General features: G+C 33.4%; 3 protein-coding genes across 3 annotated transcripts in view; all 3 read right to left on the bottom strand.

The window, feature by feature from the left end:
• The window catches only part of LOC143557945 (zinc finger protein WIP5-like), a 3951-nt gene extending 148 nt beyond the window's left edge, over positions 1-3803 (bottom strand). Inside the window, exons 1-2 of the mRNA XM_077046896.1 lie at positions 3282-3803; positions 1-305 (exon numbers count right to left, since the gene is read on the bottom strand). The exon at positions 1-305 is cut by the window's left edge and continues 148 nt beyond it. Of these exons, the coding sequence (XP_076903011.1) occupies positions 1-305; positions 3282-3803 (827 nt within the window). The remainder of the gene's footprint in view (positions 306-3281) is intronic.
• Positions 3804-16862: 13059 nt separating this feature from the next.
• Positions 16863-20814, bottom strand: LOC143557946 (zinc finger protein WIP5-like). Its single transcript, XM_077046897.1, has 2 exons — positions 20293-20814; positions 16863-17315 (listed from the first exon to the last, which is right to left on the bottom strand). The coding sequence occupies exons 1-2, from the start codon at positions 20812-20814 to the stop codon at positions 16866-16868; spliced, it is 972 nt and encodes a 323-aa protein (XP_076903012.1). The 3' UTR covers positions 16863-16865.
• An 18279-nt stretch (positions 20815-39093) lies between these two features.
• Positions 39094-48034, bottom strand: LOC143557947 (outer envelope protein 80, chloroplastic-like). Its single transcript, XM_077046898.1, has 17 exons — positions 47809-48034; positions 47045-47430; positions 46161-46254; positions 45597-45679; positions 45422-45516; positions 45243-45312; positions 45076-45169; positions 41795-41876; positions 41612-41644; positions 41379-41532; positions 41100-41249; positions 40905-40975; positions 40733-40811; positions 40534-40649; positions 40308-40455; positions 39415-39484; positions 39094-39286 (listed from the first exon to the last, which is right to left on the bottom strand). Exons 1-17 carry the CDS (start codon positions 48032-48034, stop codon positions 39132-39134), a joined length of 2106 nt encoding a protein of 701 aa, XP_076903013.1. The 3' UTR covers positions 39094-39131.
• Positions 48035-60948: the final 12914 nt, after the last annotated feature.

The following is a 60948-nucleotide window of genomic DNA, read 5'->3' on the forward strand; positions in this document are numbered from 1 at the left end:
AAATCCGATCCGCAGCTACAATACCAAAGTTTCCCACAATTCTTTTCGTGGGTTCGCCAGTCGCCTCTAACTGCAAAGGCCTTACCGCACTTGCGGCACATAAATGGCTTGATCCCATGTTTTCTTTTGTAATGTGTCTGTAGGGTTCGGAAATCTTTGAGCGGTTTAGCCTTCGGGTGGTCGATGTTGTTATGGCACCTTGGTGCACAGCAGTAGCATGGTAGTCTTAGCATGGCTGTTGGTTGTATTCCCCTTAGGGATTCAGGACCTCTTCTATATTGAGACCCATGCCCCCACATATGCATCTGTGTTTGGACAATTTTATGCAATTAGTAGAGCATGCATTAGGAGGCTTATTCAATGTGTTGTTGGAACTAATAAATTAATTTATATATTCATAATGATGCTAATGCATAGCGCTGATTTATTTTAAGAACCACTTTGAGTTTTAAAAACTCGAAAAAATACAACGTAACAATTTTTTTTTGAATTTTTTTTACATATATGTAATGTACGTAGGTTACACGTACGTAGAAAAATTGGCAACATTTTTTACACACCGAGTCGACTTTTTACATAGGTATAACAGATGTTTAAATTAGTATAATCACTGTGCATCTTTATTCTCTCTCATACTTAATTTTTTAATCATATTTAATCTCAACCACATAATTTAGCATATTTAATTAAATGTGTTGTTAAGAATGAGATTTTTAAAGTTTTTAAAACTCAACCAAGTTCTCAAATTATCTCTCTCCTAATGTATATATGCAAAAATGTTAAAGTTGGTTAAAGTTGCACATATGCAAAAATGTATCTATAATGTTAAAATTATAACTCGCGACGAACTAATTACTTCGTGTCCGAGTTCCAAACAATTCAAAATGCAACATGAGCATGAACATCTACGTTCCGACTTGAAAAGGAGTGTTAATTACAATTAATTACTAGTTCTTTATAGGAGTTAATTAGTTTTGTTTAGCCCACACATGCCCAAGTTAAGTTTATCTGGGGTTTCTAGGTTCTAGCTTCCTATATATTGAGGGTACCCCTCCATTGTAATCACAATTATCAGGTGGTGTGGTAGTAAAGTACGTCTCGCCTCTATCCTAGAGATGAAATGTTCAAATCTTGCAAGTCGCAGGTATTTATGGATTATATGAGAACTTAGAAGCAGGTTAGTTTTACCGTTAAAAATAGTATATAAATAGTATATTGAATGGAGTCTCTTATACATAAACAAACATTAAACTGCAAAAGATTGATGGTGGATGCTTTTTATGTATAAACATAATATATATGCTAGATGCATGTTGCATGAAATCTTTGTCAAATAAATTAGGGTGTAATACAAAAGAAAAGATGCTTGAACATGACTTTAAAATTAAAAGGTTTCGGGTATGTTTGGTGGAAAGCTTTTAGGAACTTCTAGCTTCAATTTTTTTAAAAAAAGCTCATATTTAATAAAAGACATTGTTTGGTCGAAGGAGTTTGAAGCTTTTAAGCTTGAAGAAAAAACTTGAAGCTCATATTAGTAGCGTTTAGAAAAAGATACAACCTTTTAGTATTTAAAATTACTTAAATAGCCACCAAGATATATACATTTAACATTATGTTTTTTTAGTTATGTCCATTTGGTCATTTTATACATTTTTTTAAAGCTCCAAACTCTATAAAACACCAAAATATAGCTAAAAATCTACAACTGTCAGCTTTCAGCCAGCATCTTTCAGCCACCAGGCACCGGCTAGTTTTGCCAAACATACCTTCTTAATAAGCTTTAACTTTGTGATTTTATGACCCTCTTCTTAATGGTAATATCTAGATGATTATGAGGTATATACATATATTTTGCCCCATATATCCTTCCAAAAGTCAAACAATGTTCAAGATATAAACTTTTTAAAATTGAATTGAACAATGAACTACCACATTGTCCTTCCCTTTTGGCATTGTTATAATCCTGTAGAGCCCTCTTAGATCTGTTAGGTTCTCCAAATTAACCTCCCCTACTGTAGACATAGTACTTCAAAAACAAGCAAAAGAAGACAAAATGTGCATGAACACATTAAAAAAGCAGTATAGAAAGGACCAAAGGATGTTCATAATATGATCTCCTAAATTTTTGAAGAATTGAACCCAAAATTCTACACAAAGTCTGAAGGATATAATCTTGATTTCGCGCGTTAACAGGGGTTAATATGAACAACCGAGAAATATAAGGGGTGAATCAAATAATGATTTAAAAGTTAAAAATTAGATAATAAATTAAATGATTAATTTATTGCTAGGAGATAATTGCTAGAGTTAGATATAAAGTATAAAGTTTATTTTATTATCTGTTTTGAGTGTTATTAGGAATTAGAGTTGGAGTAGAAAACAACGTAATAATATTGAAAAAGCTACGGTAAGTTTTCACAAAAATATCGGTGGTGTTGCTGTTGCTCGATCCATTAAAATCCAACAAGATTGATCAGAAAAGTTTTTCTTTTTGTTTATTATTGTTCTTGTTTGGACATGAATATCATAAATGCATTTGGGGGGATTAGATGTGGCTCAATGGTAGAGCACCCACTCTACTAGTGAGTGGTAGGGGGTTCAAACCTCACTATCACCAATTTATATGGAAGATATGAGGGATGACCCTGGCTTGCCAGGGTTCGATTCCTTATCTCACCCGGTTTTACCGGCTCCTCGCTGTCGTGCCGTTTGGCGGACATAAGGGTCGGGTTTTATCTAGGGAATCCTTCAATAGGTGGACCGCTAGGGTCTCCGTCCGTCCGGACTCGTGACCGGCTTGGGCTACCTTTAGCCAATAGGGGCCGCGTACGAAATACCCGGCGTTACTTAGTTGGTCGTTAAAAAAAAAGCATCTGGGGTGGATCAGAGATGAAGAATAGAACAATGAAAAGGTTGCAGTGTTATGTTTGACACAATTGCCAATGTTTTTAGGGAAGAAGAAAGAAACCAGAATTCAAGGAACAAAAAGTATGATACTTGTCTTGTTAAATCAGATATAAAGTTGATTTCTTTTTCCATATGGAAGCAGTACTGCTGACCAGTCTTGGATCATAGCAGTGGAACACCACAAATTATGCAGTCTTTAAAGGAAATTTATAAAGATTTGTTAAGACTGCAAGTAATCAAGATCTGAAAGGCTAAGGAGAAAAAAAAACTAACCCTAATAGACAGTGATGAAAATTGGCAAGAAAAGAAATTAACAATTAAGGAAGAAAATATGTGTTCCCTTCACTTTTCAAACTTAAAAAGTTAATTTATACATGCCCGTTGTTATTGTATCTGTTGAAGGTTTTGAAGCAAAGAGGGCAAGAGAACTGAGTTGGGCCAATCAAAATCTGAGATGGAGTAGGGATCCAGTACTGACCCTTGTTTAGTGTTGTTGCAAGATACCCATTACTATTTACACCTTCTTCTACCACTTCTTTATGATCCGTTTCAATATCATTATGTGTATTGTTGGGAAGTCTTGAAATCAGATCAACTTCATAAAGGTTGTGGCTTGGGAGGCCAAGATGTAAGGTGACAGTCACAGTTTCTTGACCATCACATAGCTTGCTATTATTAATGGGGTCAATTTCCATGTACTGAGGGTTTTGTTGATGTTCTTGTGTTGTTGATGGGATTAAACTTAAGAGAGGAAGAGCTTCTATGTGAGGAGGAGATGGAGGTGAAGGTTCATAGTAAGAAGATGATGAAGAAGAAGGCATAAGATATTGTTTATTGAGATTGAACCATGATCCATTGTAGTATGTGGAGAAAGGGTGATGATGATCACTACTCATGATCTAAAAGCTAAGAAACTATAAGATCAAGTGTGGTAGCTTGATAGGTTAATTATGCAGAAAGTGATCACATGTATATATGTTAATATGTATGAGAGAGAGAGAGAGAGAGAGAGAGAGAGAGAAGAGTAAAGATGACCAAAAAGGTGAAAATTCAAGAGACTGTACATGCATACCAATGGAGTTTTGTTCTTTAAGGTCCCAACATTAATTCTCACTCTCACTCACTCACTCTCACTCTCTCTCTCTCTTCTCTCTCTCTCTCTCTCTCTCTATATATATATATATATATATATATATAAAAGACTCTTGTTAACTATATTATTATATTATCTCTAGCTACCATGTTTCTATCATGTTTAGTCACACCACATAGAGAGAGCTATTATATCTTGTCTCCCTATATTTTTTCCCTCTAGTCTAAAAAGGGATCCATCTTTATAACACACATTATTAGCATTGGATATTATATAAGCTTCATTAATTTGTTGTAGTAGTGTTAAAAATATAAGTTGAACCCGTTGTTTGTACCTAGTAGAGAAAAGCGCCTTATTATATACCGATAGTTATATATTGGAACTTCAACTCTTATTAGAGAAACCAACTTCTAAAGACGATATAAAGTTATAAACTAAGGGTGGTGGGTTTGGTCTCGGTATGACGCTAGCTAGGAGAAAGGAAAAGAGAAAGTGATGTGACACAAGTGGTAACAAAAAAGGAAAAAGGGAAGCGGGAGGGAGGCTCATGAAGGAGGGTGAAGCAGCACTTCAAAAGGATCGAAAACACTGTCCCATCTCCTTTAAGACCGCTTAAAAATTTAAATATATTGACATAATATTTGTATAATAATTTTATTTGCATATATCTTTTTATTTCTTATAACTTTGTGTTTTGTAATTAAACAGTGTATATACATATAAAACCAAAAAGATCGACAAGTTCATGAAATTAGGGTTGATAGTTGTCTCCCATTATAATATAGTATCCTCCAAAATACACCAAATGAGGGACAGTGTGAGCATGTGTGTGTGTCTATATATATATATATATATATATAGGGTAACGTTAAAATGGAAACTCATTTGAGTCGTGAAAACCCGCAAAAATCCTATGTAACATCGTTTTTTTTTTGTTATATGTAATATATGTTGTAACATTTAATACAAAACATCGGAAAAAAAAAATGTTTTGCTATTTTTTAACATTTTTTTACTAATTTTTATATATGTTTCCAGGAGAGAGAAAATGTTATATTTATATTTACATTTTTTATTCACTTTAATTGTGAACCACAAGATTTAAACATTAATTAAAAACATGTGGTTGAGAATGAGTTTCTAGAGTTTTCACAACTCAAGTGGGTTTTCATTTTATACTTAGCCTATATATATATATATATATAGGGTAAGGTTAAAATGAAAACCCACTTGAGTTGTGAAAACCCGCGAAAACCCTATGTAACATTGTTGTTTTTTGTTATATGTAATATATGTTGTAACATTTAATACAAAACATCGAAACTGTTGGGTTTTAACAAGATTATCAAAGTGATAAAATCCCAATTTTACCAAAAACGCAGCGGAAATTAGTTTTAAATCTTGTTAATTTGATATGTATAAAACCAATTTTACACATGCAAAACCCAAGCCCGGATCCAAATACGAAATACATACTATCAAACACATGCATGTCAAGATAAGTCCATGCATGTCAAGATAAGTCCATGCATGTAAGGATACCTTTCAAGAGAATCAAATCCGGGTGAAGGAGAGGATGGTTGGAAGGCAAGAACTTCAAAGGGAAGGTCCTCAAGCTTGCATACCCCAAGCCTCCGACAATACACCTTAATTAGCTAGGAATTTACACTTGAAAGCACCTCCTTCTTGCTTCTTCCTTTGGTCGAAACCACCAAGAGAGAAAGAAGAGATTGGAGAGGATTTTTCCTCTTGTTGCTTTTGTTACTTGTGGTTGTGTCACACGCAAAAAAATGAGAGAGTGAAAGAGTTTATTTTTGTCATTCAAATGCACCTCCCTTTTCACCAATAGAAAACTTTGCATGTCTCCACTATCTTGAATTAATAATAAAATAATAACAAGGTGAAAGAGAGAGGGGGGGGGGGGCTTCGTTTCTTGTTATAATTATTATCAATTTTTTTTATAACTATCCATTAACACATATAGTTATAAAACTTATTAATTTGTGTTATAAAATAACACAATATAGACAACATGCTAGGTAACATTATTCACATATTGTTATTTAACCAACTTAAATAACACTATAGAATGCTCTCTCTCAAAGTATAAATCATTCATATAATTTATTTATTTCACAAGTACATTGTATTTAGAAACTCCTTTTTAAATAACATAAGTGTCAATATTTATTTACTTATGATCATATCATATATAAACAAATATAATTGGTGTTTGTCTAGCTTGTTATTGGGTATGACCTGACTTGGATCATGACGTACTAGCCACATCAATAAAAAATATATGTCTTGGGCATAACGAGTCCAACAATCTCCCACTTGCACAAGATACATAGAAGATTGATGCAAGTAGCAAATACCGCCTAACTATGGTTTACTACCCCTAATATGCATGACGAAGTGCCATTCAATAACATCATCCCCTTCAAGTCCCTTACTTGAAATGATTTAGGTACATCTATCATTTATCCTTTTGCCACAGATATGTCAAATCTAGAGACATAGAGTGATCATTCTCTGTTGATTTAACTTATCAGGCCTTAGACATCTTACGCTCAACGAATAAGAGGGACAAATTCCCTCTTGACTACATACGTCTCTCACAATCACCTTGTACCATACCTGATCTTAGCCTTATGTACTGTCATGTTTCAGAGCAGCGAAGAACTAAGTCAAAGTACAATATTCGGTGAATATCAAGACCCAATATGTATCTCAGGTCGGAGGATACTATGATATTCGCCTTTATTCAAATTTACTTATGATCAATCACAAGGATTCCATGTAGTAACATTTGAGAGTGGGTCAGTCCAATATTTATAACCTATAAATATCTATGAACCTTGGAAGCAACCCTTGCTCTATATTCATATCCCATGAATATCCACCAATCCAAGTTCATAATAGTCTTACCTTCATATTTGTTCCCACAAATATGATCGACTACAGACATTTAGAATAAGTAACTTATTCACGGATTTAAACATGCTAAAATGGAACATAACTCAAAATGTCATAATCATAAACCATAATCATATGAATAAGTCAAAATAACAATAGAAGGTTAGATCTAGCTAGAAAAGTAGGGATTTTGTGACCGCTTATCGGCACTGTAACCATACCAATCTCGACTGAAACCAAATGGTAACGGTACCAAGTACCAACATCTGTTTTCCATGATTTAGGTATTCGTATTTTGCAGTGCTAGGATCGGTATTTACCGGTAATACTGCATGTAGTATTGAATACATTATATGAAACCGGTGTAGGTCTTTTTTACAGTCAATTATTCTTAATACTTACCGTCTTCATTTGGTTTGTAATTTTCTATCGTATACAGTCTCATCTATAATCAGTTCTAAGTAGAGGTGCACAACCCGGGTATTTTCAGGAACCGAAACAGGGTAGGAACCCGTTCTGGGTGTGGTCAACAAAAGTCAAAACCGGGTCCGTGTAGGAACCGGTTCCGGGTTTAGTCGGGTATTTGACCAGGTTTTTTGGGTTTTTTTCGGGTAGGGTCGGGTTTGACCGGTTCCGGGTACAGCTTTGAGGAGAAATCATGTACCAGGTCCTACCCGTGGGTAGGGTACGGGTAGGAACCGGTTTTGGGGTAGAAACCTGTTACGGTTATAGTCGGGTATTTGACCAGGTTTTTTTCGGGTTTCGGGTAGGGTCGGGTTTTGACCGGTTCCGATTTCGGGTACAGCTTTGAGGAGAAATCCTATACCAGGTCCTACCCACGGGTAGGGTATAGGTAGGAACCGGACATTTTGTGCACCTTTAGTTCTAAGCTTCTTATAATGTTGCACTGCTCATCCCTAAATCAGTCTGCGTGTGTAAAATGTCGATGGTCCAGTCTCAATATGTCATCTTCATAGTTCTAGGAATGAGATCGGTATTGTTACCAGACCGAACTGGTATAATACTGCATAACACTAAAACTAAATTTGACCTCAACTCTCAATCGAAAAAAACTCTATCCATGATAACCGCTCGGTATTTGCAGATAGATACATGTATGGGCATTGAGTATATCAGTGCTTTATAGTTTTGGTACCACAGCTACGCAAGACACCGCGTTGGTCCTTTTCTTTTGTTTTAGTCGTACCGTTTTCTTTGCCGCATCTGCCTTAATTTAGGATTTGCAAAACTTGTATCTTTCATTAGAACAAATACAAATTTATGAGATATCAAGAGAACATTTTAATTACTCAGCAAATGTGTTAAGAATCAATGCAGATGAAGACACCATGAAAATGACTCACTTGAGTTGATGTCATGCTTCTTTTTGGTTGACGAATACGCTATGAAGATGACAGATTGAGGACAGATGATAGTATTATGTCGGATTGAGATTTAAGAATCGATGAAGTTGCCAGAAGTCAGAACTCTGAAGATGACCATGGGCGAAGTTTAGCGAGGGCCTGCCCCCCCTGTTTTTTGCGTAGCGGTGTAAATTTACCTGTTTTTGTCTGAATATTTTTATACTTAGTGTAAATTTACCAATTTCCGACTTAAAATTTGACCCCCCCCCCCACCCCGCGCGGGGACTAACTCGTCCAAGCTTCGCCCCTGAAGATGACGTATTGAGATCTGAGAATCGATGAAGTTGACAGATTTTACACTCTTGGAATGATTTACAGATGAACAATGCGAGATCTTAGGAAACTTGGTACTAATTTACGGATGAGAATCCTATGACTACATAGTTCTGCTTACGACATCTTCATGGACTCAAATAAGAACTGTTCATCGCATTTTGGTCCCTACCGTGTAGCTTAGTTGGTTAAGGGGTTGTAAGACTTGGAACAATCTTCAACAATTTTGGTAATTATGTTTTGTGATAACAACACATTTAAGTTGATTTGTTTACTCCGGATTTCGTTGGGTTTTTTTCTGGTTATCTGCCGAACCAGCACAAAACCAAATTTCTAGATGCTTGGTTGAATATCATAAAACTGATTACATTCTTATTATTATGAAAATTTTACTGAAACTTTTAAATATGGGGCATGAAAATATTAGAAATTGATATTACATAAAAAAAATAATAAACTTTTTTTCACCAGATAATGGCAATAGGTCCGAAAAAACAAACCATTTCTTCTAGTTGTGTTTTGGGCTATCAACAATTATATATTACCATTTGTGAGCCTAAAAATATTACTTAAAATATATGGGATATATATACGAAAATATATGACTATGTTTAGAAAAATTACGTGGGGCCGAACCCCTTCTCGCCCCTTCCTTCGTATTTGATTATTTATCATACGTTAAAGTGTCAAACTAGTAAAAATCAAGGTTGCAAAAGTGTTAGGCGCTCCCAGGGCGGTCGACTAGGGAGTTGTGAGTACTCAGTCTAGGGGGGGTGTACTCGAGGAGTACTCGGACATGGTATTTTATAAAGAAATTCATTTTTCGAAGATTATATATATATATATGTAAAATATCAAAATTTTACTAAATATTCTACAAAACACAAACGAAAAATACAAAAACAATCAATAACACGTACATAATAGTTCACGAACATGTCTCAATAAATGAAAAACGTACCTCGATCGAACATAAATAAGAGGTTTGCGAGTTTAGAACTTCGAATCGGATGATAAGAGTGGTGGTTGCGAGTTTAGAGCTGAAATTAGGTTGTGTCTTAGCGTGAAAAGGAAAAAAAGCAGTGGTGGGCTCTTATAGAAATTGAGTTTCTTTAATAAAAGTCAAAATTTTGTTGAGACCGAGTTAGACCGCCTAAGTCGAGTAGAGCCGTCTAGGTCCGAGTTGGACCGCTTAGGACCGAGTTGGACCGCCTAGGGCCGATTCCGAGTTTTTTAACTTGGAAAAGAAAAACGGTGCAGTGAAGACATAACTATATAAAGTCTTATAATATTGGGGCTAAAGGTATAACCAGTGGCGGATCCAGGAATTTTTTTCAGGTGGTGCACTACATTTAGATGTTTTAATTTCATAGAGTTGGGTATAAAAATTCCGGGTCGATTTGAGGTTCGGGTCGGGTCGATGGTTCGGGCAAAGTTCATTACATAATAAGGATACGATAAAATTATAAAAGAGACACTGTCATTAGAAATTAAGTAGTTAATAATCAAGAACAATTAACATTTAACAATGAATGTAAACTTACCTTCAAAGTGGGAGGATTCGAGGAAGAGTAGAAGGCAGCGGCGGGGTGACAGGGTGCCACGGTGGTCGCCGGCGTGCCACAGTGGTCGGAGTGACGGGGACGGCCGGCTCTCGGCTGGTAGAGTGGTAGGTTTGAATAGGGTTAGGGAGAGGCGTTGTGTGTTTTGTGGACTGTGAAGGTCATGAGCACTGAATAATTAAAAACAATTAACAAGAAGTCAAGAACAATCAACATTTATTATCTTATTTCCAAAAACTATTGTTACTTGAATATCATCAAATACCACAGACACACAAATATCACCAGCCTCAACATTTTCAGCATGAGCCCTACAAAATTTCTCAAACACAAATAACTCTACTGACTCTTCCAAATCTGCAGGCGTCATCCGATGTGCGTATCTGAAATATTAACAAACAAAAGAAATAAATAAACCAACTGATTTGCTTCAGACCAAAAGATTGTTAGGAAAATATCTAGGCTTGTAAATGAACACGAACAGAGCATGTTCTTGTTCGCTTGTTTTATCTTAACAAAACAAACGATCAAACACGAATTAAAACAAAGGGGGTCTTCTTGTTCATTTTCTTAACGAATGGTCAGGAACAAGACACCCCTATTCGTTTAAAAGTTCATGCTCGATCGTTTGTTCAGAGTTCAGTTAAAGTTGAAAAGGAACACCGGAATACGAACATGCTCCATTTGTGTGCATTCGATTTGTTCATAGGTCTAAAAATCCGCTTCTATTACTTGAATTTATAAATTATAACACTTTAAATAGGTGCAAGAAAAGTTCAAAATAAAATAAACGAACCACTATACAAGAGCTCAAATAATATTATTAAACTTACACAAACATCCATGCCTCTGTTTAAAACATCAGCATGTAACCGACCAATAGCTATTTTTCCTTTTGTGTTCATCGCACTCAGTGTGTGTTTTTATTATAAAACCCTAAATGATACTAGGGTAAGTTAGTAAAAAAAGAGTTTCAGAACCGGGAATTGAACCTGCGACCTCCGGGTTACAAAACCAACAAGTTACCAGCTGGACAAGTGATTCAATTGTTTATAAGGTGGTTCCTTCCTAATTTATAAGATGGTTCCTTTATTATTCTCTATATAAAAATACACTATTATTTCAAAACTCGGGTGGTTCCGAGGAACCACCCGTTAATACCGTGGATCCGCCCCTGGGTATAACATATGCATATAATAAACTAAAGCCATTAAAGCATCGTTCAAATGCTCCTCACTTGGTCACCTTTATGCGCAAAATTTTCTTCACCAGCCATAAAAATAAAAGAACCATATACATATAATGTTACGTTTATTGTACCTTGTAATAAATTTGAGGTCTATTAAAAATTTTGTTGGTCTTTACACAAATGGTTGTTGGGTTTTGCTATATAATCATGGTCTTCTATTATAGTACATGAAATATGAATAATATGAACAGTACAAGTCCTTGATGCATGTATTCATCCATCTGTTTTCATCATGTAAATGCTCAAGGGTGAATACAGAACCAAGTGGGTATCCCTTTGTTTGGTAGATATATTAATGATTATAGACTTGGTTCCAAGGATGTAAACGAGCCGAGCCGCTCGTGATTTACTTGAGATCGGCTAGTTAAAACTCGGATCAAAGCCAGCTTAAACAAGTTCGAGCCCGAGCATGAGCTTTTATTGAAGCTTATTTAATAACCGAGCTCGAGCCTAAGTTTTACATTTTGAGCTCAAGCCAGCTCGCCAGCCTAAACGAGTTTTATATTTATATAACTTTTATTTAATAGATTTATATAATAACTATTATTATGTATAAGATTATGACAAAAACAATTAAGGTATGTATATATACTATAATGCATAAAATGTATAATTATAAATACATGTGTAAATGAATATGAAAATATGCAAATAAAATAATTATTTACCAAGTTGAGCTCAAGCTCGACTCGACTCACTTACACATCTATTTGATTCATCGGTATATACCGACTATTAGTGGAATTTAAGTTATCAATAGTGAGTTTGTGATCAGTAGCAAATTACACGCTATTAGTAGTACCCATACTACAACCACCAATCAACCATAGTAGTTAAGCCAATGTTGAAGGCGTTTTCGCCAACCCAAAAACGGCCAAATGACATACCTTTTTTTTATCATAAGTCGCGTCGTCTCAAAAAGTGTTGGTGATTGTTCTCTGACTGTATAATGAAGATTTAGGTTTGTATGGCATGTTTTCGAGTAAAAGTTCTCATATAAAAAATATATTCACATTCTTGGCTTATCTTACAATTATCCACTTAATGATTTCGAGAGTAGCATCGAAATACTTTTAACCATGAGTGATATACTGATATGTACATGATTCCAGAGAGATTATGCAATTTTAAAAATTTACATATATAAACAAACAAACGTAAATAAATAAATAATTAGATATGTATATTTATTTGTTTATGGTGTATTGGTTTTTGTTAATCACAACTATCAATTTTTGGTCATTGCCGGTGCCAACTGACAGCTCCATCTTTTAACGTATTTGTTCACAACGTTCCGTGATTAACAAAATCCTAACGGTGTTAGTTGCGGGTCGTCGGAAAAACATTTTTAGCTAGAAAACTCATATTTTTTCAAAAAATTCAATATTTTCGTCCCAAACATTTTTGTAACCTTTGATCGGACCTTTAGGAACCTTTTTCTAGTAAAAGCTGAAACTATCGAGATCGACGTAACTTTAAAACCATTTCCGAAATTGGTTGGTGGTGCTCAAGTGGTGGCGGTTGGTTGGTGGTGAGTCAGTTGGTAATGGTGGCGGTTCAGGTGGTGTTCAGGACTTCAGGTTGAGCTTTCCATCAAAAAATGTGACTTTTCCGGCCAAAAACGTTTTTCCGGCTACCTGCAAGTAATGACATTAGGATACCGTTAGTCACGAATCGTTGGGAATAATTGAATATATGCGTTAAAAAATAGGACCGTCAGCAGCCAGTTCGTTAGTTTGAATCGGTAGCAAACAAAATATAATAGTTGCGATTAATAAAAACCAATATACTGTAGCTTTGTTTATTAAACAAACATATATAACGGAATCTAAGGTTCACTTCAATTACTAGCACATAATAAGGATGGTGATTGAACATGATGATTGTCATTCCCTTTCAAACCTTTGGTATGAATGTCCGTGGTCCATACTAAATAATATATTGATCTATCGTTGTCATAATATTAATAGATGTAGCAACATTATTCTGCTTGTCATAAGTAAGCGTCTCGTGTTCTTCAGCCCTAAGCCGACTTATATACTTATTCGTATCGTGTCGGAACACCCACTTAAAATCGTGTTGTGTTCCTATTGACCTGTTTTATTTTTATTTACGAGTAGGAGTAATATATAATGATTTAGTAACAATTTAAACAATTAATTTTTCCGACTCGGTCATATGAAACATTTTTGTAATTTTTGTCATTGTTATTGTGTATTTATTTCTTATTCTCAATTAACAAATTTGGGTTTATAAATTTAGACTGAGCTTAATTAGAATAAGCAAGTGAGAATAGTTGGAGAAAGGACAATGCGTTAGAACTAATAAAATGAAATTGTTGGAAGTGGAGACAAATAAAAAGCGTTTAAAAGGGGTAATTTTCACCTCTTCCGCATAAACTATGAACATTTATATATATCAATCAATCAAACCTATCCAGTATTTCCCATCACAAATAGCCTAGGCTATCGTAAGTAGGGTCTAGGGAGGGTGGGATGTAGGCACACCTTACCTCTATCCCTAAAGATAGAGAGGTTGCTTCCGGCGAGACCCCCAACTCAAAAGTAAATAGATATACAGATAATATATATATATATATATATATATATATATATATATATATATACACACACAATCAACTACAGTACTATGATATTAGTCTGTTTAATTCAACATTTCACTATAGGTAAACTAAAAACACAACACACGGTAGAATTTAGTAAATAATAATAAGTAGAAAATAATAATTCTAAAAGTAGAATTAATAGTAAGAACGATAGTAATACTAACAACGACCACAACACCCACCACAATAGCAATAGCAATAGCAATAGCAAAAGGGATAGTAGTAATAATAATAGCCCGTCATTCTAAAGGTTTTTAACCTTAATTTTACGTCTCCAAGAACTCTTATCCTCAACCATGTCCTCAGAGAGGTGCAACTCTAGCAAATCACGCCTACTCCTCTCATCCCAAGTCAATTTGGGTCTACCTCTACCCCTCCTCCCCTCTATAATAAGGCTTTCCACTGATCTAAAATAAGATTGTTAGAAATGGGGACATAGTTTTCACCCTTCCCGCCTAACCTATTGAGACGATGCATCATTGGGATACGCCAATAAAAAAACAAAATTTGCATTCAGGCTATGCGGGCAATGAATCGATGATATGATGATGAGTCATCGGTAATGGGTATCCTTCTTCTACGGGTATAAACTAGCCAAGTCGCCGAGCTCGACTAGGCTCAAGCTCGGATTGTTTTGACTTACGAGAGTTTGAGCTCTCGAGCTCTTTTCCTAAAGCTCGATTTCGGCTTGTGAGTTGTTTTACCAAACACTGGCATGATTCGCTTATTATTATTAACTAATTTATATGTGTTTTAATTATTATTTTTAAATATTTTGGGAAAAACATGAAACGAACCTAAGCTTGGCTCAAGCTCATGTAGTATCTTAAACGAGCCAAAGCTCGGCTCGAGATTGGATTTGCAATGTGAAATTAATTCATAATAGTTTAAAAGAGGCAAAACTTAAATATACACAAGACTCGTCAAGGCTCAACGAGCCTAACCAAACTTCCCATACAGGGCTATAGATTAGGCTCGATAACTAAATGACATTTATTTAAGCCTCTACCTTGGCTTGTTTCAAGTTTTTTTCGATCCGATTTTAAGTAGCTCGTGAACAGTTTAGCTCTCCTTGAGCCAGGTGTCTAGATGCCTACGGTGAGACTGACTAGTTAATGAACCCCATTATTTATAAATTAGTGGTATCTAATGATTAATCGATTGAACTAATTACACGAGCTTATTGAATGACTATATATTATATATGAAACGGACAAAACCCTAGAGTTTCATAATTATGTCGTTCAACCACAGATCATACAACATGGGCAGTAGTTGCATATCAAAAATCAAAGAAAAACCATAACAAGAAGAAATAGATATTTTGCCACTTTTCTTACAACCAATTTGTGAATCATAAATTCATAATATAATGTAATTTTCATGACACATTTACTACTTATGTGTCTTTTATAAACATCGTATTTATTATACTTGGGAATAAATCAAGATTGAATCTATTAATTTACCAGACACTTTACTACTTATGTTTCTTTTATTACATGTTTTTGTATCAATTTTATTTAGGTATGCTATTAATTAATGCCAAATAATCAAAACTAGGTTGTTAACCGGAATGTTACGCCGGGGCACACTGGGCAGTTCTGTGTTGGTTACATCCGGGTGTCGTTCACTTAAGTTGACGCGAATTCGGTTGGTATCGGCAACGTTCTTTATGGTATCAAAAGTAAACTAAAAAATTAATTCCTCATACTAACGTATTTAAAACAAATTAAAAAACGAAACATCAAAACACCTTATTTTTTCATTGCTTGATTTAGTATGAAGTCTATAGATACAAAAATCTACTTCTATTTAAAAAAAAACAAAAAAAATGGCTTCAATAAGGCTCGAACTCGGGACTTGCAAGTTGCAACAACAATAAAACTTCCAATAACCCAACAAAACTATCACACCAACTTCTATTTTGGTTAACTTAATTAGTTTCAAATGATTTAATACCATTACTTTAAAAAAAAAAGGCTCGAACTCGAGGCTTAAAGCTTGCAATAACACAACAAATGTTGAATATTAAAAAAAAAATGAAATTAGTGGCCTGATAGGACCTCCATAAATATACTGTAGCTAAGGTTTCCATTTATATATAGTACAATATTCATTTGACTCAAAATAAACATATATATGTTCGTTTTGAACTGCATTTTCTCTAAATGTTCACTGTAAATCCAGTCGACCCGCCTACTTAGTTATCATCACTTGACTAGATTTTTCAGGTCACACCACATGGCAACATCTCGTCAAGAAACCCGGAGTTTTCAGAAAAAAGTCGTCGAACCAACGGGATCTTTTAGATGTTCCGACGAGACTTTTTGACTTCTACCAAAATTCTTGACACGTGGCATAATCTTGTTGGTTGATCTAAAATCTCGCCGAGTGATGATTATTAGGGAGGCAGATCGACTAGATATTGGGTGGACATTTTTGAAAAAAAGCTGGTAAAATAGATATTTTGTTTACTTTGACTGGTAAAATACATTTTGATCATTTTCCCATTAATTAGTTCATATAATTCCCATACAAGAAGAATTCGTGCATTTTCGGTATAATTTATAAGTACTAGCTAGTACAGTCTTCTAAGTGAAGTCTTGTAACATGAATCAGAAATTAAATAGACCTCTTCACATATGTTTCTAGCATGCATCTACAACATTAAGATCTAGTACAATGTACCTATGTAGTATGTACTAATAACTTAATTGTACTAGAATATTATTGAATGAGGATATTACAGAACTTGCTCAGTTAGAAGTCTCATGAAATCATAAACAAGTACATTAATATTATTACAACCTTAGCAAGATTCATTTTCTTGATGATCAATCTCAGAATTAGCAGCTTCTTCTTCTATATCAAAACAAGATTCATCATCAATCCCATAAACTGCATGACCATTTCCAAATGCTTTTATGTGATCTTTCAAAGACCTTTTGTGCTTAAAATCCGATCCGCAGCTACAATACCAAAGTTTCCCACAATTCTTTTCGTGGGTTCGCCAGTCGCCTCTAACTGCAAAGGCCTTACCGCACTTGCGGCACATAAATGGCTTGATCCCATGTTTTCTTTTGTAATGTGTCTGTAGGGTTCGGAAATCTTTGAGCGGTTTAGCCTTCGGGTGGTCGATGTTGTTATGGCACCTTGGTGCACAGCAGTAGCATGGTAGTCTTAGCATGGCTGTTGGTTGTATTCCCCTTAGGGATTCAGGACCTCTTCTATATTGAGACCCATGCCCCCACATATGCATCTGTGTTTGGACAATTTTATGCAATTAGTAGAGCATGCATTAGGAGGCTTATTCAATGTGTTGTTGGAACTAATAAATTAATTTATATATTCATAATGATGCTAATGCATAGCGCTGATTTATTTTAAGAACCACTTTGAGTTTTAAAAACTCGAAAAAATACAACGTAACAATTTTTTTTTTGAATTTTTTTTACATATATGTAATGTACGTAGGTTACACGTACGTAGAAAAATTGGCAACATTTTTTACACACCGAGTCGACTTTTTACATAGGTATAACAGATGTTTAAATTAGTATAATCACTGTGCATCTTTATTCTCTCTCATACTTAATTTTTTAATCATATTTAATCTCAACCACATAATTTAGCATATTTAATTAAATGTGTTGTTAAGAATGAGATTTTTAAAGTTTTTAAAACTCAACCAAGTTCTCAAGTTATCTCTCTCCTAATGTATATATGCAAAAATGTTAAAGTTGGTTAAAGTTGCACATATGCAAAAATGTATCTATAATGTTAAAATTATAACTCGCGACGAACTAATTACTTCGTGTCCGAGTTCCAAACAATTCAAAATGCAACATGAGCATGAACATCTACGTTCCGACTTGAAAAGGAGTGTTAATTACAATTAATTACTAGTTCTTTATAGGAGTTAATTAGTTTTGTTTAGCCCACACATGCCCAAGTTAAGTTTATCTGGGGTTTCTAGGTTCTAGCTTCCTATATATTGAGGGTACCCCTCCATTGTAATCACAATTATCAGGTGGTGTGGTAGTAAAGTACGTCTCGCCTCTATCCTAGAGATGAAATGTTCAAATCTTGCAAGTCGCAGGTATTTATGGATTATATGAGAACTTAGAAGCAGGTTAGTTTTACCGTTAAAAATAGTATATAAATAGTATATTGAATGGAGTCTCTTATACATAAACAAACATTAAACTGCAAAAGATTGATGGTGGATGCTTTTTATGTATAAACATAATATATATGCTAGATGCATGTTGCATGAAATCTTTGTCAAATAAATTAGGGTGTAATACAAAAGAAAAGATGCTTGAACATGACTTTAAAATTAAAAGGTTTCGGGTATGTTTGGTGGAAAGCTTTTAGGAACTTCTAGCTTCAATTTTTTTAAAAAAAGCTCATATTTAATAAAAGACATTGTTTGGTCGAAGGAGTTTGAAGCTTTTAAGCTTGAAGAAAAAACTTGAAGCTCATATTAGTAGCGTTTAGAAAAAGATACAACCTTTTAGTATTTAAAATTACTTAAATAGCCACCAAGATATATACATTTAACATTATGTTTTTTTAGTTATGTCCATTTGGTCATTTTATACATTTTTTTAAAGCTCCAAACTCTATAAAACACCAAAATATAGCTAAAAATCTACAACTGTCAGCTTTCAGCCAGCATCTTTCAGCCACCAGGCACCGGCTAGTTTTGCCAAACATACCTTCTTAATAAGCTTTAACTTTGTGATTTTATGACCCTCTTCTTAATGGTAATATCTAGATGATTATGAGGTATATACATATATTTTGCCCCATATATCCTTCCAAAAGTCAAACAATGTTCAAGATATAAACTTTTTAAAATTGAATTGAACAATGAACTACCACATTGTCCTTCCCTTTTGGCATTGTTATAATCCTGTAGAGCCCTCTTAGATCTGTTAGGTTCTCCAAATTAACCTCCCCTACTGTAGACATAGTACTTCAAAAACAAGCAAAAGAAGACAAAATGTGCATGAACACATTAAAAAAGCAGTATAGAAAGGACCAAAGGATGTTCATAATATGATCTCCTAAATTTTTGAAGAATTGAACCCAAAATTCTACACAAAGTCTGAAGGATATAATCTTGATTTCACGCGTTAACAGGGGTTAATATGAACAACCGAGAAATATAAGGGGTGAATCAAATAATGATTTAAAAGTTAAAAATTAGATAATAAATTAAATGATTAATTTATTGCTAGGAGATAATTGCTAGAGTTAGATATAAAGTATAAAGTTTATTTTATTATCTGTTTTGAGTGTTATTAGGAATTAGAGTTGGAGTAGAAAACAACGTAATAATATTGAAAAAGCTACGGTAAGTTTTCACAAAAATATCGGTGGTGTTGCTGTTGCTCGATCCATTAAAATCCAACAAGATTGATCAGAAAAGTTTTTCTTTTTGTTTATTATTGTTCTTGTTTGGACATGAATATCATAAATGCATTTGGGGGGATTAGATGTGGCTCAATGGTAGAGCACCCACTCTACTAGTGAGTGGTAGGGGGTTCAAACCTCACTATCACCAATTTATATGGAAGATATGAGGGATGACCCTGGCTTGCCAGGGTTCGATTCCTTATCTCACCCGGTTTTACCGGCTCCTCGCTGTCGTGCCGTTTGGCGGACATAAGGGTCGGGTTTTATCTAGGGAATCCTTCAATAGGTGGACCGCTAGGGTCTCCGTCCGTCCGGACTCGTGACCGGCTTGGGCTACCTTTAGCCAATAGGGGCCGCGTACGAAATACCCGGCGTTACTTAGTTGGTCGTTAAAAAAAAAGCATCTGGGGTGGATCAGAGATGAAGAATAGAACAATGAAAAGGTTGCAGTGTTATGTTTGACACAATTGCCAATGTTTTTAGGGAAGAAGAAAGAAACCAGAATTCAAGGAACAAAAAGTATGATACTTGTCTTGTTAAATCAGATATAAAGTTGATTTCTTTTTCCATATGGAAGCAGTACTGCTGACCAGTCTTGGATCATAGCAGTGGAACACCACAAATTATGCAGTCTTTAAAGGAAATTTATAAAGATTTGTTAAGACTGCAAGTAATCAAGATCTGAAAGGCTAAGGAGAAAAAAAAACTAACCCTAATAGACAGTGATGAAAATTGGCAAGAAAAGAAATTAACAATTAAGGAAGAAAATATGTGTTCCCTTCACTTTTCAAACTTAAAAAGTTAATTTATACATGCCCGTTGTTATTGTATCTGTTGAAGGTTTTGAAGCAAAGAGGGCAAGAGAACTGAGTTGGGCCAATCAAAATCTGAGATGGAGTAGGGATCCAGTACTGACCCTTGTTTAGTGTTGTTGCAAGATACCCATTACTATTTACACCTTCTTCTACCACTTCTTTATGATCCGTTTCAATATCATTATGTGTATTGTTGGGAAGTCTTGAAATCAGATCAACTTCATAAAGGTTGTGGCTTGGGAGGCCAAGATGTAAGGTGACAGTCACAGTTTCTTGACCATCACATAGCTTGCTATTATTAATGGGGTCAATTTCCATGTACTGAGGGTTTTGTTGATGTTCTTGTGTTGTTGATGGGATTAAACTTAAGAGAGGAAGAGCTTCTATGTGAGGAGGAGATGGAGGTGAAGGTTCATAGTAAGAAGATGATGAAGAAGAAGGCATAAGATATTGTTTATTGAGATTGAACCATGATCCATTGTAGTATGTGGAGAAAGGGTGATGATGATCACTACTCATGATCTAAAAGCTAAGAAACTATAAGATCAAGTGTGGTAGCTTGATAGGTTAATTATGCAGAAAGTGATCACATGTATATATGTTAATATGTATGAGAGAGAGAGAGAGAGAGAGAGAGAGAGAGAAGAGTAAAGATGACCAAAAAGGTGAAAATTCAAGAGACTGTACATGCATACCAATGGAGTTTTGTTCTTTAAGGTCCCAACATTAATTCTCACTCTCACTCACTCACTCTCACTCTCTCTCTCTCTTCTCTCTCTCTCTCTCTCTCTATATATATATATATATATATAAAAGACTCTTGTTAACTATATTATTATATTATCTCTAGCTACCATGTTTCTATCATGTTTAGTCACACCACATAGAGAGAGCTATTATATCTTGTCTCCCTATATTTTTTCCCTCTAGTCTAAAAAGGGATCCATCTTTATAACACACATTATTAGCATTGGATATTATATAAGCTTCATTAATTTGTTGTAGTAGTGTTAAAAATATAAGTTGAACCCGTTGTTTGTACCTAGTAGAGAAAAGCGCCTTATTATATACCGATAGTTATATATTGGAACTTCAACTCTTATTAGAGAAACCAACTTCTAAAGACGATATAAAGTTATAAACTAAGGGTGGTGGGTTTGGTCTCGGTATGACGCTAGCTAGGAGAAAGGAAAAGAGAAAGTGATGTGACACAAGTGGTAACAAAAAAGGAAAAAGGGAAGCGGGAGGGAGGCTCATGAAGGAGGGTGAAGCAGCACTTCAAAAGGATCGAAAACACTGTCCCATCTCCTTTAAGACCGCTTAAAAATTTAAATATATTGACATAATATTTGTATAATAATTTTATTTGCGTATATCTTTTTATTTCTTATAACTTTGTGTTTTGTAATTAAACAATGTATATACATATAAAACCAAAAAGATCGACAAGTTCATGAAATTAGGGTTGATAGTTGTCTCCCATTATAATATAGTATCCTCCCAAATACACCAAATGAGAGACAGTGTGAGCATGTGTGTGTGTCTATATATATATATATATAGGGTAACGTTAAAATGGAAACTCATTTGAGTCGTGAAAACCCGTAAAAATCCTATGTAACATCGTTTTTTTTTGTTATATGTAATATATGTTGTAACATTTAATACAAAACATCGGAAAAAAAAATGTTTTGCTATTTTTTAACATTTTTTTACTAATTTTTATATATGTTTTCAAGAGAGAGAAAATGTTATATTTATATTTACATTTTTTATTCACTTTAATTGTGAACCACAAGATTTAAACATTAATTAAAAACATATGGTTGAGAATGGGTTTCTAGAGTTTTCACAACTCAAGTGGGTTTTCATTTTATACTTAGCCTATATATATATATATATAGGGTAAGGTTAAAATGAAAACCCACTTGAGTTGTGAAAACCCGCGAAAACCCTATGTAACATCGTTTTTTTTTGTTATATGTAATATATGTTGTAACATTTAATACAAAACATCGAAACTGTTGGGTTTTAACAAGATTATCAAAGTGATAAAATCCCAATTTTACCAAAAACGCAGCGGAAATTAGTTTTAAATCTTGTTAATTTGATATGTATAAAACCAATTTTACACATGCAAAACCCAAGCCCGGATCCAAATACGAAATACATACTATCAAACACATGCATGTCAAGATAAGTCCATGCATGTCAAGATAAGTCCATGCATGTAAGGATACCTTTCAAGAGAATCAAATCCGGGTGAAGGAGAGGATGGTTGGAAGGCAAGAACTTCAAAGGGAAGGTCCTCAAGCTTGCATACCCCAAGCCTCCGACAATACACCTTAATTAGCTAGGAATTTACACTTGAAAGCACCTCCTTCTTGCTTCTTCCTTTGGTCGAAACCACCAAGAGAGAAAGAAGAGATTGGAGAGGATTTTTCCTCTTGTTGCTTTTGTTACTTGTGGTTGTGTCACACGCAAAAAAATGAGAGAGTGAAAGAGTTTATTTTTGTCATTCAAATGCACCTCCCTTTTCACCAATAGAAAACTTTGCATGTCTCCACTATCTTGAATTAATAATAAAATAATAACAAGCTGAAAGAGAGAGGGGAGGGGGGGGGGGGGGGGCTTCGTTTCTTGTTATAATTATTATCAATTTTTTTTATAACTATCCATTAACACATATAGTTATAAAACTTATTAATTTGTGTTATAAAATAACACAATATAGACAACATGCTAGGTAACATTATTCACATATTGTTATTTAACCAACTTAAATAACACTATGGAATGCTCTCTCTCAAAGTATAAATCATTCATATAATTTATTTATTTCACAAGTACATTGTATTTAGAAACTCCTTTTTAAATAACATAAGTGTCAATATTTATTTACTTATGATCATATCATATATAAACAAATATAATTGGTGTTTGTCTAGCTTGTTATTGGGTATGACCCGACTTGGATCATGACGTACTAGCCACATTAATAAAAAATATATGTCTTGGGCATAACGAGTCCAACAATCTCCCACTTGCACAAGATACATAGAAGATTGATGCAAGTAGCAAATACCGCCTAACTATGGTTTACTACCCCTAATATGCATGACGAAGTGCCATTCAATAACATCATCCCCTTCAAGTCCCTTACTTGAAATGATTTAGGTACATCTATCAATTATACTTTTGCCACAGATATGTCAAATCTAGAGACATAGAGTGATCATTCTCTGTTGATTTAACTTATCAGGCCTTAGACATCTTACGCTCAACGAATAAGAGGGACAAATTCCCTCTTGACTACATACGTCTCTCACAATCACCTTGTACCATACCTGATCTTAGCCTTATGTACTGTCATGTTTCAGAGCAGCGAAGAACTAAGTCAAAGTACAATATTCGGTGAATATCAAGACCCAATATGTATCTCAGGTCGGAGGATACTATGATATTCGCCTTTACTCAAATTTACTTATGATCAATCACAAGGATTCCATGTAGTAACATTTGAGAGTGGGTCAGTCCAATATTTATAACCTATAAATATCTATGAACCTTGGAAGCAACCCTTGCTCTATATTCATATCCCATGAATATCCACCAATCCAAGTTCATAATAGTCTTACCTTCATATTTGTTCCCACAAATATGATCGACTACGGACATTTAGAATAAGTAACTTATTCACGGATTTAAACATGCTAAAATGGAACATAACTCAAAATGTCATAATCATAAACCATAATCATATGAATAAGTCAAAATAACAATTGTTCCGATATCCAAATACAAAATTCGATCATATACAATCACTAGAATACCGAAGTCCTAAGACACAAGTATGACCCTCATGCTTTGGCCTTTCAATGAGCTTCGTGAGTGGATCCGCAATGTTTTGATCGGTGTGAACTTTGTGAATACATATCTTTCCCTTTTCAACTTCATCCCTTATGTAGTTGAACCTCCGCTCAATGTGCCTCATCTTTTGATGTGCACGAGGTTCCTTGATTTGAGCAATCGCACCCTCGTTGTCACAAAAGATCTCTAGAGGGTCCTGAATGGTACGGACTATCCCTAAGTCGGCAATGAATGTGATCTAGAATGAGCAATGTATTCTGATTCCATGGTGGATAATGCTACACGTCTTGCTTTGAGCTCTTCCAAGAGATTGCCCCACCATTTATAACAAAAACATATCCCGATTGTGATCTAGAATCATCTCGATCGGTTTGGAAACTCGCATCCGTGTAACCCTTTACAACGAGTTCCTCCTCACCCGAACCGTATATTAGAAACATATCCTTAGTCCTTCTAAGGTATTTCAATATACTCTTGACCACCATCCAATGGCTACTCCCGGATTATGTTAGAATCTACTTGTCCATACCATTGCATACATGATGGATCCAATAGCCGATGCGTATGGGATTCCATTCATTTTCTCTTGCTCATCCTTAGAGCTTGGACATTGAAACCTACTCAATATCGTTCCTCTTTGAATATGTACCAAACCTTTCTTAGAGTTCTCCATCTTGAACCTCTTCAAGATTTTGTCAATGTATGCACTTTGGTTTAAACCTATCAACCGCTTTGATCTATCCCAATAGATCTTTATTCCCAAAATATACGCGGCTTCACCAAGATCCTTGATAGAAAAACAACTTCCAAGCCATGCTTTTACCCCTTCCATGGTTGGAATGTCATTCCCAAATAGTAGTATGTCATCAACATACAATACTAAGAAGGTAATGATGCTCCCACTAGCTTTCTTATACACACAAGCTTCATCACCATTGTTGATGAATCCAAATTTCTTAACTTCTTCATCAAATCAGTGATTCCAACTTCTAGATGCTTGTTTCAATCCATAGATTGATTTCTTTAACTTGCATACTTTGTTAAGATGTTGTGGATCGACAAAACCTTCGGGTTGAACCATATAGACATCTTCCTCAAGATGCCCATTTAGGAAAGAGGTTTTGACATCCATTTGCCATATCATCATAGTCATAATGTGCGGCTATGACAAACAATATCCTATTAGACTTTAGAATTGCTACGGGAGAAAAAGTTTCATCATAGTCAACCCCTTGAGTTTGAGTGAAACCTTTTGCTACAAGTCTAGCTTTATAAGTATCCAAGTTTCCATGCATATCGGTTTTCTTCTTGAAAACCCACTTACTTCCAACCGGTTTGGAATTAAGAGATGGTACAACCAAATCCCATACTTGGTTGTCATGCATGGATTGCATCTCAACGTTCATGGCATCTAGCCATTTGTCACAATCGGATTGTGACATTGCATCACGGTATGTGGTAGGTTCATCCGAATCTACCACATAGCATCCATTCATGAAAAATCCATATCTTTCAGGTGGATGAATAATTCTACCGGATTTGCGAAAGCTTTGTGTGTTTTGATCAACCACTTGATCATTATCAACAACCTCTTGTTGATTGCTAGTATCAACCAAACGTGTATCGGCTTGTGGTTCTCGATCCTCCTCGAGTTCCACCGTTCTACTAGTACCTCCCATAAGGAACTTAGTTTCCATGAACTCGGTCTTTCGAGCAACGAACACCTTTTGCTCGGTTGGATTGTAGAAATAATATCCCATAGAGTCCTTGGGATATCCTACAAAGATACACTTAGTGGATCGACTTTCAAGTTTGTTTTGGGTGTTGTTCTTGACATAAGCCTCACAACCCCATACCTTTAAATATGATAATGATGGAACCCTTTCATTCCATATTTCATAAGGTGTTTTGTCCACTTTCTTGGTTGGGGCCATATTTAGAATACGGGCTGCGGAGAGCAAAACGAAACCCCAAAATGATAGAGGCAATGTGTTTCTAGCCATCATAGATCGAACCATATCCAATGGAATTTGATTCCTCCTCTCGGACACACCATTGTGTTGTGGTGTTCCGGGAGGAGTAAGTTGTAAGATGATCCCAAAACTCCTAAGATGATCTCGGAAAGCATCACTTAGGTATTCACATCCTCTATCCGAACGAAGTACTTTGATGGTTTTATCGAGTTGATTTTGTACTTTATTTTGGAAGACTTTGAACATTTCAAAGGTTTCATCTTTGTGTCTTAACAAGTACACATACCAATAACGACTATAATCGTCGATAAAAGTAATGAAGTATCTTTCACCATTCCTTGTCATTGCCTTAAAGGGACCACATACATCCGAATTTATGATACCCAACAAGTCTTTTGCCCCTTCATTTGTTCCACTAAAGGGGTCTTCGGTCATCTTTCCAAGTAAACAAGACTCACACTTATCAAATGAATCATCTTCACTTGATTCCAAAAGACCATTCTTTTGAAGTGTATGTATGCGGTCTTTGTTTATGTGACCAAGGCGACAATGCCAAATATAAGCCTTACTCAAATCCATTTTGAGTTTCTTGGTGCTTGATTGGTACAACATTTTATCATAGTATGTGTTATCATGAACTAATTCATAAATGCCATTAGACGGCATTGCTTTAAAATAAAAGACATCATTCATGAAAACACAAATACCATTGTCCACAAATTTAAAATCATACCCATATTGTCTTAACAAAGAAACAGAGATAATGTTCCTAGTCAAATTAGGAGCATACAAAATATTATTCAAAATAACTTCCAAACTATTTGGAAGCTTCAATGTATAGTCTCCTCGGGCTTCGACAACAACCTTTGCTCCGTTGCCCATGAAGAGACTAATATCTCCTTTCTTGAATCCTTTATTCCCCTTGAACCCCTGCAATGAATTGCAAATATGAGTTCCACACCCGGTATCCAATACCCATGTGTTAGAGGAAATAAGATTAAGATCAATATGAATCATGAAAGTTGTACCCGATGTTTGCCCCGCATCCCTCTTAGCTTTCAACTCTTTGAGACGGGTTGGACAATTCCTTATCCAATGCCCAATCTCCCCACATCCAAAGCATGGATCCTCCGAGCTAACCTTTAGCTTCTTTGGTTTGAGTGGTTCCACTTTAGCCTTTCCCTTGAACTTGCCCTTGACTTGTCCTTTACCTTTGGCAACCTTTGCCTTGGGTTCCGGGTGATGCCTTTTCTTATTGCCTCCCTCATTGATCGTGAGAACGGGTAAAACCTTTTTACCCATTCCCGTCTCTTGTCCCATCCATTCATGTTATAATTCATAACAAATGTCTCAAACTTTTTAGTTAAGCCATTTATGATCAAATCCGTGGCTAACTCGTTTGAGACGCGACAATTAAGGTGTTCGAGACGATCAATATGGCCTTTCATCTTAAGTACATAAGATAAGACCGATTGGGTTTCCTCCATACGACATGCATGAAGCGCCCGAACCGTTTCGAAGCGTTCCACCCTAGCTTGTGTAAGGAACATTTTCTTAAGTTGGGTGATCATGTCGTATGCCCCATGAAGTTCAAAATCCTTTTGAATCTCGGGAATCATAGTTCCCAACATGAGGCAAGAAACTTGCACCGAATCCTCACTGTGCTTAACCCAATTGTTATGGTCTTCGGCATCGTCAACGCTAGGTTCATCGGGAATAGGATCCTCTAATACGTAGTATTTCTTTTCTTGCTTGAAACGATTCTCAAGTTTCGATACCAATCCATAAAGTTGGTATAGTTTAGACGATCCTTATCGAGAATAGATCTTAGTGATAGGTTATTAACGGGTGGAATAATAACGTTAGGTGGATTGTTGATTGCGGCCATCTACAAATATAACAAAGCTCAATTTTAGTATTTTCGATATCATTTATTTTAATCGCTAATACCCTTTTATGTCTCCAAGACAATTAATGATTAAAATATAGAACCCAACATTACATTCAAATAGTAGTTAGGTGATCTTTATCCCACTATTTAAATTAACAAGGTAGTCAACGTTTGACGATTGCAACCCTTTGCAACTTCTAGTTTTATGGGATCGGTTAAGCATCTCATGCTTAGTTGGCATGTTTAATCCCATCAACAACATTGTACGCCATGCTTCGGTGACCCTATTCACATGGTTTCCAATTTAAGTCGTCCTACTTACACACACGTGTGAGTTTACACATACAAGTGGTTAGGTGACTTTTATCCCACAAATATGGAAACCCACCTCAAACTCACAAGTTTCCTCTAATGCGGTTAGGTGACCTTTATCCCACACCGAGTTCCTAAGTGATTCGAGTGTTGTATAAAAGGATGGTGTTCAACTTATTTTATAAAAGGGATTTTAGTTTTCAAAATTCTAGATTGGAAAACCTTTTATGTACCTTTCATTTGCATGCATTCAAATGTATGGTACTTAGTTGAAAAACCCATTTTCAAAGTTCTTATTAATAAAACTCATTTTATTATGAAATCATTAGCCTTTAATAAAACCAATTTTTATTACCTAACGATTTCTAAGGAACCAATTTTATGCTTAGTTGTTGATTTTAAGATGATAGCAAACCACATTGCAATAACACAAACAAAATTAAAACAACCATGCAAGCATAAAACATACACAACCACAAGTTCATAATCATAGCCTCCTAATGTTGACCACACTTGTTGACTTAAGACAAATGTGTCAAAAGGTCTCTCCTAAGGGACTCAAAAGGAGATGTGCTTGTGTCGGTGAACTCCCACTTGATCCCGCATCCAAATGCTCCAAGTGTTCACCCCCGTGTTGTGGTCTCCATCATTTCATTTGGGCTTCCTTCCTTGCATCTTCATTTACAAAAATATATCCTAATACATTTTTCTCTAGTAAAAGAAATGCATCTAATCTACTTATTATTAAAAACCAATTGAAATGAATAAATAGATTACAAACCCAAATAAATATTACAACCATATCGAATGAACAAACAACCATTTGAATGAACAAACAATCAACACAAACATTCAACCAAACACAAGGCCATGGCTAGGTTATGAACATCCATTACATATCCAAATATGCAATAACACAATGACCCAAAATTGGTTCCCCTTTCCCTAAAACTTTCGGCCCAAACTTGACAAAACCGAAAATTTCTGGTTTTGTCCAAATAACACAATTAATCATCCAAATGACTTAGTTTTTCAAGATTACCACATGCATGTAAAGTATAACTTTGGAAAACCATGGGATAACCAAAACCCCCAAAATTTTCGGCCATATGGTAAAACCCCACTATAAACCCGAAAATTTTTGGGTCTAATGAAGCATGCATCCGTATAAGCGGCTCTTGATGCCATTGTTGGGTTTTAACAAGATTATCAAAGTGATAAAATCCCAATTTTACCAAAAACGCAGCGGAAATTAGTTTTAAATCTTGTTAATTTCATATGTATAAAGTCAATTTTACACATGCAAAACCCAAGCCCAGATCCAAATACGAAATACATACTATCAAACACATGCATGTCAAGATAAGTCCATGCATGTAAGGATACCTTTCAAGAGAATCAAATCTGGGTGAAGGAGAGGATGGTTGGAAGGCAAGAACTTCAAAGGGAAGGTCCTCAAGCTTGCATACCCCAAGCCTCCGACAATACACCTTGATTAGCTAAGATTTTACACTTGAAAGCATCTCCTCCTTGCTCCTTCCTTTGGCCGAAACCACCAAGAAAGAAAGAAGAGATTGGAGAGGATTTTTCCTCTTGTTGCTTTTGTTACTTGTGGTTGTGTCACATACAAAAAAATGAGAGAGTGAAAGAGTTTATTTTTGTCATTCAAATGCACCTCCCTTTTCACCGATAGAAAACTTTGCCTGTCTCAACTATCTTGAATTAATAATAAAATAATAATAAGGTGAAAGAGAGAGGGAGGGGGGGGGGGCTTCCTTTCTTGTTATAATTATTATTAATATTTTTTATAACTATCCATTAACACATATAGTTATAAAACTTATTAATTTGTGTTATAAAATAACACAATATGGACAATATGCTAGGTAGCATTATTCACATATTGTTATTTAACCAACTTAAATAATGCTCTCTCTCAAAGTATAAATCATCTATATGATTTATATATTTCACAAGTACATTGTATTTAAAAACTTCTTTCTAAATAACATAAGTGTCAATATTTATTTACTTATGATCATATCATATATAAACAAATATAATTGGTGTTTATCTAGCTTGTTATTGGGTATGACCCGACTTGGATCATGACGTATTAGCCACATCAATAAAAAAAAATATGTGTCTTGGGCATAACGAGTCCAACAGGAACATCGAAAAAAAATGTTTTGCTATTTTTTAGCATTTTTTTACTAATTTTTATATATGTTTTCAGGAGAGAGAAAAAGTTATATTTATATTTACATTTTTTATTCACTTTAATTGTGGACCACAAGATTTAAACATTAATTAAAAACATGTGGTTGAGAATGGGTTTCTAGAGTTTTCACAACTCAAGTGGGTTTTCATTTTATACTTAACATATATATATATATATATATATATATATACCTATTCTAATAAAGTAAAATAAATGTGGACACTTGTCATGTTTTAGTTAATTCTTACAATTTTTCCCTACAAAACTAATATACCTTAATATATGTAATAAATCAATAATTATTCACTTTCCTTTTATATTATATTTATATAATATCTATGTATTTTTATAAATATAAATATTAACATATTATTTTACTATATTTTCTCAAAATACTTGGTGAATTCCAAAAATCAACAACAAATCATGTTTCTCAAATGAAAATTGTTTCGCCTTTTTTTTGTGAAACTTAAATTTGATTTTATGGGCCAAAAGTTGGTAAATAGATTGTTTGGTACAAGTTAACTACATTTGGGTCAAAATTTGTTACGGGTCAAAAATGAAAATTTTGAGTATTTTTAAAAGTTTGAGAATGCAAAATAGATTTATCCTCAAATTTGTTATGGGTTCTAAGTGTTGATTTTAAACTGTCAAAAGTATGAAAGTTAGAATTTTAAACATGATTCGAGTTTCAATTTTATTTTTATGGGCATTTTTGAAATAATCAAAAGGTTCAGGATTTGACAAACTGACTATTTTTCCCTCAACTACTAAAATTTAAAAAAAGATTGTCAACCTCATGCCTATCAATGCTTAACTTTTATTAAATTTGAAATATTTATTTCAATATTAATTTTTCCTTCAATAGTGATCAGAACGTTGTATGGGAAGCATGTCATGCAAAACTATGCTCAAATAAAACAAAAATATTCACAAAATTTAATGGGTTAACATGTTATTTTTTATGTTGTCATTATGATAAAGTCGAGAAGCCCTCTGAAATTTATCAAAATCTTTTTTATGGTGTAGCTCAAAAAAACATAGTTTTTGAAGAACATCAATTGTTACAATTTAATGTTATACTTTCCTTTAATGGGTGGTAAATTGATAAGTATATCAATAAAGGTAACGCTCCTTTTGTATTTAGGTTGAGTGGTTAGAACTACTATCGTATGAGAAGCTTTATTTCCTAAATTGGTTCATAACCAAAAGTCTTTCAATTATACATATATGGCACCGAAAATGAATTTTTCAATAGAAAGAAGTATTCTCGGGTACGTTTTTTCACGAGCATTTTTTTATTAAGTTCATTTAAAAAAATCATTTGTGATATAAATAAAATCAATTTATGTACACATTATATATATATATATATATATAAGTATAGATGTAATACATTTTTTTTCATATACGCTATGTAATTATTTTTTTTACTTATAATTTTAGAATATGAATTATCTCGTGTGTGACACGAGCTCTAAAACTATTGGTTTTCTATAAATTTGATGTTGAAATTTTTGCAAATGCGATGTCAAAATATACGACTAAAAAAAGAATTTGTACGGGTTCGGCTGAACCCATTCTCTAAAAGCTACCTACACCGAGTTAATCTTCTTACATGGACGTCACAACCACTGTTTCTTTCGTCACAATCAAACACTGTGACAGTGTAACAGAAGGCAGCTGCAATATTGTATATATAAGTGGTGTATGTGTTTGTGTAATTACTTAAAAGTACAATTGGTTTTTACTAGCTAGGGTTTTCTCTTTTATCCTTCTAGTCTTGTATTTGAATGCAGACACAACAAAGGAGTACATTTGTTTAATTTTGTTTGATGGGAAAAGTAAAAAAGTTTTTGGAAAATCACATAAATGGACGCATTGACCGACAAAGTTCCTAAAACAAACATTGACTTTTAGTCTTAGATAAAACAGATATATCTATGTGCACGTTTAACTTCAACATGGGAGAAAACTTCTAGATATAATATGTTTTGCTATAAATAAGGCTTTATTGTTTACATTATAGATTGTTTTCTATTGTGTAATCAACCACTAATTGGAGCTCATATTGGGTGAGATTGGTTCGTTCTCATGTTTTATTACAGATTATGGATTCGTTCACTATCTATATTATCTTTATATCTTTATATATTATTTGTTCGATCGTTTGATTTCATCGCATCCATCTCGATCGTTTATCAAGAACAAATTCGTTCGTTGTGTTAGATCCGGTATTAGGAGACCTACATGCTGGCTAAGAGCTAGAATTTAGTGGGTACAAAAACCTCGTACAATCACTATAGCTTTTAACGAAGGCACTTTAACTTAGTGGTATTAAGGAGTCGCGCATAAGGTTCTAGTGTCTTAACTGTTTTATGTAAAGAAAAAAACACTCTTTTATGACATTTATAAAATTTGTTATTTTTACAACTTACCAATTAATGATATATATATTACTAACCCGAAGATCAGACATATACCGAAAGCCCATGATAAAAATGTGTGCACCACTTACTCTTTCCCTTTCAAGTAACAAGTCTTGAAAATATTTATTCAAACAAACAATTTATCATAAAAGAAATAGAAATAAGTAAATACTAAAGCCAATAAATGTTAGACAAAACTAGGATGGCATGTTCCGCAATTTTAGAAGGATATATAAATAACTTAATAACAAACACGGTGATATATTTATGGCTTTCATTGAATCAGTAAAATATTATCATAAAAATAGTATGAAGTATAGTCAAATTCGAATTTCTCAATAGTAATCAAAACTAATTAACCAAATTAATCAAATATATAGGTCATAAGAAAAATATCACAACCTTTATTGAAACATTTATTGAGGGTTACGTTAAACGTACCCGGCCCAAAGGTGGGTGACCGCAACCTTTTATTGTTTTGTTGGATACAAAATTGGTAATCAAGATTCAAGAGATTAAGAGTTCAACATAAAGAAGAAGATTCACATAAAAGGAGGAGATACACATATACTTTCAAAATCTTTAACTAATTTCATTACGGTTTATACTTCGATTAAGTATATGATACAATTACAATGCAATCTCTCAATTATTTGATACATAACATGAATTTTTAATCCGCTATCAAGGTTGGCCGGCACAGGGTCAAAGGGACGTAGTTGAGATTGTGGGGCGCTGATGCTTACATTCGTGAGACGCATGTTTGAAACTTGTTATCTTGGTTTTTTTTGTCTATTGACCTAACGACGATGTGAAAAAGGAAGCACGCATGCTTGTTGGGTTACAAACACACGCAAGACCCCGTTGTGTCATGGGAGAGGGTTTTGCCAGTTGCTCTAACACTATTATGATGTTTAATATCACGTATACCAAGTCATTTTGTGTATATAAACCAAAATCTCAAGGACAACCCTGTCTATATATAAACCGACTTGAATGAAAATTTTGTCACTGCTTTTTTATGATTTGAATAATCTATCCACACATGATTAGCGCCAGAAGCCCATAATCACTACTTTGAGACGAATGTCGTACATTACAATTCAATCAGTGACGAAGTGTAGTTGTGGCTCGAGGTCATCCCTGCGTTTTCTTCCAAGTTTCGTCACTAAATTCAGTCATCAAAATCTGCAACGTGTCATAAAACTCGATTACAACCACCATATTTATATTGTACCACCTTAATTTGATGAATATTAGAGTAACACATTTAACAAAAAGAAAAAAAGAGAAAAAAAGAAAAGGAAAAACTAATAAGTTGGTGTATGAGTCACAAAATCACTTGGTATACGTGATTAAATATTTTATACAAGGAAAAATTCTGAAAATAAGTGTTAATAAAAAAAATTTAAAATTTAGGTGTCATTTGTAAGAAATTCCAGAAATAGGAATTATAAACTAGTCGCGACGAATAGTTTGTAAAACCAATTAAAACTTGTCACGTGCCCTTAAACTAATCATAACAAGTACGTTCACTAATCATTTACTCGTCACAGCTAAATAAGTTTCATGACTCGTAATCAACGCATACGAGTATTTCATAAATATTTTATACAAGTGAAAATTCTGAAAATAATCCATTTTTAAAGAGAGGGTATGAAAATAATCTTTGAAATTTTCAACTTCCCAAAATAATCCACTCAAAACCATCGGCGCCGATACATTTGATCTGAAATTCGCCCACCACTAAATCGTTGACACGTGTAGCACAATCCGATAGTTTTACTTTCAAATCTATCTGTCCCGATTATTTTGATCTAAAATTCGTGTTCACGTGAAATTCGTCTGACCATACGAATTTCACTTGAATTTCGTGGATCCTTTCATCTTCTTCTTCACCTTCTTCATTTTCATCTTCGTCACATCCTCCATTCGCTGTCGCCGCCACCCATCTCCTTTCCTGAAGAACTCCAAGAGCTCAACCTTTTCCGGCGAGCCACCACCATCGTCGGAAATTCATGTGGTTTGACCGGCGGTGGCGGTGGCTCGCCGGAAAATGTTGAGCTCTTGGAGTTATTCGGGGAAAGAGATGGGTGGTGACGGCGAAGGGAGGATGTGACGAAGATGAAGATGATGATTAAGATGGTGTTTTTTTTTAATTTCGTCTCCAAAGATAAAATTCACGTGAAATTTATCTTTGGGGACAAATTTCAAAAAAATACGAATTTTCATGTAGGTAATTTTCAGACCAAAGTTACCGGCGAAGATATATTTGTTTACAAAACAATCTGGTTCAATTGATTTGAAGGCAAAAGCCACGTGGTAGGTGAGGCTAGATACACTTGTCAGAATCTTATTGGCCGGTGAAATCCATTGTTTGGAATACCAATGTCACGGATCTAATTAATTACTTGGATTGTTTTAGTAAGTTGAAAATTTTAAAGATTATTTTCATACTCTCTCTAAAACTAGAGTATTTTCATAATTTTCCCTTTATACAATATGTGTACAGTGTACTTTATACGTAATAGTGTGTCAACGCTTTACGGGTCAACAGCCGACTCCATGCATATATAGTACATGTGATTAATAATTGTCGGATAAAGACACAAATGTAAACTGTAACTTTGCTCACCTTAGACTGTGTTGGGCTCAGCCACGTGCAACTTCCACAACCAACATTCATTTCCTCCGTATCATGTTTCATCATTAACTTTCTTTACCTTCGATTCATTCATATGATCAATATATATACATACATATCTATACAACAAATTTTTGATTCATTTCTTTAGGTTCGATTCATTCATTCATTAAAAAAACTAGCAAGAAGTTAAAAACCGAACAAAGCAAAACAAGATTACAACATAAAATTGCACCAATTTTTCCACAACAAATTTTTGAAAAACGAACGATTTTTTATTCAAAGAAATCCAAATGATTTAATATCTTCCACAGTTTTAGCAAAGCAAGCCGCTTATTTGTGAAGATGACTTCGTTTCTAGTCTTCCAAATGCACCAACACGCTGTGAGAATGATCCCGTATAAAACCTTATTTTCTGAGTCCCCAAATTGCTAGTTTCATAATAATGAAGCAATCACGCATTAAAAAAACATAGATGAGAGGAATGTGACACAAGTTGCTAACAAATTGTCAAACTAATGTGGCAAAATACCTACAAGTCACCGAACCCGCCTCAATGTTTCTTTTGGATAAAGCCACGAGGGTCGATATTTTATTCATTTCCATCTTCCAAGCATGAATGTTTATTTTTTTAGGCACCCAACTATTCCACTTATATAAATAAACGAAACACCCAAATTTGAGTTATTGAACAATATATTTTTCATGGAGGATACCGAAAAAATTTCGAAAGGTTCGTTATGCCAAATCCAACGTTCGAGTTGTTAAACAAATTTAAACATTCTTTCTCAAGACTATAGTTGGATTAAAATGAAACTAAAATATTATACCATAAAGTCCACAATAATATTGTTGACTGTTAAACACAGTCTTAAGTATTTACACACGCAATGTTGATTGTATGGTTGTCAAAAGTGACAATGTGTCCAGGCCTGAAGTGAAACAGTAGTAGCATGGCAGTAACCTTTTGGGTTCCAGGTTTTTTTTTTTTTTTTTTGAACAGTTTGGCTTACTGGCAATGCACACCCCCTAACACCTAAAGGACCTGGGTTCGAATCTCCCAGAGAGAGGGACCTTTCAACCTAAAATGGTATTTTTTTTGCCTCCGCAGAGACTCGAACCTAGGCCACCACCCGGGCGGGACCCTCGCAAGCGAGTTATCCCCCCCACCTCCGACCAGCTGGGCTGAACCTCATCGGCTTTTTGGGTTCCAGGTGATTGTACCGTTTGTCTTTATTTCATTTAATTCAACTACAAATTACATAAAAATGGCTTCAACCAAATACTTATATAATATAAAACATTAAATGATTTACATATAGGATTGTCACGTATTTTGAATATCACTATTTATATTTAGCTAGTTTGGATAAAGTTGAATATATATACACTAGGTTATGTGTCAATGTAATACACGGGCATTATCAAATAGATGTTAATATATCAAATTTTAAATTGTAGAATTGTTAACGATATATGTTATGCGAAGAAAGAAATTAGATACTGCGTAACTCAACTCAAATTACCACATGAGAAGATTTTTCAAAGTTCTAAAATGGTACTTTAGAATCTTTTACATTACTTTTGTTAATAAAAATGCAATAGTTTGTTTTTACTTTGTACTTTGTAGTCTAATGTAGTTTGTTTGAGTCGAAGGTGAATATCATAAAAAATACATTAACAAAAGCAAATAATACAATTATAAGAGTTATATAAAATAAAAACTCATGTGATTAAAAAAAATAGAAAAAACTAAAACACAAATCGAATAACGATAAAGCATTTAAAAGCAAACAACCAACATTCATAACAACAAAGTGCAACATGTATCGTTAGAAAACATCTAAACATCAAAATAAACCATTCAAACTTGTTCCCACAGTTACCAAAACAAACTTTTCATGTCCATATGTGTTTTAAACACCAGTGGCTGATTTTTTTCAGCGATCAACTTTTAAAACCAACAAAGTACCTTCAGCTCTAAGTTTTCATGGTAGAGAACTTATGATAACCGGAACTCACCGATATATATATACTAGATTTTATCCCCTGTATTACGGGGGTTGTTTTACATTATTTGTTTTTAATATTTATATATGTATATTTGGATTTTAATTTTATTTATTGTAAGAAAATTAATAATTAATATACTTGAGATTTGATGATGAAATAATTTCACAAATAAATGATATGTTATAATCCGGTTTAAAAACTATATGGGTTTGATGATACCCATTACCCATTTATTTTCTTTATTATAAAATTGTTTCTTAATTATAAATAATATCTTTTTTAAATGAAATAGGATATTAATTTTTAGTATATCCCTATTTTATAGGATTTTCATATCAAATATTTGATGAGATTAATTTTTAATATAATGAGATGTTATAGCCCGTTTAAGAGCTATATGAGTTTGGTGAGACCTTTACCCGTAAATTCGAGTCAAATGCGTGAGAAGCCTTCATTTACAAATAAAGTAATCTGATGGCTTGAGAAAATAGTTGTTTTACATTTTTTGTTTTTTAATATTTACGTTTTGGATTTTAATTTTCTTTATTATAAGAAAGTTAATAATATACTTAGGGTTTGATGATGAAATGGTTTCATAAAAAAATGATATGTTATAACCCGTTTAAAAGCTATCTGGATTTTGTGACCATGACCCGCTTATGTTTTTTACTATAAAATTGTTTATTGATTATAAATAATATCTTTTTATTTTTAAATTGGATATTAATTTTTAGTATATCCCTATTTTATAGGATTTTCCTATCAAATAATTGGTAAGATTAATTTTTAATTTAATGAGATGTTATAACCCGTTTAAAAGCTATCTGGTTTTGGTAAGATCCATACCCATGAATTTGGGTTAAATCAACGAGAGACCTCTATTTAAAAATCAAGCAACTTGGTGGCTTCTATAAAAGGAGGGAGTGACTACATCGCGACACCTAGGATTTTGGGGTTTTCAATTATATATATATATATATATATATATATATATATAATGGTAGAGAACTATGATAACCGATTGTAACCTGATCAAGAAACTGGTTTCAACTCAAACCGAAACCGATTTTGACTTTTGTTGACCAAACTGAACCGGTTTCAACCCAAACCAGTATTGATGAGTTTTAAACCGATTTGTGCACCTCTATACGAGAGCTCTAAGTTCTAACTCACCTCTTTGCTCATCTATTCTCCTAATAGGAAATATGTAAAACAGACAACGATCCATTTTCAATTGTAGGCCTTGTGGCCCTGACAATCAGACCAAAGTAGCGTTTGACACGCATAAACGACAAATACTAAGACAGAATGAAATGAATCATTGTGATGGAATAAAAAGCCTAGGATCGCATGGACGAGTATGTACCAAAATTTTTCCTTTTGTGTTACCCATTAATAATATAATTACTTCCACATTAACAAAGATCCACAATATTATTTGTCACAAAATTTGAAGGGCAATTAAACAAAACATAACATAAGCTCAATTTCGTTGACCGACTCCAAAGTGAAACCTTCCTTTTCCCTGGTCACTGAAAGCGTACTCGAGTCTAAGAGGCCCTAAAGGCGAGGCTACTCGCACACCAACCCCATAACCGTATCCACTTCCCGGTTTTGACCTTGCACCCGCTGGATCACCTTCAATGCACATAACAACAAATGATCAAGTCACAGGTCAGATAACGGGTCAAAACGTACATTACATGTATCAAAATTATTTCATTAAAAGCGACCCTGGTGCTTAATAGGTAAGACGAGAAATTTACCAAGAACAGTTGAGCCGGAGCCAAGATCAGTTCCATAGTCGGCAAACATAACTCCCTCTACCGGGCCCACCTGCAAGTGAATACAACATAGTAAAAATTAAAAAAAAAAAGAATTCCAAAACTAAATACATTCACTTATGATTATTTCTTTATGTTAAACGTGCATACGAAAATGAGTTTTTTTTTTGTGAAAATGAGGCATTTTAAAAGTAAATTTGTAAAGTGAACCCCCGGTAGGTTACTTTGAAAAATAAACATTATTTTTTCCATTTAACATGTAACTAGGGTTTTTTTCTAATAACTTGCAATATGTATATGTATATTTTTTACAAAAAAATCGAAATATATAATTTTGTTCAGTTTCTTATCTAAAATATGATATAACTTATTGAAAACTGAATTGTATATAGTATTATATATTGTATCGTAATCATGGTTGTAAATTCACTCCTACGCGCCGATTAATCACCGAAAAACTAAAAACCAAATTATATTAGAAAAGAAACTGTAGTTTTATATTTGTATTGAGTTATACAGTTTAACTGAAAAACTAAATTATATGACTAATGAAAACCAAAAAATAACAAATAAAAAATATCCTTTTGAACGTAACCATAGTTTATAATAATAAATCACTATTTTTACCAAAACAATTCCCTAATTTTACCAAGTACTTTTCAAAATATCCCATTTTCACCCAAAAAAAAAACAAAAGAAAGAACTAGAACTTGACAGTAAAATAGAAAATTTAACAAAGTTGTCTTATTGCAAAATTCTTGGTAAATTTTTGGTTTTAAAGTTGCCACTAGTGCTTCAAAAGCATCCCATTATAGCTAAAACTTGACAGTAAAATAGAAAATATAACAAAGAACTAGAAGTGTAGGATCACCCACCATAGGGAAAGAAATTTCTCCACAACCGACAGCATAAGATCTTCCCGACCCAATATCCCCTTCTTCATAACCTCTAACACTGTTCGTTCCACCAATTGGGAACGCTTCATGTGGAGGAAAGTTACACGCAACATGACCACCTGATAAACTATAATTTTACAAAATATTAATGAACTAGAAGTTATAATATTATAATAATGTGAAGATCATAAATAGGATAAACTACCTTAAATTTAACCGAGCAGGACCGAAAACAAGACCTTTTCGTGCACGGGCTGTAACTCTGTTGAAAGCTAACCACTCTAACCATACAGGTAGTCCCTGCTCCATTGTAACCACAAACTGCAATACGGGTCGGTTGGTCAATAGTCAAAACGGGCCAATATAATCCAAATAAATCCATTTCTTGGTAAACGGATTCTTACCAGTGAAGAACTAGGGTCACTAGAACCGGTATAAACACTTTCAACTTTAGCAAGTAGCATATCATCATGATTATTGCCACTACAGCATATATAAAAACGAATTTGTCAAGTTTGACTATTATGCTTCATAACTCTATAAAGTAAATAAAAATAAAAATGTTTGTGACTTTACCTTGCGGTTAAAGGGCAATTATGAGAGTCTTTTATCATAGGTTCCCCTCTTTCACCACGAGCACCAGCACGCTATAAATGTAAAAGATTATTAATTTACTACACAGGCAAAAATAAGTTGTTTATTTTTTTTATCATAAACATGTTATATTTGATATTTTGACACATTTAATATACATGAAGATTGTAGAAAGACCTGAAAAATAAGCCCTGCGGTCCCACTCCACTTTGGTCTAAATGGCCGGCTGTACTCGATGCCACCTGTAATCCGTGTGATTGTCGGGCTACTGTTGTTAGATTGAGTTCCATGAGGCCCGTGAACAAGAGTCCCGGGTGTCCTCGAGTTCTAAATTACAAAGAATCATAAAATTATTATCTTGCACTTTGTTTATAAATATTACAAGTTGCAAGGTGAAACCAATTCATTTACAAATAAGCGGGTTGGAATCGACATTTTTAATAAAATATAATAAACCTGTATCATTATTGTTCTTGATGTGCGTTTATCATCTCCTTCAATCCATGGATCGGTGTAGTTGATCCGGAAGATTGAGTCGATTTGCCCCCTTTCTAATGAAAGATTAACTTTTTGATTCCTTCCAAAAAGGTTTCTATGATAAAGTGCACAACTGCGGTGAAACAACAAAAATTTAAAAAAAAAACGATGCTAGAAAACAATATCATACTTTTTATTAAAAGGTATATTACCTCCCAATTAGTCCCGCTAGGCCACTTGTGATCCTACAAATAAACAAGACCAATAAGTAACTATCGTTGCACATATCATATACACGCTGAAGTGGTCATGCAAAGATTCAGATTATTAATACTACAACGTTGCTTTTGTAATCATAACTAACGCCAACATGGACCAACAATAAGATCACATACCCGCTTGAAATTCCACCACCAGCCGATATGCCTCCACTTACACGTTCAACCGCATTAATTGTCAAGTCCACCTTCCCAGAGTCTGTAAAATAATCATTTTTAAGCTTATTCAATACTCGATAAAAACTAACTTCCAGATAATAGGCATATACACACGCTCAAATAACTAATTCAGGTGAATAACCTTGTTCTTCGGTCAATGAACAAAATCAAGTTGACGGTTAAAAGTCATATTCTTAGGACTTCGAGTGAAGATTGAAGAAATGTAAAACTGGAAACAAAATGGTGTAAACTATGAAGTATTGTACATAGCATCTAAAGAGTTTAATATCTTAAGGTTAATATCTCAGTTTTTCTGAACGTACATTAACATTGATTTGTCATGAGTTCCAAATCTAGAACCGGACCTAAATACAGTTGCCGGTACACTTTCACGGGTAAACAACAGATTTTTACGCCAAACAGGTTTCACGGGTTTCAATTGAGGTACGAAGAGTAACACCTGGACCGAACCGTTAACCGATTTGCCAAGAATTGATAAACCGGAACTGGACCTAAATAGAAAAACGGGTACAGCTTACACAACTACTATATCCAATGTATTCAAACTATTTTTAGAAAACACAAAATATTTACAGTAAGGATAACTTCTCTGTTCATAAACTATACCAACTATTAATTCCAATAATGATGCACTGGCAAATACATTCAGAAGGCCAATGTTTGATCTTTTCATTCAATTTTATATAAATATGTTGCTTCCCATCTCTCTCCTGTGTTGAGATCCCGTTCTCTGCTCGCCTAGGGTTTCCTTTTGATTAATAATATTAATCAATCAATGGCTGCTCCAGCTAGAGGTCGATCGGATCACGATTACCTAATCAAACTCCTCTTAATTGGCGACAGCGGTACGTAATTCATTCTTCTATTGTTTGAATCTCGATTTAGGGCTAATTACGTACTAATTATGTAATGGATCGTCATTTTGCGTTAATTATTTGTTATGCCTATTGATATTGAAGATGCTTTGTTGATAGAATGATAGATAATAATAGTGTTAGAAGGAGTTTAATTATTCTATTCTATTCAATGCATGCAAACTGTTTGCTTTGATTATCAGTAAACGAGCTCAAGCTGGCTCACGAGCTTAAACTAGCCCATGGTATGTTTAATACATATTTATTTAATTATTATTATTATTATTATGATTATATATAAAATCATGATAACATTAACTGAATAATTATTCTATGCATGCAAACTGCTTGATATATGTTTTGGTTATTAAACTTATTATGAAAGAAAGAGAAGTGGAACATTTGGAGTTAAACTACCTGATGCAATCCGGCTGCTCGCGAGCTACTCGAGATCGGCTCGCAAAAAAAAGCTCGAATCGAGCCGGGTTTAAACGGGCTCGATCCGGAGCTCGAGCCTATAGGTAAGCTTGTATAATAAACGCGCTCGAGTCAGCTCGCAAGCCTAAACGAGCACATGATTAATATAATTTTTATCTATTATGTTTAATACATATTTATTTAAATATTATTGTTATATATAAAGTTATGGTAATGATAGTTAAATAATATATATTATGTTGTATACAGATTTTTAAAAACTATAATTAAAAATAATTGTAAATATATATAACTAATTAGTAAATAATTAACGAGTCGAGCTTTTGAAATAAAGCTTGAAACAAGCCTAGCTTGAGCTCCAGCTCTTTGTAAGTTAAACGAGGGTCGAGCTCGCGCTCATAGTTGTCAACGACGCTCATAGCGCTTGATATTGCGTTTCGCATAGTGTATTGTCATCTTCCCACTAAATTCATGTAGCGACCTAATAGAGCAAGAAATAGCATTTTCTTTTTAGATGCATATGGCTGTCTACATCTTACCCTCTTCAGACCCTACTATAGCTTTGCTATTGGTGGGATATACTGAGTACGATGATGATGATGATGATTTTTAGATACATATGGATAGTTATTGAAAACGCCCTGCTTGCGATGCGCGCATATAATGTATATATGTGTGAACCCTCGGCTGGGCAAAAGTGATATTGCACTAATTTTGACGTTATTTTACTTATCTCGTGAAAATAACGTTAAAAGTGGCGGAAGGTTAATCAGGCATCATGTGGTGGCGTTGATAGCCGAAAGACAAGGGTACATGCACCAATCGACCGGTGTGCTGATGGTTGAGTGTTATGTGCCTTATGTCCAAGGCTTGATGCAAAACTACTATCGAGCCGGGGGTCTCACCGGAAGCAGCCTCTCTATACCTATGGGGTAGAGGTAAGGCTGTCTACATCTTACCCTCCTCAGACCCTACCATAGCTTTGCTATTGGTGGGATATACTGAGTACGATGATGATGATGATGATGTTGCTATATTATCTTGTGACATCATATGAACGATTTCTCCTAATTTTTTGCTGTATATGTTTGGGATTTTAAAAGTTCAGTAACACAATAATGTAATTTTCTCTATTATAATACCCAAGTGGCTAGGCCTGTAAACGAACCGAGCGTTCGGTGAACTGTTCGTGAACCGTTCGGCAGGAAGTTCATTTATGTTCGTTTATTTAATAAAAGAACGACATGAACAAAAAGTTTGTGTTAGTTTAATTAAACGAACAAACATAAACACATGTTCCGTTCATTCATTTATGTTCGTGAAAGTTCATATATGTTCATTTATTCATTTTGGTTATGTTTGTTCATATATGCTCATTTATGTTTCCTTGTGTTCATTTAAGTAGGTTGCTATATGTTCAATTATATTTGTTTATCTTTGTTCAATTATGTCCGTGAACTGTTTGTTTAGATTTTAAATAAACGAACGTGAACATGTTCGGTTTTTATTTAAACGAACATAAAAACAAAATATGTGCTCGATTAAGTGTTCGTGTTCGTTTAAAGTTAAATGAACGAACACGAACAACTCGTGTTCGTTCGGTTCGTTTGCAGGCCAAATAATATCATGTTACACACCATTAAGATTTTAAATTGATTAATGGCCACCATTAAGATTTCAATTAACGAATAGTAGAACCAAATGTGTGGGACTTGTCATGGGTGGCAGACTGGCAGTAACCACCAATCGGAAAAAGAAGGCATAATAATACTGAGACGAAATTAGTATGGTGCAGGCATTGGTACACGGTCGAAGAAAGTAGAAGCGCAGTGGGGTATCAGAATAGGCACCGAAAATCTAAAATAAGCCTACAGACACTATTCAATATATATATATATATATATATATGTCATGCTCAATACTTACCTCCAGCAGGCTGTGGGATAATGCTAACATCCTCCATAATACCCATTGCTAGCAACGTATCAACATCTCTTTTTGCTTGAAGCATACTATACACCTAATAAAAACATTAACAATATATGTAACACAATATAACACATATTAAAGCCCTTCGAGTAATAGTGTAATACCTGCCCCTTCTTAGTATTAAGTTGGCGAAGTATTGTCTCAGGCCTCGTTTTACCTGTAGTTGGCTCACCACTGAAATAAGAAAACCAGCATATTTGGTAGAGATTACAATGTTAACACTTAGCATATTATCAATTGAAATCTTTACATAATTAGCAGGAAATAAAGATTGTAATCTTACGTTTTATTAAGAAAACGTATGGTTATATTGTTAACCTCTGCTTCCGACACTTGTAACCTCAAGATGCCACCAGAAAGAATCTCAACTCCCGAAACCTAATAATCTCCTCAAAAAACAGTTAGTTGAATAACTGTCTTGAAGTCAAATATATGGAAATGGGATCAGAGATGCTAACCAAGCCAAAAAGACCACGCTCCATATACCATCCATTGATGGAGTTTATAACTTCATCCAAACGCCTTATATTTACAATTTTTCCTGCATAACTTAACAAAAGTTCAGTTAATAAAAGAAAAGTATGAAACTTTAAGGGAGTTTTTGGCTGTGCTTTTCAAAGTTGCTTATTTGCTTTTCAAGAAGCAAATAAGCAAATAATCATGTTTGGGTATCATAAAAGCACTTCTAGGATTTGCTTTTTGTTGTGTGTTAAAAAGATGGTTTCCAAAAGCAAGAAATTCAAGCCTTTTGTTTTGCCTTTTGTTTTTGGAATACCAAATTACAAATATACCTATCATCTCATTATGTGTAAAACTATTAAATACATAAGAATGTCCTTTTTGGTCATTTTACCTACTTTCGGTTTTTCCAACCACAAAAGCTAACCTAAACACTTTTCTTTAAAAACTACTTTTGAAAAGCCCATAAGTAAATAAGCGCTTTTGCCAAAAGCACTTTTGGAGTTAAATAAGCTTAGCCAAACACCCTCTAAATAACATGAAAATGCCTATGTTAATCATACCATATCCGTCCCGAAATTTATCCTCTATGAATTTTGTTGGCAAAGCATTGGCTCCTTCACATATCAGACCTTGAAAATCTTGGTTTGGTTCTACCTTATGCCAAAATATACTAGTGTAAACTTAAATATAATAAAAAGACTAAAAATTTCACGTGTAATCATTATGATTATGCTATTCAACTGTTGACAAATGTATATCATACTGAATATTGGTGATTACATAGGTCTGTAAAACGAACCGAACAAACAAAAACAGAAACATGTTCCTGTTCGTTAATTTAACTTTAACTTAAGCCGAACACGAACATGAGCACAATCAATTAAGCGGGCGGATTTTCTTGTTCATGTTCATTCGTTAAGAAAATGAACATGTTCGTATTCGTTTATGTTTATGTTTGTTCATTAACATCCTCAACTAACATATGTGAACAAATAGAAATTTAACTTTAACTTAAACCGAACACAAACATGAGACCAATCAATTAAACGGGCAGATTTTCTTGTTCATGTTCGTTCGTTAAGAACATGAACATGTTCGTGTTCGTTTATGTTTTTTATTAACATCCTCAAAGAACATAAGAGAACAAATAGAAACTAACAGAAACAAAAAATCATAAACGAACACCATCTGGAGTCTAAATGTCTAATAAGTATGTAATGCAGCTACAGCCTACAGTTAGTGGTAGGTTACTAACATGTATAAATCTTTTCAAAAATTATGAAGCTACACAACTAATGGGCTAAATTAACATAAACAAACGGACATAAGCGAACATAAACAAATGGTCACGAACAAAACATGCATTCGTTTGTTCATTTACAAGCCTATCAGATTACACGCATACAAAACCTAAACTATAACCTTTTCGGCATAAACTTAATACCTGAAACACCAAGCGAATCCCATCCCGAGTATCAACCGCAACCGGCATACACGAAGAAAAATACCCACTCCCAATAATCCGATGCACATCCTCCTGCACTTCCCGTACCGTCAATGCCGAATTCGACCGGCATTTCTTCAACGCGGCAATCGCTTCCTCCTCCAAATCCTTCCGTTCGAGCTCCTCTCCGTCCTTGTTCCTCACCAACACCTCACTAATCAACACCCTCTCATCATCGTTTCGATTCGTTATAACCTTACTAGACTGAGTCAACTCCCCGGTCTCCTCAGTCAACGATAACGAAGCCGAGCATAAAACCGGTGAATTGGGGTTTAACAATTTTGGGGGGTTTTGGATTATTTGTTGAAATTTGTTGATTATTGAAGTAATTAACCGACTCTTACTCGACTGAGTCAACTCACCGGACTCTTCGGAGACTTTAAGGTTAGGGTTAGGGTTTAACAAATTTGGGGGGTTTTGTGGAATTGGTTTAAATTTGTTAATTGAGGATGTGAATTGAGAGAACGACTGTTTAGAACCGTTGATTATTGAAGAAACTGAGTGAGTCTTACTCGACTGAGTCAACTTACAGGACTCCTCAGTCAACGATAACGAAGCCGTGCATAGAACCGGCACTGATTTGTTAATTGAGGATGTGGATTGATTGAATTGATGCTTGGAATCGTTGATTACTGAAGAAACTGAGTTAGGGTTTGAGGAATTTGGGGGTTTTAGTGGAAATGAGTGGAATTGGTTGATTGAGGATATGAATTGAGTGAAATGGTGTTTGGAATCGTTGATTAGTGAAGTAATTGAGGCGAGAGGAAGTGGTGGCCGGCGGTGACGGTGGTGGTGGTGGTTTAAAGGGGAAAATTGGGGGATTTTGACGGTGGAGGAATGGAATTGGAAGGGTTTGGGTTCCGGCATTGGGTGGAATTGGGGGAGTTTGACGGTGGATGATCGGAATTGGAAGGGTTTGGATTCCGGCATTGGGTGGAATTGATGGGTTTTGGATGGTCTAAAACCCCTGAATTGATATTGACATTTCTAGGGTTTTGGTTGAGAATTTAGAAGATGATGACTAGAATAATAACCAACCTAGCTTACATGTCACGTATTATTATTATTATTATTATTATTATTATTATTATTATGTTTTTAAAGTTTTAATTTAATTTTACACAACGTAGGCAATTGTGGATACCGATTGGTGTTGTAGACATCCTAACCAGGCGTCGATTAATCTATGATTAATCATCAGTTTTCACTTCACTGATTATTCTGTGCTAACTGGCCAGTTAATCAGTCAACTGTCAAATCTAGCGAAAATTATGATTAATCGAACTTAATTGGCTTTTTTTTATGAGATTTGGCCAAAATCGACGGTTTCAAGCGAGATTCTGGCTAAAATCAGCGGTTTACGGTGGGAGTCCAGCCAAAATTAGGGTTTCCAGCGAGATTCCAGCCAATTTCTTGCCATAATGTGTTTGTGTATGTATAAAACTAAAGATTAAATATAAAAATATGTACATGAAAATATAAATCTGTAAATTATACATTAAAGTTTGGACAATTAATCCCGATTAATCACTAGTCCCCACCCCACCGTTCGACTAGTGACTAGCGATTTTTACAACACTGCCGATGGGTAGCACATACCCACCATCTTCTGTTTCAGGAAAAACCCGCCGTCTAAAGACGCAATACAGTAAAACCCAGTTATGATCAAATTAGAACTGGAGATCTTGTGATATCAAACATGCTAGTTGAGCTGAATCCCATTTGCTAATAAAGGAACTAGAGATATGAATTATTATTATTATTATTAAATGGATTGGTTGGCTTACCCATTTAACTAAACCAAACCAAATTAAAACAGACTATTTGTTTTAGTAAACTATTTTTATGGTCCGGTTTCAGATTCAAATCAAAGTCTGGCTTCATTACTTTGGATTAGTTTAGTAAGGCCCAAAATATAAACCGCAAAAGCTATAATACAAATGAATGATTAGTCGAACCAAAACCAAGACAAAAGAAGGTTGATTATTGGTTAAGAGCTTCAAAACCGAACTAAACCACCTTGTACACTCACTACAAGAAATATTGTATTTATTTTTATATGTATGTATATGTAAGTGGAAGAAATAAAAAATATATATGAGATGGCTTGTGGAGCTACCCCAAGCTTTATTCGTGTCAAATTCAAGCTCACATTTCAGCTCGTTAAGTGTTTCGAGACCAAACTAGCTTGCTTAACAAACGAAGTGGCTTAGACAAATCTTTTTTGTCGATAACCTCAGACCAATCAATCGAATATGGATTAATACGTAATCGATCGAACACTACTTGAAAACGGCTCTTCTGCTCAGAAACGAAATGTTCCAAATGTTCCTGGAAATGATTGCTCCCAATGTACCATTTGTATCTATATGCATCAGGATCCCGATTCATGGATCTCTCGGTTCGAGAGAGTCATAGCTCGACCCGAATATGAGCCAAATGTATGGCTTAATAATAACAATTGAATAAAGTCATTATCGGAACCGGTTTTGGGAACCTCTAGTCCACGGTCCACCCCATATGTGTTTTTAACTTTATGTCTACTTGATTTGGGCCAGAAAATCAAAATTTAAACAAATATAAAGGCTTATAAAGAATATGGGCTTCCTTGATGCCCAGACAAATGCAAAGACATTGTAGATGTATAGGGTAGGGTTGTTCACGAGTCGAGTCAGGTTGTTTCGAGCTCGAGCTTGAAATTAAACAAGGCAGCTCAGCTAAGCTTGAGCTCGATTTTGAAGTTAAACAAGCCTATTATCGAGCCAACGAGCCGAGCTATGACCCGATTCGAGCCATGGTGGATTTTGGCTCGGTTACAAAAATGATCCAACTCAACTCAGGTTGTTTCAAATCAAGTTTTTTAGCTAGTTTTGTTTTAGCTTTTATCGAGCGAGCCCGAGCTTCGAGCCACGAGATTTTTGAACAACCCTATATAGAGGTGTACAACTTGTTTTTTTAAGGCCAAATTGATTTTGGTTACTTGAAATGCTTTCCAAGCGAAAACAAGATTGGTTTGGTTTGAACTGTTTAACCGAGTCTCTTTGGTATAACCAATTTCAATAGAGTAAATCTCAAACCGATATCAAACTGACAGTTCAGTTCGATTTCTAAGAAGTTTTTGGAGTGGCTCGGTTTTAATTTAGGAACTAATTTCAATTGGGGAATTATATTTTTTATAAATTAGATTTTTATACGACTAGAAATATTATTCTATTATTAAACTTTTAAACTATGTAAATTTTAAAACTCAAACAGAACTACTATAAAATATACGAATTTGAACACCCTCTACGTTGTACAACCATTTTTTTTTATCGAAGTCTAAAAGAACTATCTTGTAGTTAGGTGTGCTGATAGGAATGACAACGAGTTGGACAACTACGGATTCGGATTTTGATCAGTCAAAATCTTATACAAGAATAACCTGATTTTTTATTCCATCAAATTCGTGGGTATGCCCATGATTATCAAGTATATCCTAATATGCGTTTTACGGTTTTATGTGGTTAGAAATTACACACTATATCATAAGTAATATTAAGTCTTAAACTCATATAAAAATTATTTTGAAAAATCAAATACGCTTTCATAATTTTAGTGATATTAAGTTTTTAACAAAAAACGACGGACAATTTTTTTTTTAATCAAATCACAACATACTATTTAAACTAATCAAATATCTGAATATCTTTTCCGAGTGAATCGCGTAAATATTTGATTGATCGATAGATCCAAATAATGAAAAGTTAAACCATAAAGAATAATTGATTTATCAAAATGCCTACCAATGGATTATGGCATGCATTCGCATTTGGATTTGCTTTGCTTTTGCTTTTGCTTTTGCTTTGTTTTCTTGGTGGAGGAACGAGTCAATTAAGATTAAAAGCTTCTTCTTATTAAAGGCTTCGTGAACTTGTCTAATGTCATAACTCATTTATTCATCAAGGATTTTAGTTGTAATATTTAAAATGTATAGTATTATTTTTACCGACTAACTCACACATTTACTAATCCTACTCTTATATTTATATCTTTGTCCATTTGGGCAGGAACACCACTATATAAATGATACTAGTTTTAGAGCCCGTGTCATACACGGGATAATTCAAATTATAAGTAAAACAAATAATTACATAGCGTATATGAAAAAAAATGTATTATATCTATGCTTGTATCTATACAATGTGTACATAAATTGATTTTATTTATATCACAAAATAGTTTTTTAAATAAACTTAATAAAAAAAATGTCTATGCGAAAACGTAGCCAAGAATGCTTTCTTTCTATTGAAAAATTCATTCTCGGTGTCAATGTGTCATATATGTATAAGTGAAAAAATTTTGGTTATGAACAAATTTTGGAAATAAGACTTCTCATACGATAGTAGTTATAACCACTCAGCCTAAATACAAAAGAAACGTTACCTTTATTGATATATTTATCAATTTACCACCAATCAAAGGAAAGTAGAATATTAAATTGTAACAATGGATATTTTTCAAGAACTATGTTTTTCTGAGCTACACCTTGAAAAAGATTTTGATAGGTTTCAGATGACTTTTCGACTTTGTCATAATGACAACATAAAAAATAACATGTTAACCCATTTAATTTTGTGAATATTTTGTTTCATTTGAGCATAGTTTTGCATGACATGCTTCCCATACAGCGTTCTGATCACCATTGAAGAAAAAATTAATGTTGACATAAACATTTCAAACTTAATAAAAGTTAAAAGCATTGATAGGCATGAGGGTGGCATGTCGAAAGTGTTCGCAATCTTTTCTTAAATTTTAATACTTGAGGAAAAAATAGTCAATTTGCTAATTCCCGAACCTTTTGATTATTTCAAAAAATACCATTAAAAATAAATTTGAAACCCGAATCATGTTTAAAATTCTAACTTTCATACTTTTGACATTTTAAAATCAACACTTGAACCCATAACAAATTTGACGATAAATCTATTTTGCATTCTCAAACTTTTAAAAATACTCAAAATTTTCATTTTTGACCCGTAACAAATTTTGATGTAAATGTAGTTAACTTGTATCAAACAATCTGTTTACCAACTTTTGACCCATAAAATCAAATTTAAGTTCCACAAAAAACATGAAACAATTTTCATTTGAGAAACATGATTTGTTGATTTTTGGAATTCACCAAGTATTTTGAAATATATAGTAAAATAATATGTTAATATTTATATTTATAAAAATATATAGATATTATATAAATATAGTGTAAAAGGAAAGTGAATAATTATTTATTTATTACATATATTATGGTATATTAGTTTTGGAGGGAAAAAAATTATAAGAATTAACCAAAATATGACAAGTGCCTACATTTATTTTACTTTATTAGAATAGGTAGATATGCAACCCGTGTGTTATTACTGATAACACACGTGGCCCTGAGCTCCTGAATCATAGACTACGTGAATGTTGTAAAATGATTGTAATGATGATTACGTTGTACAAAGGTTACATACAAGCTATGCAGTTAATGCGGAAAAATATCGGATATCGGTCAATGACCGATACATGATATATCGTTTTTCGCGGTGAGATATCGGTTATATAATATCAATGCATAAATTTATATATATGTATATTTTGATATCCGTATAATGTAATTTAATACTTTTTATATACAAATTTATAAGTTTAAGGACCAAAATGTACACTAGTAAAGAGATTATTGGTTACACAAAATGATTAACACTTAAGATAAAGTATGAAAAAATAGAGAGGATAAATGCCAAAATACTTAAACCTACTTAAACCCTAAAAAGGCTAAAACACAAATTTATGTGTAGCTCTTTCTTCTTTCTGCAGCCCACTTTCTTCTTCCTAATTCCCGGTAGGTTTCCGGCCATAACTCCGGATCAGCCACATCTTTCTTCTTCTTCTTGATTTCCGGCAGTTATATATGCCAGAAAAAGCACCCTCCGAATTAGATTCACCGTTGGAAATGGGCTTATCAGGCCAAACCGATAATCTCGGTGAGATTACCGATATGTGTGACTCAAAATATCGCCGATATATCGGCAAAACTCACCGATATTCTCGGAACCGATATTATATGCCGATATGGTAGCCTATGACCGATAACCGATATATCGGCCGATTTAATGGCATAGCATACAAGTAGATATTTACGTAATCTATCATATACTATGATTAATTACAATGCCATTTAAAACCCTGAACCAAAACAAAACTAAAAAGATGAGGAAAGGTTAAGTTGATTTAAACGGTCGTTTTGTTACTTTTTATGAACAAACACCGTTTGTTTGTGAGATGACTTGCTCTATATTCTTTTTTGGTTTTAATTTATTTTGATTTGGATCTTTATTAACATCCTTTTTTTTTCTACGCATCAAAAAAAGCGACTTTCTTATATCTAATTATACATATCATCTAGTGTCATAACTTATTCACTATGGGTTTTAGTTGTAATATTTGAAATTTCTATATCTTATGCCCACGCATTTGTGTACATAAGTTTAGAGCCCTTAACCATTTGAGAAGGAACACCAACTAATACTTAATACACTATCCTACAAGCCATTTGGTTTTAAATTAATGTCTCACTAGGTTAAATACTCGTGTATACACTGGTTGAGTAAACTAAATTAACAAAAGAAAAAAACAATATGAAATACTTATACTAATTTGCTATTAGATGAATAAACATGAAAATGTATTACAACGTTGAATAAATTAAAATTTTCATAAAATAAAAAATATGTATTATAACGTTGAATAAAATAAAATTTTCATAAAATAAAAAAAAGAAAAAGAAAATTAGATGGTAAATTTTCATTAATCTCTAAAAATTTCTTCATACACAACATTTTTAGTTACCCTCTTTATCGAATATTAGAAGATTGACTTCATCTCCAGTTTTAATCTAGAAAGTGTGATATAAATTTCTAAAATATGTCCTTGTATATAATGTTTAAAATTTATTCAATCAAACTTTTTTTTTACTAATAACACACGATTATTACTAAAAACATAAATTATTTAATACTAATATTAATTTGATATAGGGATTTATATTTTTAAGAAGTATAGTGTTTTAAAAAAATGATTGACACAAGTCTACTTAAATAAACAATACAAAAATTTAAAATAAAAACAATATATTATAAAGCAAATATAAATTGAAAAGGTTTAAAACAAAGATAAGCAACACACCAGATTCTAAGAGTTTAAAACAATGTTAATCTACAAAAGTTGAAAAGATACTTTAAAACATAAAAAACATTATCTTAAATATAAAAAACAGCTTCACTTTTTCAAAGTATCCCAAACAACATGAAACCATTATAGGTTTGGGATAGTAGCGACCGTCATATATTTTGACTTCACTTTTTCAAAGCAACACAACATCCCAAACAAACATTAAACCATTAGAGGTTTTCGATAATAGCGACCGTCAGATATTTTGATCACATTCACATGTATTTTTCCTGAAATGTGTTTATCTAAATTTGATGAACATGAGCATGTAGCATCGCATGACCGACAATGAAAATTAAACGTTGTTGGATGGTTGTCCAAAACTTATAACATTTAAACATTTGTTTTTTTTTATGTGAAAGAAACCAAGTTTAATAAAAAAAAACATTGGATAGTAAGATTACATAAAAATTAGTTTATAAGCTTTTGAGCATGTTATTATTAATTTTTTTATGGATTACAATAGAAGTTATAATTATAGTAAAAAAAAGACTACGATCTTATATAAGTCATTAAATTGGAAAAAACAAAGGAATGTTATATTAAAATTTTAAAGCAAATATTGTAAAAAGACCTCATTAGAAAACAATTCTTTTAGTTAAAATTAAATATTACGGGAAAATCATGTTAGTAAACTCATGAGCAAAAGTGTTAAAATCATGAAAATTAATATTAATTTTTTATTTTATAATTCTTATTAACAAAGATAGTTTAAGCAAACAATAATAATTTTTAATTTCAAATTGAGAACTTGTAAACAAAAGAAGATAAATTTGAAAAAAAAAATGGAAAATAATTAAGGTGGTTAAATGATATTAATTAAGGTAGTTAAATGATGTTTTGTCAAGTGTCACAAAGATGGGCTACATAAGTGCCAATTGGTACAACAATATTTTTGTTTATTATAATAGTAGATAATAATTGATTAATATATAACCCATGGATTAATACTTAATAATAGTGTTGAGCTAGTCTTATTAATTGTTTCTTAATAAAATCATAACATAGCCCTAAATTGAAACAAAAATGAAATTTGAAGAAGAAATGCTAAGTTAAATTTTAAGGGTTACTTTGTTTTGATTGTGACAGACAACTTTTAAAACTTACTTGTTATGATTAAACACTCTAACATAACCTTTTGTTTATGAGGTGACTCGATCCACATTTTTTTTTTATTTTTCTTACTTTAATCTACCATAATTTGGATGCACATAATCAGTATATTAGTACCTTCTTATCTTTTGAATTATACAAATGAATAAGCATTGTATTTATAAGTTTGTAATATTGCGTACATTATCTGAATATATAATTTTGTTCAGCCTATATAACAAAAAACCTAGTGGCTAGCTAGTGACTATGACATAGGGAAATGATGCTTCGTGTATATGTGCTTTTAAGTATACTTTCACTAATCATTTAAATAATAATAATAATAATAATAATAATAATAATAATAATAATAATAATAATAATAATAAATCAAGTGCATTTGTATCTTCTATTGTCTTGTGCAATGCAACACCTTTGTTGTTGATAATTTTGTAGTTTCGAGCTCTCCAAATGCATAAATAAGTAATCGTCAAGATATCATTCACGAGTTTCTTTTTGATCTTGTTACATGGTATAAATTCATGCAACACCATATTACCCTTAATCGGAAAAAAAAAGAATCATAATTCTTGTTCAAAAAGTGGTTGTCTCGAGTTAACGTAATTAAAGGATTCTACGGATCCTTACTATATACATGTATGCATCCATATGTGCGTATTTTCAGTCTATTTAATACGAGTTCCAGCCAGCATCAAATCTTCTTAATCCAAATTCGTATATGCCGTTTAGAGCTAGCAAGACAAATACAAGATTAGTTAGGATCCTGGAGTCAGTGATCTCATGAAACCTTTGATAGATATGCTTCTTCTTTTTAGAAGCTTTAGTACCCTCTTTTCCTTTCCAAAAGACGTACCTTTACAACGTACAACATGTTGATAATGGCGTAAAAAGGCGTTAGTTGTGTAAAAAGGACAAAAATATAAAATTTACCGTTTGCCATTGGTTGCACAATCGACTTTACACATATTATTCATTTATATATATCAAAAAATCATCCAAATTCATGGGAAATGTTAACGTTGCTTTGAGGTTTTTTGTCTAGTTGAACAAGGAATCATTATCTTATGCATATAACACCTTTTTTAAGTGTGTTGGATATCACCGTGTTAACCATTTTTTTAACTTTACACTACTTTTATTATAGTGACACATTAGATATCTATATATATAATTTCGTAACGACATATTATTAATACCATTATGAGTAAATGTTGTTCTTGTATATAGTTACAAAATAATTATAAACATATATGTTTTAGAAAAATGACGGAAGGTTAATCTTGAAAATAAGAACAACTAGCAATAACACCCACCGTGTTGCGGTGGGAGAGTGTAAAACTGTGTATCTACACATCTACTCCACTTGAAAGCATGAACTTACCACCACCGCTACTGGTCACCATCATCTCTCTCGTGACCAGTAACTACCGTTAACCGTTAAGAAAACTGAACAAAAAGCATACATAAAAACGTTGAACTACACACGCTCGTTGCGTCGTGTTAACACACAAAAGTTAGACCGAAAAGAAAAATATAGAAAAAAATAACTAGGTCAACTTAACATCTACGTGTTGTTAAGGGACCTATAAATGGGAAAAAATAGACTTAAAAACATTGAACCATACACACGCGTTGCAGCATGTTAGCTCGTTAAATTTAGACCGCAACGTTAAAAAAAATTTAAAAGATGAAAAATATAGGGGACCAAAGTTGAAAGTGAAAAATGTTAGCGGCTAAAACTAAAAAATATTTTATGATATATTTGTAAACCATAAAAAGTGCAAGGGTCAAAAGTAAAAAATGAACTTGATAAAAAAAATTTACTAAAGCATAAAGTACAAGTATATATGCACATAATATGCCAAAAATGTGTATATATATATAAAAATATAAGTATATGATGTTATTGTATTAATTTTGACGTTATTTTACTAATTTTATGAAAAAAATGTTAAAGTGGCGGAAGGTTAATCATACATCGGGTATGTTTGGCAAAACTAGATGGTGGCGTTAGCTGGAAGCTGGTAGATGGTAGCTGGAAGCTGGTAGCTGTAGCTGATAGTTGTTAGTTGTAGCTGTAGCTGTAGCCTTTTAGATATATTTAGGTGTTTGGCAGATTAGCTGGAGCTTTTTAGATATATATAGGTATTTGGCAGAGTAGCTGGAGCTTTTAATAAAACTAATTGGGTGCCAGCGCAGTGCGGCAAAGTGCACGCGCAACCTGACATCAACCGCATTATCAGTGTCGGTACGTGATTCACTTGATATTATTGCACGCATAACCCGAATGCAGACGTATACTTCGTGCAAAGGCAGTAAGCGTGTAATCGGTGGTAAAAATCAAGAACCAAAGCTAAAATAACAGTAATTTCAAATAGATAATTTTTTAAACCAGCCTCTTTTGATCTGAAATCCTTTCCGACCGACACCGTTTTAATCTAAAACATGTCTGACCTGGCCCCTTTCGACTCAAAACCGTACTGACACGAACCGAACTAAATTAACCCTTTTTTATCGACTCGTTCTGACCCTAATTTTGGTCTTACACATGATCCGAGCTCGTCTGACTCGACTTGTTGCCAATCATAACCGGTAAAGAAGTATAGCAATATCATACTCAAATTAAAGAGAATAAAATGTTCTTTTTTATTATGTAATTTGTTTAAAAAAAATATTAACGTGTGAAAAGGTTATCGACCTTTAAAGAGTCATGGAGGTAGTTTGTTTTGAATAAGGGTAAAATATATAATTATTATATAAATTAACAAAAGTTGATGAAAGTTCAAGTACCAAACTTGTAAATTCAAATGTAAAAGCTTGTAGCCTTTTCTCAAACGCTAGTAGTAGTAGCGTTTAAAAAATGAGTTTTTTCTTCAAACTTAAAAGCTTGAAGCTTCTTCAACCAAACAAAGCTTTTTATTGATTGAGTATGAGTTTTTTCTTAAAAGCTTGACGCTTATAGCTCCTAAAAGCTCCAAAAAGCTCTTTGCCAAGCATACCCATCATGTGACGATGTTGATAGCCGAAAGACAATGGTACATGCAACAATTGGCCGGTATCCCATTGGTTGAGTGCTATGTGTCTTATGTGCAAGGCTTTATATAAAATTACTATCGAGTCAGGGTCTCACGGAAAGCAGCCTCTCTGTTTTTACAAGGATAGGGTAAGATTATTTGCATCTTACCCTCCTCAAACCATATCATGACTGTGCTATTAATGGGGTTTACAGAGCACGATGTTGATGTTTATTTTAAATCGTAACCATATCAACAAAATACCAATTTTAGGGCTTTAGTTTACATGATTGGATCAATCGAAAGCATAGATAGAAAGGCATGCTACCTTGGTCAGACTTAAGGAATTTTCTCATATGGGTCAAGAATTTTATCAGTTAAATACTGTTACACATAGTGATCAGTCTGGATTTTTATACTATAAGATTACTTAAAAAAATTTCACAGGGGACGTTACTTCTGTACCACAATGGTAGGTCCGCCCCCTATATGTATAAATTTCGTGTATGATTACATTTTTATTTTAAAATATTTTTCATTAATTAGATAATTCTTTTTTTGAATATGTAATTTAGCCAAGATTTCTAACAAATCCATAAATTATTATCAAACTGGTAACTAAACAGAAAAGTAAGATAGGTTGTATCAACGAAAATGAAAGTTTGAAGCATCAGTGATTAAATTAAGAGTATGAAAATAAGTTATAGTTTGAATTATTAAAATTAAAGATTTCTAATAGTACTAAACAATTCATTTATACAATATATATTAGACAAACATTATTTTTTTCCTACAAAGGCAATCATGCATTATTAACTTCTTGGTATTTAGACAATATATATCAGACGATATATGTTGTCTAATATATGGAGTTATTTATTTTGCATAAATGATGTGTCCCATTATTATGAAAAAAAAGAGTTGCAATGACCTTTAATCTTTTTAGAAAGGTTACAGTATGAGTGTATATTATTAATAGATGAAAAATAATGACAGCATTTACCCTTTTCTTTTGGTACCATATGCATATGTTCCAATACGCCATCTCCACTTTTGTGGGATGGTAAAGGCTTAGGCCTTTGGGTGAGAGGTTCAGGGTTCGATCCCTGGTAATGACGGTTTATTGTAAATAATAGGAGGCAAGCTTAAACATTCAAAAAAAAATATGTTCCAATACGTTCTTTTTCATTGCCTTTTTCTTTATTAGGAGAAAAGTACATCATGAAATGGTGAAACTTGTATATATTCCGTCTTTTATATCTAATAGAAGATTAAAATAATGAAGGACATTTACCAGCTTTATAGGTCATTTAAAAGTTGGTTATACCGCCTCTATGTTTTATTAAATATTGGATGTCACGTATCGACTTCTAGTGATGTCTATATTTTGATTCTCGTCTTTCTCTTCTTATTATATACTAATTTTAGAGTCCGTGTCACCCACGGGATAATTCAAATTATAAAATTATAAGTAAAACAAATAATTACATAGCGTGCATGAAAAAAATATATTACATCTATGCGTGTATTTATACTATGTGTACATAAATTGATTTTATTTATATCACAAAATGATTTTTTTATTTATATTTATCAATTTTGCCACCCATTAAAGGAAAGTAGAACATTAAATTGTAACAATGGATGTTCTTCAAGAAATATGTTTTTCTGAGTTACACTATGAAAAATACTTTGATAAGTTTCAGAGAGCTTCTCGACTTTGTCATAATGACAACATAAAAAACATGCTAATCCATTCAATTTTGTGAATATTTTGTTTTATTTGAGCATAGTTTAGCATGTCATGTTTCCCATACAATGTTCTGATCATCATTGAAAGAAAAATTAATGTTAGACAAAAATATTTCAAATTTGATAAAAGTTAAGCATTGATAGGCTTGGGGGTGGCATGTCGAAAGTGTTCATAATGTTTTCTTAAATTTTAATAGTTGAGGGGAAAATAGTCAGTTTTCAAATCCCGAACCTTTTGATTATTTCAAAAAATGTCCTTAAAAATAAATTTGAAACCCGAATCATATTTAAAATTTTAACTTTCATACTTTTGACATTTTAAAGTCAACACTTTGAACTCATAACAAATTTGACGATAAATTTATTTTGCATTCTCAAAATTTTAAAAATACTTAAAATTTTCATTTTTGACCCTAACAAATTTTGACCAAAATGTAGTTAACTTGTACCAAACAATCTATTTACCAACTTTTAACCCATAAAATCAAATTTAAGTTTCACAAAAAAACCCAAAACAATTTTCATTTGAAAAACATGATTTGTTGTTGATTTTTTTTTTTTGGAATTCACCAAATTTTTGAATATATAGTAAAATAATATGTTAATATTTATATTTATAAAAATATATAGTTATTATATAAATATAGTGTAAAAGGAAAGTGAATAATTATTAATTTATTACATATATTAGAGTATATTAGTTTTGGAGGA

Source organism: Bidens hawaiensis, unplaced genomic scaffold (assembly GCF_021521415.1).
Source record: "Bidens hawaiensis isolate Kalapana, Puna unplaced genomic scaffold, B.hawaiensis_p1.1 tig00019292_1, whole genome shotgun sequence".
In the NCBI taxonomy this organism is placed as follows: domain Eukaryota; kingdom Viridiplantae; phylum Streptophyta; class Magnoliopsida; order Asterales; family Asteraceae; genus Bidens; species Bidens hawaiensis.

What these genes read in the sequence shown, in the direction of transcription:
- LOC143557946 (XM_077046897.1), bottom strand. Translation starts at nt 20,814, where the DNA reads ATGAGTAGTGATCATCATCACCCTTTCTCCACATACTACAATGGATCA. An exon ending in GATACAATAACAACGGGCAT is followed by an intron (nt 17,316 to 20,292) that starts GTATAAATTAAC and finishes GTCCAAACACAG; the next exon opens with ATGCATATGTGGGGGCATGG.
- LOC143557947 (XM_077046898.1), bottom strand. Translation starts at nt 48,034, where the DNA reads ATGCCGGAATCCAAACCCTTCCAATTCCGATCATCCACCGTCAAACTC. An exon ending in CCATTTCACTCAATTCATAT is followed by an intron (nt 47,431 to 47,808) that starts CCTCAATCAACC and finishes GTCGGTTAATTA; the next exon opens with CTTCAATAATCAACAAATTT. An exon ending in ATACGTTTTCTTAATAAAAC is followed by an intron (nt 45,313 to 45,421) that starts GTAAGATTACAA and finishes TTCTTATTTCAG; the next exon opens with TGGTGAGCCAACTACAGGTA.